At 40.9% G+C, this 72,089-nt stretch overlaps 2 protein-coding genes across 3 annotated transcripts; both read right to left on the minus strand.

The window, feature by feature from the left end:
• Positions 1-16,539: 16,539 nt before the first annotated feature.
• trim71 (tripartite motif containing 71, E3 ubiquitin protein ligase) lies at positions 16,540-52,986 on the minus strand. 2 transcript variants are annotated; one of them, XM_055055879.1, is made up of 8 exons: positions 52,577-52,986; positions 50,892-52,273; positions 34,074-34,241; positions 27,830-27,964; positions 21,700-21,942; positions 21,101-21,598; positions 20,162-20,302; positions 16,540-19,926 (listed from the first exon to the last, which is right to left on the minus strand). In XM_055055879.1, the coding sequence occupies exons 2-8, from the start codon at positions 51,627-51,629 to the stop codon at positions 19,354-19,356; spliced, it is 2,496 nt and encodes an 831-aa protein (XP_054911854.1). In that variant the 5' UTR covers positions 51,630-52,273; positions 52,577-52,986; the 3' UTR covers positions 16,540-19,353. The 2 variants fall into 2 exon arrangements, with proteins under 2 accessions (XP_054911854.1, XP_054911853.1); XM_055055878.1 differs by having other exon boundaries at positions 50,892-52,986.
• Positions 52,987-56,825: 3,839 nt separating this feature from the next.
• On the minus strand, positions 56,826-68,859 carry topaz1 (testis and ovary specific TOPAZ 1). Its single transcript, XM_055055813.1, has 20 exons — positions 68,598-68,859; positions 64,866-67,320; positions 64,733-64,782; positions 64,556-64,641; positions 63,435-63,481; positions 63,308-63,351; positions 63,077-63,135; positions 62,669-62,755; positions 62,303-62,360; positions 61,257-61,408; positions 61,066-61,158; positions 60,837-60,952; positions 60,678-60,741; positions 60,424-60,595; positions 59,721-59,821; positions 59,482-59,647; positions 58,209-58,361; positions 57,915-58,118; positions 57,646-57,832; positions 56,826-57,469 (listed from the first exon to the last, which is right to left on the minus strand). Exons 1-20 carry the CDS (start codon positions 68,836-68,838, stop codon positions 57,247-57,249), a joined length of 4,758 nt encoding a protein of 1,585 aa, XP_054911788.1. The 5' UTR covers positions 68,839-68,859; the 3' UTR covers positions 56,826-57,246.
• Between the last annotated feature and the right edge of the window lie 3,230 nt (positions 68,860-72,089).

The following is a 72,089-nucleotide window of genomic DNA, read 5'->3' on the forward strand; positions in this document are numbered from 1 at the left end:
ATGATCCAATCACAAACTGTTTCTGTTATAAATGTGTACAAAACTTTAAGTCAATGTTTCGCTAATGTCGAAAAAAAACACAATTTTACAATTGCAGTACATCATATAAGAACAAAAGTGTATGTTTGTTTGCGCGGTAAATCATTGAAAAACAAGCTCATCCTCCATCTACTTCCTGTCTTCTTCTTCATGGTTTCCGTCAGTGGCAACATCTCGTTGTTGATCATGTGACTCGTATGATGGGGAAAAAATGTTTCTATTGCAGTTTTGCAAAATAAGCCAATTTCAATACAGCTAAAAGAAAACCTCATCCTTGCGATGAAACTTTTTATAGAAAAACGAGATTTTTCAAAGTTGCAGTGTTTACATTAAGCCACTTTATTTTTGAAATGTCAAATTGCACAATTATACGGCCAATGGAAACGCAGCTATCAGCTGCAGACATGCAAGTTTGCTTCGCTGTGAACCTGATTTTTATCTGAAAATATTTTTCATTTAGATTTATATGAGTTTCTTGAGCTTTCTACATTCATGCTTAGATGTTTTGATGCTTTCTGAAACCCTAAACACATTTCTACACTCTTACAGTGTTTCTTCCTGCCTGTTTCAGGAGATAAAACTGTTCTTGGTTTCTGATGAGGTGAAAGTCTGTGCTAAATTACAGAGACATTCGTGTCTGGTGAACGAGGCTCAAGTTGCACCTGCTGTTCATCACCACCTCCTCCATAAACTGAGCCGGCGGTTCAGAAACAACTCGACAGACCAAATTCTCGACTCCAGTCATACCTGTTCACAAATCCTCATTGTCATCCAAATGGCGTAAACGTAACGCCCCCTACAGGTTGAGAAGGACATTTTCTTTGTTCTGTTGGATCTGACCGCTGTGTTTGTCTGGGAATCGATGGATATTTTCTCCACCAGGAGTTTCAGTATGAAGTTGTTTTTAACATTTCCATTGAGAAGGACGCCACGAAGACATTCAATCTCGTTTTATTTATATGCAAGATTTGAGACACGTATAATAAAATACAGTGTGTGTATTTTATTGTGTGGAGAATATTCTGGAAACGCCCTCAGTAGTTTTATTGATGAAGCTTCGAGGCCCCACTGAAGGATTTGCAGAGCAACTTTTAACTCCGAGGTGTTTTGGTAGGAAGACGTGTCTTGATCCGTCATTTTAGTGATTCCTGATTATCAGTCTGTGCAAAACAAGCTAAAGGAAACTGAACTCAATCTGCTGTTGTCTGTCTGAAGGCCTGTTAATTAGAAACAGGGACGATAACGTCTCAGAAACGGCCGTCTTCGCTCAATCCTGACCCGGTGTAATTACCGAGTCGAGTTAGTTAGTTTACACCGAAACAGAAAATGACTTTCTGTCATTGTGCAAAGAATAAAACGGTCAACAATTAAGAGACTGGTATTTATTCTTTAATCTAAAGATTTTCTTCAATCTAAAAAAACAAAACAAAAACAATAACAGACAACTACATATCACTTACCTTCACATAAAACCCTCAAAAAAGCATTTAAATTTGTGATTAGCAATGATAGTGATAATTTACTTCTCGGTTTTAATTTTTTACACATATTCTGTCACTTTTAGTGGATTAAAACCTCTACTGTCGACTGAAATAAAATGTTTTTGTTTTCTCAATACCATCTTTAGACATCATGACAATGTGCAGAAGGTTCAGGAAAACTTAAAACAAAGTGCTTCGAAACTGTTACAACTTCTGAAGGTTATATTAAGCCTATTGAAGCTTTAGTAGATATAATAGTCTGAATCTGGATACTTCTGCTTGTTATTTCACATGTAATAGGATGGAATGGAAGGGCTTGTCATGTTGATTAATCATCACACTAACGATGCTCATTCTGAGCTGGATTTTCTTTCACGTCACTTTGTCTTTATTTTATTCATGCCCACAGACCTTTATGGTGACACAGAAGTAAGGAAATCTCCCAGGTCTTCATTAGAGTTTTTACTCACAACCTTTATTGCACAGAGCGTGAGGACAAAAGAAGAAAAGAGAAAGAGGTACTTTTTAGCGAAAAAAGAAAAGAAAAGACGGCCAAGATGAGAGAAATTAGAAGCGAGAGCACATTTGCACTTCAAATGAGTTTCTTCCACCCCTTTTAAACTCATATATAGAGCAAGAAAGTACGGATGTTAAACTGTGTTAAAGGGCAGGCACAATTAGAGGTAGAGGGAGCCTGGAACTTATGGGCAAACGTAATGAGATGAAATGTCGAAATGTACAGATGTATAATTACTAGAGCAGCTTGACCTGAGAAGCAAAGAGAGACGATCACGACAGCAGCCGCTTTGAGAAAGCAGCTGGAAATGCGAGAAAAAAGGAACAATTTCAAACACTGTTGTCACAGCAACTGACTGACAACAGCTCAACGAGTGTATCAGGATTAAACATCAAAAACATCCCAACATTTCCCACACAAATAACATTCAGTATTACGTTTTCAGGCTTAATGTTTATTTTGCGTTTATTAATAATAAATCATCTGAAGGCAGCAGTGGTTAATCGGCTGATTTAAACACCTGCTGCTGATAATCTGTCAGACTTGGTGAACAAGTTGCTTTTTTATGGACAGAACCAAATTCTGCAGCACATCTACATGTTAAGCTTGTCAAAGTCGAACTAGCGTAGATATTTTTTGTATTAAAACTTTTTCCTTGGCTTATCTAGTTGTTAAAGTGTTGACAATTAGTAGCTCAGCACTGCGTCCTTTATTTTCTATATCACACGTACGTTTGAGATTCAGCGCATTATGCTGACAACTAAAGCCGATTGTCATCAGCTACGTGTCTTTACTCTACAGCACGGTTCCCTGCTTCCTTTTCCACTGCTAAGAGTTTTTCTGGATTAATAGAATGACTAAAACCTGCTGTTGGAGATCGGTCGGTCTCCAGCTTGTTGTCTGAGCAGCTCCTTGTCCGAGCCTTTTCAAGATGATTACCAAGAGCGGGATCAGAGAAATAACACAATGTTGTTAACCTTGTGCATTTTTAATGCCCATCTCTTCAATATTTGATGAGCAAAAGAGGCTTCACAGACATTACAGCGTCGACTGTCGAATGTGAACTTTAAAAATCTCCAGGCTTTGATGTTTCAATCCAAGATTCAAAAAATTATGTTTTTTTTTTCTTCTCTGAAAGAATAGAGAATACGGGCGGTAACACTGACGCAGCTGTGAGCTTAAATGACAAAACAGAGTTAGTAATCAAACGCTTGCTGAGGGGGAATCATAAAGCTTTAATCCCAGTGGCATTAAACCTTAACAGGGTCTTATTTACACACTCAGCAGCCAGATAGCACTTAACATTCAGCACCATAGATAAGAATTGTTATTTCCAACAATGACGTTCTGGTTTCTTCCCAAAGTGAGGCGCTGTGGGGTTCCTGCTGAAACATTTACAACGTTCCAATAACCGGTTGAAGCTGCCAATAAAAACAGAAGTGCTTTCATATGACTAATTATTGATGTGGCTGTAGCGTTTCTATTGATTGATTCAAACAAAACCAGTGATTGCCAATGAGTAACTGGTGGTGGCCGCTCAATCAATCAGAGATCTGTTGTGCCAACAGAACCGTGTTTGCTGTAGACTATTGATATCGACAGAATCATTATCTGCGATGAGACGGTGAAGCCGTCCAAACCCTTTATCCAGCAATCACACGACATTTAGATGTTTGAGCATACATGACGTAGCTTTGTATGCTGTTTGTCTGCTTGGTCAATGAAACGTTATCCACATGTTCCCAGTAGATCATTAACGCTGCCCCTCAATGCAAATACTCGTAGACGTCAAATGAACTGGCTGATACTGACTCAAAAGTCTCTGAACAGCAGATATAAAGTGCAAATCTTGTGATTTAATGTTACTGTGTTGCTAAAGACATGAAAGCAAGAAGTAGCACAAAGTAAAAGGTGACAGTTTAAGCAAATGCATGACCTCCACTTATCCATCAAACCTTGAGGTTTTCATACAGTGACAGAATTTAACATCATCTGCTATAAATTAAATATTCTTTGTCATTGTGTTCCTGAATTGCAAGTCAGAGTTAGGATTTAAAAATGATGCCTTTACCCACTTCCATGAAACGTCCCCCAGTGGCAGCCTGTGATTGGTGGACAAAGCTCTAAGGTTTTGCACCCAGCAAGACATTTCAACCTGTTTACATTTGTTATTGTCTCTGATTAAACTATCCACCGGTGAGGTCCAGTAATCTCTTTGGTCTCATTGCAGTTCAGCACAATCGGTTCTGATGAGCGTTCCCTCACATTGGCTATGAAGTGCTTTAACGACACAGCGGTTCCTCTCTTGACAAACTGGGTGTGGATCTGCGCAGGCGATGGTCGTAACACCACCAATGCCTGATTTTGAAGAACAGGAAGTTCTTCAAAAAATGAAAATGACAAATTTCCTGACAGATTGAGATTTAAAACTAAATCCATCCAATCAAGAAGTTTGTTTCAGGTTTGGAAATTAAATGAGGATTTATAAATTCTGTTGTTTTCTGGAACATTCAAACACACCAAACCAGGAAATGCAGGGGCATGGTAAGCCAATCACAGGTCTGATTTAGGAACCCTCCGTTTTCAGACGGTTTTTAATGTAAGCCAGAAAAACTGCGTCATTCCCTACAGTAACTCCCTCCACATTGAAAAAAACAGACGTTCTTGATATTTACTGGCATTTACGATGCTGCGAGAAACGTACAAAAAATATAATAAATTTTGATACAGAAAGAGATTCTCCGAGAGAAGAGACCAGTAATATTGAACAGCAAAAATATTCACAGTTCAGTGGTTTGACTTACAAAAACATTTCAACATATTCTATGTCACACATGACTAACAGAAACGTGACGAATCCTTCACAAATAATCTATTTCGGTACAAACACGTAAAATACAAATTGCATATTTTACTGGCCGCTTTTGCCTGCAGTTAACTAAAGTACCTTTCTGCACAATTCTCCAACTCTTTCTCATTAACTGGGAAAATAACTTTGTCCTCTACCGAATGTGGTGTGTAAATAAAAATATTGATCTAAACCAAACAACAAGTCGAACATTGGTTCCACTCTGGAAACAATTGCGCAACCTTTAACTGTGCATTTTAAAGCAACAACGTGTCTATTACAATCAAGTTTTAATAAACATACATTATTTTATGTTACTTTAACTTACTTATTTTAATTTAAAACCATCAAATTAGCTTAAACATGCATAACTGCCACTGATGGCAGCCACACCCACAGTTACGCATATTTGCAAATGTTTCTCTGAAGCATGTTTCTCTCTAAAACCTCAAATCTCCAATTTGAGATCGGATTGAATTTGGTCAGTGTTTTTTTTTTCTGTAATGATTTGTAATGATTGGCCGTATTTGATCGTAAATGAAAAAGTCCTGTTATTTGAAAAGTATCTTCAGATTCATTTTTTAATATAGGACATTTTAAAAGTCACCTGACTTTCCACATTTTGTCTTATAACAACCACAAACTTTATCGCACTTCATTAAAATCTTGTGACTGTTCAACACAAAATCACTTCCTAAAAACAAGTTTTATTTTCTACTAGCTTTACACTTTAGACACTGAAGGTTTTGTGAATTTTTCACCGAAAAACACCTCAAGCCCAGTCAGATTGGATAAAGAACATTCAATTAAAATTTTTGGCACAGACGCCTAATAAATGTATTTTGACTGGGCCGTTTTAACACATCAACCTGTTTCTAAAATATTTTATTTAGCCTCATTGTCCTGCTTCCTTTGTTACATTCCCTGCATTTAGTTCCCTCCACTTCCATGTCTGACCAGCTTTCAGGTCCCTGTTTAATGAAAAGCTTGCCCACAGCATGATGCTCTCACCGCTGTGTTTTACCACGGGGTTGGTGAAATCTGGGGGGGCAATACTTTTTCTAAACTCTCCAGTTTGGGTAACAGAAAGAGCTTCACTTCACCTCAGTATGAATGCCCCAACTTAAACCAACAGTAATAAAACCAAAAGAATTTTTTTCGTCATGTGTATCTATATTTTAATATATAGAAGTCATTTTATTATAAATTAACCCCAACAGTTAATAAACGCCAGATGAATTCCCCTGAATCCAACTTCAGAGTGAAAAGTCAGGCGTTTGTATCTGAACATGAAACGATCTTTGATGGACCTCCACTGGGTTTTTGCTCTTGGCAAAGATGAGAAAAGAAATCTTCTCTTTCAAGCAGAAAGCCAGAAGAAAACGTGGAAAAACTCATAAAAGTGTTGGAAACTGTGCTGTGAGGGGCTTGATTGTCTTTCTGCTGGTTTGTTTTATTTCTAGGGTGATTTTTAGGCCTTGCAGTAGGTTCCTATATTGGACGTCATTGATTTGTTCTTCCTTTGTTTTTTCTGCCTCCTTCTTCTTCTGTAATTTAGGTCTTTATTGGCCAAGTCTGTGCACACAAACAAGGAATTTGGTTTGGTTTTACATTGCTCTCAATGTAGAGATATTTTAAATATAGATATATACATTTGGTGGGGAGAAGGGAATTTCTTAAAATGTAAATTTGCTACTTACAGCGTTATTAAAGAAGATTAAATTGGTGCAAAATGTGTTGTTGATACCCAGCAGAATAATTGATGATTAATAGTAATTTTGACTGGTGAGTGTTCATCAGAGAGACAGTCTGGTAGAAGAAACTCTCTCTGTGGTGGATCATTTTGCTAATAGCACTTTGCAGGGCTGACCCAAAGATAAAAGTCTAAGTAAAGAAATGAAATTATGCTTTTCAGGACTCTCAAAGAAGCTTTACGATGAAATCGGGCATTGTCATTCGCTCAGACACTCTCACCTGATGATGGCAAGCTACTGGACTGTAGCCACTGCTGTCCTGGGCCATAAGTCCATAAAATGAAGCCAGAGTTGAAAATTGATATTCATAAAGGGTCTCCATCCAACGTAGTTGAACCTTGGCTATTTTATAAAGACAGATGGGGAGAAAAATACATTTTTAAAGTGCAAAGATGGTAAGCAAACCTGAAAGCTTTCACTGGACTATGAAACCAGGGTGTAAATGTTTTTTTCTGCATGGAGTGTAAAATTTCATGTAGAACAAAAAAATCTACAATTTATTGTTCTATTCTATTTCATTCAGATGTTTTTCCCCAAATTTACCCAGTTGGATCGTTCCTTCCCCCCAGTAAACGAAGAAAGAAAAACTATTTCTAGACATCGGCAGAATGCCTTTGTGCAGAGATTTCCAGGATCCGCAGTCAGTCCTGTTTTGCTGGGAGGAAACACGGGATGGATGGATGGATGGGTAATTTGTGCTGGTGAGCACAGCGCCCCGAACAGAGCAGAGGTCAACGAGCTCCTCCATGGTTCCATCTTACATCTGTCACTTTGCATGCTTATCAGTCCACTGTCTGCTGTAACAGTTGGCTCAGATTTGTATGTGTGTGTGTGTGTGTGTGTGTGTTTCCAAAACTTCTCTGATGCATGATGATTAGGCAGAGTTAGCTGACAGCCAAGACAAAACTTGAGGTTAGAAGGCCATATTGTTTCTATCATTGGTTGATTTTTTTTTTTTTTTTTGTATCTTTTCCCTTCCTCACATGATTCACATTCAGTCACAATATTTCCCACGATGCTGTGCTGCAGCGAGGTTGCCATGACTCCCCGTCAGAACGGGACGGAGACAGAGATGTCATGATTCAATTTCTCTGTGGATGAAATTAATCTAAGGACATCCTATGATACGGTGGCCACATGTCCCACAGCTGCTACACCGACAGAGTGTCATCCACGCTCATCTCGCCCAACTTTATCAGAAGGTTTCACCCTGAAAAAAAAAATCTTTAAAACTCTTCGGTGTCGCCTTAGCGAACATGAGCCAAACAATGACTGAACATGTCGGCTCAATCTCCCTCGCCTGAAAAGCAGACATCGTTCTCTAAATTTAGCCTCCATTAGAAATTATTTTTGCTACTTCAGTAGTGCATGGTAACTTAAAGGGATAGATCAATATTTTTAAATTATATTTTTAAAAGGAAGTTTTGTTATAAGGCAATAAGCAACCTCCGTTGGATAGCTCTCAGCATTTTCATGTAGCACCCGTCAAGGTTAGCTTGTCCTGGATGCTAAAGCTACAACCAGCTTAGGACCAAAAAATAAAAATAAAATTACAATATCTCAAGGGGCAATTTCTCATGTCTATTTTAAGATGCTTTAAACAATAATCACAGTTGAATTGGGTTGTTGTTAGCTCAGAAAGTGATTAGCGTTAACACAGGAAACAGATAGAAGGCTGTGTCACATCAACAATCTTCCTGTGTGAAACCATTCCTGAAAACAAAACATGATCAACTGTTTGCAACCAGAAAGAGGGTCAGGGTTATAAAAAAAAAAATTATCTTTTGTATTTTGGACTCCTTACCTTTTTCATCATGTTGTACAGCAAGTGACCATTGATCTCAATGGATTGACTAGTGTGACATGAAAGGACGAGGGCGCGATGTGGGAACAAATTCAGTTTACCTGTTTCTAATGACAATTTTTTTTAAGCGAAAAAATCGTATGTTGAAATGAACATACGATTTTGGACAGGTTTTCTGTGGCTTTCGTGCATGTGTGCTGCCAGTGGGGAGTTCCGCGTGTTAAACCTACTGGTAAACTTTTGAGATAGACGTGCTTGGTACTAAACTTCTCCACAGATTCCTATGGAAATGTATGCTGGTGTTCGGAGGTGGTTTTGCATAAGGGTGCCTACGAAGGCCCGTCCTACTGCTTCCAAAAACCAATTCGAATGCAGGAAATTATCAGAGATTCTGGCGCAGGACAGCCATTTGGATCAGATTTTCTCAAACTGTGGTGCCCTCTTGTGAGGCACTGCATGTAAACAACAGTTTATTTGCCATGACAAGTGATACGCGACAGCTTATCAAAAGATTGTGTTTAAAAATAATAATGGATAAGTGGCTTAACACTGCGTCACTAAAAGGAAAGCTTGAGGATAGTGAGTTGCAGAGCTTTCCCCCCCGACGCTTTTATGACCTAGATCTGCACGCCACAGGAATGTAGATCTAGATCTGTGGCTGTACTGAATCCAATATGAAGGTGAAGAAGCGCTGAATAGCGCTGCACCCCACGCTGGCTAACTGCATCTTAACACCTAAAGTATAATCATTTATGTTGAGCTATACTGGCTGAAATTTTTTTTTTAACATTTTGCCAATGCAACTGAATTCTATTTTGTTTTATTATTATTAAATTACAAATAACCCAGGACTTGAAGTAGAGAACATTTTTGATTTCCATATGTTTTCAATCATTGGAAATCTTTCAGTTCGGTTCAGGATCTGAACGTGGGTAGATCTGAACAAAAAATGAACAAAGGGCATTCACAGTGTTTCTCTTTCAGCAGCGTAGCTGGAAGTGAAATCAGAATAAGAATTACTATCTAGACATTAAATGTTTTTGATTATATCAAGTTAAAAGGTTGTGAGGATCTCGATATGTTCCATCTTTTGACAGCTTTGTTATCCAATAAGCAAACTGGTTGAGGAAAAAGCATTCAAAAGAAAAGTCCAGGCTTTGTGTTGGAGACAGTTCACTTGCAAAGTCTTTGAAAAGACTGAAAAACAAGACGAAATCAATATGCGTCTCCGTTTCTGAAGCAACCCCTCTCTTAACTCCTCCAACTCTCTCCTCACATGTTGCCAAAACCTCTGAACATCTGCCCCAGTCGCTCTTTTCTCTCCTCCCTCCCTTTCGGCACCACCTTCTTGAGAAATGACCCATCCGGGCTAAATTGGACATGAAGGCATCTCCAGAACGGCGGCTGTTATTGGAGCTCATTTTCATCCGCTGACGTCATGACCGCCATCACTGACCCAGGCTGACGTCAGCTGCCAGCTCTGATCCGTGCCACCGGGGTTGCTGAAATCTACCCACGCATCAAAATCTGAGGTTAAAAGTTAGAGAAACAGTTTTAGATGTTTTTCATCCGTGTGCAGATGGGGAAAAATTGAGTTTCCAAACGTAAACAGCAGTACACGCCATAAATAAAGATGAACCAGATCATGATCCCCAACTCTCTGATACTTCTTTTTTGTTTTTGTTTTTTTTAATTTAGGAAGTTGAAAGTGAGAAACCACATAAACTTAAATTGTAAAAAAAAAAAAAAACAGAAAATTTGAATCAGGACACTAGAAAGGGAGGAATTATTTTTTTCAATATATAAATAGACAATGATGAATATGTAGTAACCAGCGTTGTTATTTCTCAAGCTTCTTATCAAGTTTTTCTTAATAAAAGAAAAACTTGACATTAGACTTGAGTGAAATTAGCCACAATTTACATATCCACATCTGCAGTTTTAAATTATACATTTGAGGCTTTCTTAAAGGGTTAAATGATTATACGGGGACAGAGTTATTATGTTTGAAAGTCAAGGCATAGATGTAAAAATTTCTCTTTAAGTTGCAGAGAAACCACAGAGTTTAGTGGTTTATTTCCATGTTGATATTTGACCAATCTGCTTCTTCGGAGTAGTCCAACTCAAACGAATCGGTTTGTTTTCTGTAATGTATTGAAAATCAGTGAATTTTCAACATGATTGAGGTCAGGACTGCAGGAGAGGTTTTTCTGGGAAGCTCTGTCGGGAAACTTTCAAACTGTCACCATCAAAACAAAGAAAACAGGTTAAAATGACTATTTCGACAGTGCATTCATTTTGAAGTATTCAAGTCATACCATGAGAATGAATTAACCTTCACCTGAAGATTTTTGTTATGTCTAAGCTCGTGCTGTCATTGGAAGCTACTCACAAGGTCGGCGGCATCTCAAAATGGCTGGTTTTAAGATGCTTGTTTGGATTTACCCACGGGAATCTTTCGACGCCATGTTAAATAACCTTTAGAAACACGGTTCATGTTCGACCGTTATCGACCGTTTTAAAAAGTTCCAGAAAGCTACAAACGCAAGTTAGCCGCCTACCTCAAAGACGGCTCGATGCCATAATTTATAATTACAAAAAAAGTTTTATCATTGTAAAACGAGTTTGAAATTACATGACTTTGACATTTGTATGTTTTAACTAATGGAGTTGTGCTTGTCGCAGGTAATCGAAGGCTAGCTTAAAGTCACAGCGGTTTTAGCTGGTGAAACATCGCGACACTTCATGTTCTCGGTATTTGAACGCGACTATTTGTGTGGCGCCTTATAGAGACAGTGGTCTCTGGAGCTTTACAGTAGAAATAAGTGGAGTAAATGGTTTAATAAAAGTAGACGGTGATTCAGGGTGAGCGGACTGGCGCTGTCAGATGAATTTGGCAGAGCAAAGTGAAACCGTCCGCGGCTCCTCCTGAGCTACAGCTAATTAGCTCCTCTGAGATCCACCTACAGTCACACACACAGACACACACACACACCCACACACACACACACACACACACACACACACACACACACACACACACACACACACACACACACACACACACACACACACACACACACACACACACACACACACACACACACACGGGATGAGGATATCTCTGTATAAAACCTACACACAAAGGACGTCCCACCCATCTGTTCCTGCTCCCGCTCTCTAAACTCTGGAGGTTAAAGTTGGACCGACGCGCTGATCGTTGTTACTGCATGAAGACTGAGGCGCAGCGGGTGATCTCCCGTCACATTTCACAGCACGCCGATTAAAATCACTGCGCCACATACATACATACATACATGCACATATACATGCATACATACATGCATACATGCATACATGCATACATACATACATACATACATATCAAGTTACATGCATCCATTAGGGAAGAATGAAGAAGGCAGCACAGACAGGAAGCTGCAGACGGGAGTTCACAGTGTAGCACTGCTGACATCAAGTTGTGAAGTGGCAAAATTACAACCAACTTCAGTTGGGAGGCCCGGCGACTTTTATTTGAAGTGATTTCAAAAGAGGTGTGTTGGAAAATGTGCCATGTGCATTGTCGGTTGGTTATAAGTTTGAACCAGAGTGCATTTTTGATGGGATTTGCGCGCCAGCAAAAGCAGATGTCGCTGAATTCACAGGCAGTTGCCAGAGTCAGCCGGCCCACCGCACAACTGCTGCTGAAAATGTGTCCATGTCAAAGGTCATGGAGAGGCGGGAAGAGCCTCCATTTGCACGCACAGCGCTCCCCCGTGAACTGGATGCAGCAGGTGTGCATGGTCAGTGAGAGCAGGCTGCCATCATCCTGCCACACGATTTGTGTAAAATGGCACTTTGCAGCAAAATGTTGAAAGTATGCAAGAGAAAGAAAGGCAAATGGGCATTTCGGTAACAGCAGTTAATATTTCAGGGACGACTTGGAGCACAGCGTGGAGTTGAAGCATTTATAAATGCATTTAAAAGTATTTAAAGGACAGATGAGGGAATTTAATGTATGTATTTTTTATTAAATAAGGGTGTTGAAGACAGGGTGAGTCAAACTTGTGGTTACACCTCAGTTCATACGCAAAGATTATAAACCAACAATACATTCTATTGAAGAAGAAGCATTTTGACTGAATTTGATGGTTAAATAACTTTAAAATCAATCTTTGTTGTTGCATTCGTGTCTATTTTTCCAATAATTCAACAGGTTTCTGAAATAAAAACATGGCTTAGTTTGTGAATATACTCAAAATATGATTAATTAACTTAAGAATTTGAATCAAGCTGGCACTAACTTTGCGATATCAAGTGTTTGTCTACAGCAGAATGTCTTTAAATAACGATTTCTTTAATAAGGGTGAAATGTAGCAATATGACTGTCTGTTTCTCGTCTTTTTCATGTGGTTGATGAGTATCGGAACAAAACAAGTGCTGTTTTGTATTTGCATGCTCTTTAATAAGTAGCACACTTGTAGGGTGAAATGATGGTATGGAGTAATTGAGAAAGCCTGGGCCATTTGTTTTTAATTTCTTTAAAATCCTAACACCTGATTCAGTTTGGAAACAGACATTAGCTTTCATTGGTGGCAGAAAGACGGAATCACCAAATGCTTTATTTTGCGTCCTGCACTAGGGGGAGACAGCAGCACGACACAAGACTCACTCGTGGATTTTTACATGTGAAGTGTGACGCAAAGTGCAAGGAAACATTGTTTTCTCAAACACGTCAGTATTTATATGGACATCGTGGTGATTGTCCTGCTGCTTTAGATGTTTCCTAAAAGTAAAAAGTTTAAGGGTTCTTGAAAAGTGATGCCTTGTTTTGTTTTGCACAACACAGTGATTTAGAAACGGCATTGACGCACCTTCAGCTTTTCCACGTGTCGTCACGTTACAGCCACAGACCTCGGTCTGACATTTTACCTGTGTCCAGGGTGAAGGCGAAAGCGAAATCTTTGTTTCCACAGATTTTCCACTTGAGCCGTGGATCTCTGCAGCTCCTCCAGATTTGACTTCGGCCTCTCGCCCACAAGCTACATGCATGCTCAGTGTGAAATGAAAGACGCAACTCAAGCAGTTGATGCAGGCTGAATGCTGGAAGTCAATGTCAACAACATCTAATGGGTTTTATTTGACGGGTTGTGAATAACACTGTCAAGACACCGTCATAAACACGACAACACGTCATGAACGCGAGTGAGTCTTTATGAATATTTATGACTGTTGTCATAAAGTGTCATTCGGTAAATCATGACACTTGATACAAATTTGACTTTATTCAAAATGTCTTATGACAACTTGAAATTAATCAAGAAACCATGATCAGACATAAATTTGTCTTAAAAGTATTAAACTTTAGCTTTAATAACATAAAGCTACATAGTTTTTAAAGTTTTTAAAGCACTAAAGTCTCCCTCACCTCCCACCCCCTCACTGAAACCAGGGACTGTCCAAACCAGTTTGAGCAAACACAGGGAGTGTTTTTCCTGCCTCAAGCAGTCATTGTGTTTTTGCTTTGTCCACTCAAGACACAGGAGGAAAGGAGGAACTGATCACCTTAGGCGGACATAACTCGAGCCGCTTAGGAGAAAAGACAGAAACCAGATTTAAAGTCAAAGAAATGCTACTTTATTTAGGCGTAAACCAACAAACAAAAGAGAAAATAACCAAAAGAACTGCATAGGAAATGTTTAAAGTCCACAGAGTACAGAGAGCGAGCGGTAAGGCGGCCATTATAATATAGTCTCCTGTGCGTTACCTAGACTCAAGGCCTGGCTTTTGCGCTTCTGTCCCAATCTGTGTGCATGTGTGTGTGTGGTGAGAGGTTAAACTGGAGCACACACACACACAGAGCGGGCTTTGGATCAGCAAGAATCAGCCTCGGTCGTCTAAATTCAGCTGGCCACGCCAACTCGCCCTGCCTCTTGGACTGAGAGAGGATACATTCAGTGGATTTCTGCTTAGATATTGCAGATGCAGCGCACAAACACGGAGCTCACGCCGCACCCAGGCAGGCTCTGGGAGAGCAGGACACGGAGGGGGAAAGAAATCATTAGAAAAAGAAAAACAAACCATCTGGGCAGCGTATTTTGGCTGATGTCTGAGCTCGTTTAGAAACAAACACGACTATTTGTTTCGCGACACCAGACGGCCCCTTCCGCTCCGTCCCGTAGCTCTCCCAGGGGCCCGGCGCAGGCACAGCGTCAACAAGAACCCATTTGTCCCTTTTCTTCACAAGATACATTCTAAAAGGGCCTATGAGTCGAGTGGTGTGAAGCATTTGTACTTTTTGTCAGAGAAAAGAAAGGTGACAAAGAAAAAAAAACTAAATATCAATAATCAGAGGAAACTAATCAAACTAATAATTTTTTTTGAGCAGATTGAGAATTTCTTTCATAATGTTTAAATGGACACGCAAACGAAAAAAAAATCAAGACTAGTTCATAAGAGGGAAGAAGTCACTACATTATCACTACGGGACTTTTTTTTTTTTTTCAAATGAGACACCTGCAGCACGAGGCTGCTGGGAACAACCTGAGTTTTGTTTTCATTTTATTTTTTTTCCCCTGTCTAAATTTTTCCTAAGCCATATTTCCCCCAATTCTTTTTTTTTATTTTTACTTTTTTAAGATTATACAATCATTTAAAACAAAAAGGGAGGTCTATGACCTTGCATGTTTCGTCTGGTGCAGCTTCGCGATTCTTCTTTCCCTGGAGAAGTTTTAAGAGGCCAGAGAGGAATAAAAAAAAAAAAAAGAAAGAAAATCATAAATTTGCAACCCTTACATTCAAAATTGAGCACAGTTCATTACAGCTCCAGCAGGGGGTGCAATCAACTGACCACGTTTGCTTACCAAGGGGAGATGAATGCTGGTTTTTGTTGGGGACGCAGCTGGAATTAAAAAAGGGCAGATGCATTTAGTAAATTTTTACTGCCTTTTGAAATTAATCATAGGCTGTTTGACCACAAATTAATGTAAGGGTCGAAACTCTCAGGCCTCTCGGGGACAGAAGCGTCGCTAGCTGAACAGGTTGCGCACTGCAGAGCCTCAAACCAACAGGAAATACAATCGCAAAGGTCAAAAGTTAATTCCAACCAACAAACTTTTTAAACACACATATACACATCTTTGGGTATACATTTTGTTTGGAAAAACAAAAACAAAACAAAAAAAAAACATCCCAACAATCAGCTACCCACCCTATCTGAGCCTTTCAACACCTATCTGGGAGACATCAGTATAATACAAGAACTTTTAAAGCATGCAATGAAACGAAATACAAATAAAGGTTTAAAATACATTTTTCCTCTTTAAGAGTGAAGACCTAAGGATCTTAAAGATAGAATTCTGCAATCTTAATTTTAAAAAAAAAGTGTAAAAGGAAAAAAAAACCTGATGCAACATTGAGTGAACATGTCAGAGTAATACTGAAAAGCAAAAAAAAGAAACAAAAAAAATCTCATTGGTTGATGATAGGCGTTTTGTTCAAAGCAGCAATATTTTTTGCACTCAAGCTGGCTCATCCTCCTGTCTGGCTTAAAGGGATATTTCGCTTCAGTGTCAACATGTTTGTGAAAACGTAGCTTGTTGAGATTAATACATAGAGGTTCGTCGTTTCTGTTATACCATGATCAGCACTTCTGCCAAGCAGCAGACTGTGGGCTAGCTAACGGAGCAGATAGCCTGGCCAGTTAAACTGCTCCCTGACATTTGTTGTGTTACCAAGTTAATGTAACACAAAAGTGATTCTAAAATGTATAAATGTGTTTTGCTGCTTAAACAAAAACAACAAAAAATTTAACGCTTCGCACATGTTCTTTCTCATTTTGGGTAATTATCTTAATACCATGGTATTTGTACTCAAGACAATCATAGTATGCCTAGTGATGACTAGTAAATAGTCATCCCTACTCCCTCAAAGCTCAGTTAGCTTCAAGATTAGTAATCTTTGGAATAAAACCAGAAATATCCCTTTAAATAATGAGCCAGCCTGCTGTCACACATTAGGCGTAATTGGAGATTACAGACTCTTTTCAAGCAACATCAAGCATCCTAGAAATGTACACTGATAAGATTGGTATGTACACTGATAAGATTGGTATATTGTGCTGAAATCTGAGGTAAATTCATGTGCGTTTAATGGCCGACACTTTTGAGCTGTTAATTCTTTAAGACCAGTTTTTTCCTCTAACCCTGCGTCCCTCGGCAACACAGAGACATCTTCCACATGGAAACCTGTATGTTCAACGTCAGTGTGAGGTTAAGGTAAATGGGGCCCAGGGATTGGGTTAGGGTTAGAGTTAACCCAGTGCATCAAAACCAGAGGAGGAAGATTTATCCTCAGTTGTTCTGATTTGAAACCTTTTGATATAATGGTCCAGTGACACTTCCTCTACAACATCGCAGTCCAAATGCCAATCCTGTTTTGGCACAGAACTCTCACAGGTCGTTTTTGGCACAATGCTCGCATCGGAACGATTCGTTTTGTTGCTGATAAAAAAAAAAAAAAAACAAAAGAAAAAAAAAAGGCAATAATTTAACCAGGCAGGTTACAGTAGATCAGGCAGACACGAAAGCTGTTTTTATACAAATTCTGTTTCAACGCTAAACAGTACAACGATCTTTGGTCCTTGTGCTGAACGGTCAAACAAGGAAGTATTGGTGAGGTAAAACAAAATCCTTCAAGAAAGAGTAAAAACTGAAGTATTCAGAAGGAATAATAAATTGAGGTATTCAGAAGTTTTAAATGCACCGTTACCATGAGGGACAAAACTTGAGGTATTTGGAAAGTTGAGGTATACGAGAAACGAAGTGAGAACATTGAGGTAAAAGTTATCTGACACTAAATCTCCCAAGCTGTGTCGACAAATCGTCAATTCAGAAGCGAGAGTCAGTCTGAGGAGGTATATTTTTTGTTTCAATGAGAAACTAGCTTACAGAACCTGATATTGTCGAGTGCTTCCAGGGAAACAAAAATCAAGAGGCGAAGGGATTGGTTGCACTGTAAAGAAACTGTATTAATCAGTAGGGGATGGGGTTAGTTAACAGAAAGAAGACTAATCTGAGATGGTACTCCTAGTCTAATCGTGATAAAACTATGGCATTGCTGAATGATCTTAGGCAATAAACGTAAGGGTTTTTCTTTGGTGCGGGGTATTCTCCGTTTTGAGCACCTCTGCGAGACAGAAACTTTCTACATTTGCTCCCATAGCCAGAGCCTTCGGGAGAGGAAGTACTTGGTAATCTAGGACCTAAGCACTCCGTTTCTCCAAAGCCTGATGTAAGACAGTGCGATGAACTAAACTCCACGAGTTGTAAGAACGTTAGACTTTTCAAACGAGTTATTTAAAGAAAAGTTTCAAGGGGGATTTTAAGATCCATTAAACGCCACATTTATAGCTGGCCTTTGTGCAGAGATTCTAACTTTGGTTGATTCTAGTAGTTGGTCTGTAGACCTCCATCTTTAGAGGAACCCGTCTACTAACGCTCAATCTGAAGGCGTTCTTTTTGTCGGACTTAGATCTAAGGATAAATAAATAGGGTAGGGCTATGTGATGATGCCCTCTCGTTGGACTGCTCTAGATCTTTGGCCCTCAGAGCCAAAGGCCGTGGCTTTAAACCACAATCTAAATCCAAGAGATTGATATATTATATTAGGCCTGTAATCTGTTGTCATTAATGTCCTCAGGACGGCCATAACAGGCGTCTACTTCTGAAGGCTTTTTGTCAAACAGCATGCCTCATTTAAAAAGTAGCTTTCACTTCTATAATTACATTTCTACGATAATGCGAAGGAACACGTTGAGATCTCTACGGATTCAACTCTTAAATCTTTCTGTGGGTCTTCCCGTTCGGAGAAAACCATGCTTTCTTTGCATATTCGTTTTTCTTTCTTCGGCGGAAACGCGACATCGTCCCAGTCTTGCGATAAAAGTTTAGGGATCATGATCGAAAGATATCTCATTTCAGGGATCATTTTAGAGCTGATTTTCAGACATTTTTTTCCTACTTCTACTCATTAATAAATTTATTAAATCAGCATTAGTCAGTAAAGCTAGGAGAGCCTGAAAAAAGAACCGATCGTTTGGACCAGTTTTTACGATGACCTGAGCTAATTTTGATTCCATTGAGTCTGGCATTGCTTCTCACAGTCTTGCTCGGCATTTGTGAAATTACAAACTCCACTGAGCTAAATAGAGAAAAGGGTCAATCTACTTGTCTAAGAGGGGAGGGGGGAAAACAAAAAACACCTAAATAGTCTAAAAACAGGGAAGGACACTACTTGACCCTCGTCTTCTTCTCTGAGCCGAGCCTACTGATGAGAATCAACCATGCACCTTCTACAGCGGTCTGAGTATTGTCTCAGCAACAACATTCAGGAGGTTCACGCTTACTCATACTGAAAATGCACAGAGAGTATTCAATGAATCCTGTGCAAATATCAACCCAAGAATCTACTTTTATGTCTCTTAAATAAAGTATAGAGGTAGACGTTTCTTCTTTGTAAAACTTCACGGACTAAAACCTCTGCTCAGTGAGTATGAGTACATTCATAAAGAGCTAAATGAGGTAGGTATGGAGCAGAAGGTACGAGATTTCAAGAAGTGAAAGAATTCCCTGAGATGGATCTTAAAGAAGGGCGCACAGAGAGGACTGAGAGCAGCTACGAGTCCATTTGGATAGGTCCCCATTGTATAAAGTAGACATATGTTTGGGTGAGTAGTAGTGAATGTGAAAAACGTCTTTTTAGCCTAATCTCAGTCCTCTCTGAACGGCCCCGCCTTTCTGTTGATTGATTCTCTCCTCTCCATTTCCTTCATTGTGGAAAGTTACTGCAAAAAGAGCAAACAGAGGGAGAGAATGCAAAAAAAAAAAAAAAAATAGAGAGAGATTTTTTTTTTAGAACTTGAGAATGCGGTTGTTTCCAAAGTCAACGACAACGATGACTCCGTCGGGCATCACGGCTACCCCGGAGGGGCGGTCCATCTGTCCGTAGCCACTCCCCTGAGTGCCAAATTTGCATAAAAAGTTTCCGTTGGGCTCAAACACTTGGATCCTGTGGTTGCGGGAGTCGGCCACGATGATGCGGTTCTCTTGGTCCACGGCGACGCCCTGGGGGCGCAGAAACTGCCCGTTCCCCGTGCCCTCCGAGCCCAAGAAGCGAGCCGACTGGCAGTCTGGCCGGATGACCAGGAGCCGGTGGTTGTTGAAGTCGGTCACGACGAGGTGGTCTTCGTGGTTGAAGGCGACCCCTCTGGGGGAGTCAAAGTGTTTCCACAGAGCCCCTTCGAAGCCGTACTTGTTGAGGAAGGAACCGTCGGGGGCAAAGAGCTGCACGCGGTGGTTTCTGGTGTCCGAGACCAAGATTTTACCCTCAGAGTTGACGGCCACGTCCCAGGGATAGTTGAACTGCCCGTTCTTGGTGCCTTTTTCCCCAAACTTCAGCAGGAACTGGCCCTCAAACGTAAACACCTGTCAGGCAGAGATCATGAATTAAATCTGTGTGTGTTTACATGAAGAGAGGAGGAAGGACTACAGTTCCCTGTACACCCATAAACTTGATGGGATGTGAAAGACCAACACAAAGTGAAAAGATGAGAAGGTTCAGGGGATACAAAATGGCTGTCCAGACATTTCTGGTCCTGCATGGCAGTGGAAAATGTTAGAGGTTTTTTCACGGTAATTTTGCCGAACCCGGCCAACATACCTGAACACGGTGATTGTCCTTATCAGCAACAATGATCCGTCTCTGACTGTCACAGGCGACCCCGGCTGGACGATCAAACTGACCAGGCCGAGAACCCAAGGAGCCGAATTTATGGTGGAAGGCACCACAAGGCTTGAAGATCTGTTGACAGAAACTCTTTTTTACCGATTGGATTTGAACAGTCTGGCTTTAGGATTTTAAAAAGATAACCAGTTGAAACCAGTTGACCTGAAAGTTACTAAACTGCTAAGTTCAAGAGTTACATCCTGGCTGAACCCTGGAGAGCCAAAGTAAAGAGAAGCTTTCTCAACAAAATGCATCTCATGTCGCTGAACTAGAGTTTAGTTCGGACCTAAAAAATCCAACCCCAGAGCGTAGGTATTGTGTCTGAGCCTGACCCAACTCAGCTAATGAACTTTAATTATAGGCCAGAGCACAAAGAAAACCAGACATAATGAGACTTTACTGCTTTCGATTTTTTGAAGTAAGCAGTGAAACGTCTTCCGTTTTTAGCTTTTGTTTAACATCTTTCAGCTTCATCTTGTTGTAACCGCAGGGCGAATGAAGGGCAAATCTTCTGGGAAGTGATTGATGGGACCCAATCTCAGCTGCTGTTTGACTGGAGATGACTGAGCCGCTGCGCTTGTTGCAGTCTGAAGAACTTCTAATCCTTACTGTCTGTATTTCCTCAATAGATCTCTATTTAGACTAAATAGACCAAAACAACTTTACATCTTGGATTCTCGTTTTGGCAGGTTTATACTTACAGCATAAACGTGCTGTAAGTATTGCAGGTTCATGAAATGCATGACAGAAACCCAAGCCGGCTCAGGTCATAAATCTAAACTCTACACCAAAGCTGCTAAGCGTAAAAACCTCCATGTAGCCCTGACATGTTTAGTGTGACTGTAAAGAGAACGATCCAGCAGACAGCTCTACCTGTATGCGGTTGTTGCTGCGATCCGCCACCACAACATATCCTTCCTTGTCCACGCTGATGCCCCAGGGGCGACACAGTTGTCCGTCCCCCTCCCCCTCACATCCGAAAGACGACACCTGGGATCCGAGGGACACGTAGCTCCGTCCGGACTTGACTGTCACCTGGAAGGGGCTGCCCTGGATGTGCTGGTTGCACACCAACACAGACACCAGGTGCTCTCCCTCCGTTTTTGGCAGGTAACTGACGGTGTAGGATCCATTCTGGTGATCCGTCACCTCCACCGGGGACTGAGAGCCGTCTGCGACAGACATCACCATCGCCGACACCGGGTCGCCGCCGGACAAGCGCGGCTCGCCGTCGTGATCGTATCCAATGACTGTGAAGGATGAGGGTTTCCCGCGCAGTACGTTTTTCAGACCTTCGCCGTGGGCTTTGGTGACGGGGGCAAAGGCGCTGCTGCTGATCAGGCCCATGGATTGGATGGCTATGTACAGAGCCTGTTTGAGCAAATTCACATATGAAAACAGTGCCGTGTATACAACCAGACCAATAAAGCTTGTGATTACTGCAGAGTGAGAGATCTGGCGTCAGTCCCTACCTGGTCTGGAGGTGTGAACATGAAGCGGTCGTCCTCTTGCGGCAGCAGCAGCCCCCTGACACTCTTGATTTCCTGGAGCTGGGTCAGCATTCTCTCCCTGGCCAGCAGCACGTCCAGGTGGTGGCCCTCATCCAGCATCTGGCTCACGGCAGCAATGGTACTATCCAGCTTGGTGAGACTCTGGTGGAGTTTCTCCACCTGCAGGTACAGAGACTTGGCCTTCACCTGACGAATCTTCTCCACCTGGGAACAGAGGGTAGGATTAGAGATGAGAGAACAGCAGGAACATCTCAGCGTCTGGCGTCACTGAGTGAATTTAGCTGTCAGAGTCAATGCAGCGTAAAGGTAATTTGAGACTCAATAAAGACATTCTTAGACCAGATTCCAACAAATCTTCCTTTTCAAAATGGAGCAAAGTTTTATTTTGCGCCACAGTGCCCTCCAAGCAGCCGGTTTGAATTACAGCTTTGAAACAAGAAACTAAAGATACTTTTAGATGCTTTGCCTTTTTAATTGTTTCAGCAAGTTTAAGACTTTTAAACTGAAAATTAAATCAGCTTAATTTACATGGCTTATTTTAGCAACAAGCCAGTTCAAGGTACTTTCTATGAAAGACATAAACAATTATAAAACAAAAATAAATACTCGATTTTGTCAAATTCCACCAAAATCATTACGCAAATTCTAAACAGCTGGGTTTTTAGCACCGATTTAAGGTGTCTCTGCTTCGGCTGTTTTGCAGTCTTCTGAAATTTTGTTTCAGATAAAAGGAGCAGAAAAGAAAAACTTCGTATACAAACTTATATACTGAAAATAATACAGAGCCCAAATACAACATTGAAGTTTACTTATCACTCTTATTTTTATTCAACCAACTCCCTGGACAAAATAAAAATCCCCCAATGAAAATCCAAATGTGCAGTTGTAACATTCAAACCCAGAAAGAAGATAAACAATATCAAAGGAAATGTAGATTCACAGATTCTTTCAAACAGAAACTATATTTAAAAGTTTTTCTGTGCTGCATCACAGGAAATCAGCAATAACTTGTTAAAGATACATTTTACTATAAATTTTTTAAGAGTTAAATTAACTGCAGAGTAATACAAACATGGTTTTGTCACTACAAGCGGCTTCCAGCAGCGTTGGCCTCTAGGGGGCAGCAATGAGCAAATCTAACTTCATTTGTAAAGAAGGAAACCCAAAGCTTTAGCAAAAGCAAATATTGGTCCCCACAGTTATTGTGCAACTGTGTGCCAATATCAGACATTTTAGATTTGTTTTTCTTACAGTTGAACTTTAAGTGAAAAAATGTTTTCTTTTTAAATATTGTCAACAAACTAGAATCCTTTTGGTTTGTAATTCTTACAGATCAATTTTACAGGTTCTTTGAAATAAAAATCTTTTTTTTTTATTAAGAAGCTCATACAGATTTTGCTATGCATTATTTGTGTGAAAAAATAACACAGGAAGCAAACTTTTAAATGTTACATAGCACCTCATTAAAAGGAAGGAAAAAGCTGCATTTCTGATTCTTTAGGGGTCCAGAGCATAAAGGCCTAAAAAGGGTGGAGGCTGGTAGAACCTGAGCCTCACGGACCGGCCTCTCACATCAACTGACAAAAAAAAAAAAAAAAAAAAAAAGTTCAACACAATAGACTGACTGGCTCTTTGTTTCTCTCTGTCCCCTCCCTTTCCAAAGAGGCCAAAAGATCTGAAACGTCAATTTGCATCTGTGAGACTAGAGTTACATTTTATAGATAGTGAGGACAAAGCCTGGAGTTGGGCTTTGTGACAGATACGTAGCTAGTTTTAGTTCCTGGGCTGAAGAGCAGACGGAGGAGAAGAGTGAGCCAGTGTTGGTTTCAGAGAAACAAAGCACAGACGGGAAAGCCAGACGCGGCTCTTGATATTCTGCCATGTTTTAAAGCACCACTTAAATGTTACAACTTCCCAGGTCAGCAAACGTCTCTTCTACACACTTCCAGATGAAGACAGTCACATAAAGTATGTCGAGTTCTGTCTGTAGGAAAGTTGCTGCTGCAGTCTCACAGTCATGAATTTATGTGGAGTTAAGCATTGATGCTGAGTTACAGAGATGAATATCAGTCAACCAAGCATGACAATCACAGAAACTGCTATAATTAGCAACTGTATTTGCGAGGTTTTGTGCGACTTTGGTGGTTCAGTTGCTGAAGCGATTGCAGAAAAGGATCCACACAGGACCTGCAAATGGAGTCCAATGTGGCCGTAAATGACGGAGAAAGAACTGGATAAAGTCACGCCTGTGGAAAGAACCAAAGGTCAACTTTGGAGGAAGAGCACACGGTCTCTTTACTGAGATGTTACCCAAAGCACCAGAGTTTTCTCAAGATGCATGCTACTCTGAGTGAATTGCCCCTCCCCAACCTGTTGCTACATACTTCTTATCATCTGGCTGAAACATTCTGCCTATTCTTACTAGAAAACAGAAGTGGGCCGCTTGGAAATATTTGACATGGAAAACACCCATCGCCAACCCGTCACTGATCTAGATTAAATATGCTTTTGTTTAAACCATAACACTGCAAACCTGTTTTTACTTACGGTCTTCATTCTGTAAGAATCTCATAGTGAATAAATAATGGTTACAAGTCCGTTCGGTTGGAGATGAATTCTGCCACAAAGGCTGTTTAAACACCAGATCAATCCACTTTTGGTTCCATTAAACGCCTGACAGAAATCTATGGGCTTATATTGGTAGGAGAATGGATTGTAAGGACTTTACCTGGTCGTGGATGAGTGGGTTGATCTTATAGTGCGGTAAGTGGGATTAAGGAGGAAACACGGTGGAGACAGCCGAAGCTCTCTCTGATGGAGGGGCGTGAAGGTAAGACGTGCAACGTCACAGCTAAGAACTAAATGTCTCTGGTTTCTTTAATATTAACAAAAATCATTTTAAAAATCAACATGCTGCATAATCAGCCATGTTGGCAAAGCGTTTTTAAGAACCGATATCCCATGAGGTTGTAAAAGTAAATATAATTCTGTTCTATCATAACTTACAGTGATCGTCAAATAAGGTGAATTAACATCTTACTAGAGTTGTGTTTGAAAGAGCAGAAAACAATCCTTCTGAACAATGAACAGTCGGACATGATCAACACTTCTGGGTTGGGCAGGCAAATATTCTGCCTGCTCCCTTTAGGCCTTTTGTTTAACTTGGAACTGTTGCATCTTTGTTTCAGCGGGTTGTTGTGAGGGGCAGAGCCTGAATGAGGATGTGATCACGTTTTTCATCTGATCCAGCAGGAGCAGCAGCGGTCAGAGCTGGACAAACGGCCGTGTGAAACCCAGAGGAAACATGGCCGCCGTCGCTGCAGCGCTGGACACTACGGCTTCTGTGTCACCAGAGCGTTAAAAGGAGAGGCTGACAACACGAGGGGGGCATCATGACACAATCTGCCTGGTTAAGTCAAATTACATCCTAAACAATAAGAATATGTTTAAAAGCTTCAGATGAATTTCTTTAGAAATGGGAAATGTGCCGATACTGGTTTGTAATGTACATACAATGTGATAATTCCATTTTTTATGTGGTTTGTTGAATGACTTTTTACATCCAAAAAAAAGGGATACAATCACAATATAGTAAATACATTTTTGTTGCATTATCTGATGTTATTTTACTGCGGTTGTCAAAAATTACCAATAAAATCCTGCGTGTTAAAAGCAAAATGCATATTAAAAAATACTAAGTGCATTTTCTTATACCGTTTTCTTACAAAACGGTAAAAGAAAAAAATCTGACTTTTTTATTTTTGTAGAAAAGTTCTATAACTAAAGTTTCTCTTCTTAACTAAATCAAAATACATTGTTGGATCATCGTTTTGTCAGAAAACAAGAGGCGACATCTCACTGCGTGGGTTAGAGAAGTCATGTCTCATCTCAAAACAAACACTAATAACAGAATTACTTGTATGCAGGCTTAGCATCTTATATTAGCAGTTAGCATGCTATCCTTAGCATACTGCATTTTCCATAGGGTTCCTAAAACCAGCCAACATTTCTTGGGGTTTTTTTTCCCCCCTAATTCAGCTGACATGTTTCATAAATCTGGAGCTAAAGATGATAAAAAAAGAAACTTCTCTATATGTTCTGTTGAATGTATTTTTAGTTCCAACCTGTGGAAACAACACTGATCTTATTGCATGTAGCATTTGAATGACAGCAACTTGGCTTATAAAAAACAAAAAATGCACAAATAATAATTGAAAAATATATAAAATAATTAAGCAAATGTCACTGTGGACAAATCGAACCTGAACAATGGCACCATTCAACCCACAAAAAACATCGGTAATTTTCAGCAGATCTGCTGACCGGCTGTTCGCTGCTCAGCTGAACGCCTCACGCATTGTTTATTTTAAACAACCATTAACGTGCAAAATTGCAAAACTGAGCTGGAGTCTCCCTCCTGGTTTTTTTAACTCTTCGCTAAAAACTCAGAGCAATTTCATGTCTTTGCAACTTGGAGCTGGACTAAAAGCCCACAAGCATTGAACTTAGAGCGTGAAGAAGAACGTTCACCTCCTTGTGCAAACTAAACAGATTGGGGGGAATCTAAGGAGCCAGAAAGCCACTTCAAAAGAGGAAGAACAGAGAACATATGGCTTATTCCTGACATGAGGCAGAAGGCTATGAACTGTTTCAATAAGATCCCCTCCTGCAGTGTGGAAGAAGCCTCCCGAGTCGGACCAGACCTCCCCCTCCCCGTCTCCATCACCGTCACATTCGATTAGCTGCAGCACCTCCTGAAGCTACCCATATGGTCATCCTTAACAATGAAATTTCACACACAAAGCTGACTCATTTAGCCAACTGCCCCGCACCCCCCCAAACCCACAGGAAGAAATTTATACATTTAACGAGATCATTTCCTGTTTCACCACCACACATGTTCTCCGTCGACCCATTTGGAGAAAAGACCGAGAAATCCTGACGATTTAAGGTGAGGAGGAGTCGATGCAACTTTCACTCGGGAGGTGATACAAAGGAGGTCCTCTTAAAAACATGGAGCCAATAAATAAACGTTGAATGTGTAATATTAAAGATTTACATCAGTTAATCTTTTTCCAGAGAGCAGCTTGTTGCGCACAGCTTTTTCATGCAGGAGGTTTCCACACTTTGAGATTTAATGTTTCTGGAGTTTCCAGTCATTTTTTTTTTGTTTTAAAGGTAAAAAATGTTTCACCTTTTATGAAAAGTAAATATTTTCTATAGTTATTTTTAAATCAGACAGATAGCTGGTTTTGAGTTAATAAAAAAACTGACAAAATCTGAAAAAAACCAAAACGTTTTGCTGAAATAAATAAAAACGTAAAATCTAAAACTACTTGCAACTAAATTGTGTGTTTATAAAAACAAACACTGTACTGCATTGTAAATATAATATCTTCTGTTTTTGTGTTTATGAATCTACTTATTGGCCTTTTGAACTTTTGTGAAATTTATTTTATTCTCACAATTTATTGTAAGAAATAAATTGATTTTATTCCCACAGAAAAGCAGTTCATGCCTGTTGTAGCAAAAATATGGAACATCCTCCTGGTGAGGATGATGAGGAAAAACTTCAATTATTGTTTCATAATAATTCAATAACATGGACAAAAAATGCCATCTTCTGTTGAGTGTTAATCACCTGATCTGTGGACATAATCACAATACAATATTTTGACCTTTTTGAATTCTGAACCTAAAAAAAAAAAAATCAACCAAAGTATGAAAAAACTAAAACTATTCAAAACTGAAAACAATATTCAACTAATAAAAACCCGGAATCAGAATTTAAATTGTACTTAAAGCTAATTGAATTTAAAAAAAAACATCACAACAAAATAAAACTAACCTCTAAGCTATTCTAACCCTGAATAGGATGAATCATTAGCATGGTTAGCATTGTGTCACTACTGGTATCCGCCCTCTGTCATCATTTAGATGTATAAAAAGTAACGAGTGATGCATCTTTTTCTATCTGAAGCTGCTTAGAATGAAACAATGACTAAATCTCTGGTTTTAACAAGTCAAAACTGGAATGGGATGGAGGCGAGCGAAGCTTTATTCCCAGATCCAGAGTCAAACTGCGGCTCACCTTCCACAGGAGCTCACACTCCCTCTCCTCCAGAGCTTTCTTGTGTCTCAGAACCAGAGCCTTCACTTCGGTCTGCACCACCTTGGCCTTGATCTCCACCTGCTCCGCCATGGCTTGCACTTTTTCCATGCTTTGCTGAAAAATAGCAATTAAAAAAATTTAAATAAAACAATTGAACAAGGTACGTGAAAATAAAAGGACGATCAATAAATTGAAACCGAGACACAGGATATGCTTATTGGTTTGTTATTTTACACAAAGTATACATGACCTCCAAAAACAGGAAACAGAGCATCAGAAAACATTAATAGGAAAAAAAAAGAAAACATTTTCCAGGCAAGTGATGGATGAACACCTGCTCATTGTTTAAACGTCATACTTTTATAACAATCGCTGGTTGGAGGCAAAGAAAAAGGAAACATGGGTTAGGAATGGGAAGTTCCTTCACTGCGCATAAAACGATTAACATCCTGCTGTTTGGGGAAATTTTCACTCTTTTAATTAAGTTTTATTTTAGAAAACGTAATTAATAGAGGCAGTGTTGTTTAACGTGAACCTTAACAAACAAATCCAAACGAGAAATGCGACTGTTCCAAAGCACAAGATTAAACAGTAAAAAAATAAATATGGATTGATAATGAAAATAATGAAAGACATTTACTGCTTGAAAAACAAGAGTCGTCTTTAAGCTAGCTGTTAGCTGTTAGCTTTAGCCTATGGGACAAACTAATCTGGATTTAGACTAAATGAGAACCAGAGAATTTATCCTCCATGCAAGAAATGAACTGTTCAAAACAAAAATCCTGAACATGAGAGCAAATGTCAAAAATGATAAAGATAAAACTTTGTCAAAGTGTTAAGAAGGAATATAAAACATTTCTTTGCTTCTCTTAAAAGAACTGAAGCTGTTTCCCCCCCACCCAAAATAAATAATTCATATTCCTATAAATGGACATTTTTTTCTGTGCTTTTCATTTGCAAGTCTTTTTCAATGACATGTTGGCAAAGAGTCGAGATGAAGAAGCAACTGAAATAAGATGAGAGGTCCACAAAGTTGCCTAAAAATGCCAGACGGCAACATCCTTCCTGACTGCGGAATATTTTTCACCAGGTTCTGGAACGTTTGGAGAGGATGAGACGTTAGAAAGCCTGAGAAGAGCAAATAAAGAGGTCGCTGAAAGTGTGATTTTCTCTACTGTAATTAAATACTATTTCACGAGATTTTTAAAGATTTGAAATTAGGAATAAAAATTAGGAAATAAATTAGGAATAAAAACCTTTTATTGTTTGTCTTTTTTTTTTGTTCCAATTGCAAAAGTGAACACAATTTTAAACTTTACAGAATATTTTAATGAGGCAGGAATTTAAAAAGGAAATGATTTTGTTGTACCAGCCTGGATACTGTTTGGTCTTATTTTACAGGCCAACATTAAATAATCAAACTTTAAAAGAAAGGCGCCCCTTTTATTACTACCTGATGCAATAAAAAAAAAAAAAAAAGAAAAAAAAAACGGGCCGTAGCATTTACAACGCACAATTTGGCCTAAATGAGGAGTATTCTCTTTGTCTCCTTCTGCCCACTGGGTTTTATCAGGGCCTTTTTCCTCTGGCATCTCCTGGGAGGTCACGAGGTCAGCTGGACCTCACAGGCTCCAAGGGGAGGTGGGATAAGGCTTCCTTTGTCATATCTGCCACTGAGATCAAAGGTCACCTAAACCTCTACAGGTCGTGATCCGCAATCCCTGTCTTAAGACGCATACGGCCCACCCCCATCGCACCCCGGCAGAAACAAAGGCGACCCAGCGGGCTCTTTCTTTTCTCTGGCCGTGTAGCGCGATGTGGCCGGCAAAAGGAACAACTAAATCAGGCAGGAAGGGAAGGAATTAACGGGGAGCTAATATTGCTGGAGACAGGAGTCTTTAGGGACATTTTTTTAACTCTCTGCAACTCGCTGCTCGTTTCTCCAGACCTTTCCACCAACGGTCATTCTACAACGTTTACTAAAGTATTATTTTTCGCATTTCATAACGCTACAAACATGCACCTTAGCGCATTTTATTAGGATTTAATGTACGTAAAACAGAGAGCAGATGTTCAAAGAAAGCTTTCAACATTGTTTACGAATGAAATTTGAAAAGTGTGACACAGCAGCTTTTCTCTCTTCCATTTATCCGATACTCCTTCCAGGCTTTGTGTCGCCATCAACGCTCCCAAAGGAGCACAGCTTGGCGTACAAAGACAGCCGAACCAACCAATAAAAAAAAAAAATCAGAGCAGAAGCAGAGAGTTTTGACCAACTAGGAGGTCACAAGTCCCAGGTCAGAGGTCAGGGGAGATAATGGGTGTAGAGTGGACGGAAATTTCCTACCTCAGGGGACAGAAGCGTATGCCTGTGTTTACATATTATCTGGCGTCAGCGTTTAGTCCCGCAGTGACCTGGATAGAAGTGGACAAACAAGCCGAACGGCTCAAGGTGCTGCTGGACGCTGCGACTCCTGGCACACATCCTGCAGCTTTATTTGGTGAAACTTAACCTCACTGAAGCGATCAGCATTTATTTTCCTTTACAAATGGAGCCTAAATGTTGAGCGAGTTTCCGACACGTGGCCTGTGATATCTGGGAATTTCAGAAGAATCCAACAAACACCCGCAGTGACATAAGCACTCCGGCAGAAAGATACGAAGCTTGATCCGACCAGACGAGGGGTCAGGCTGAGAAAATGGATAGGTGGGGCACATGCTCCGTGTGCTGGAGATAATGCATGTCCGAATGTCATATGACCTCAGTGGAAAAGCTCGTGTTTCATGTTTTGGGGCGAGTATTTACCAAGGTCACAACTCTGCCCCACCTTCCAGGCAAATTAGATAACAGCCGCGTTTCTGCCCCTGATAACTCTGCAGGTTTCAAAGCTGCTTTTTGGAGTCGCTCCTTTGCCTCTGTTGTCAGAAATTGTTGATTTGAACTTTACATTATGGACAAAGATTATGCAATAAATAACGCTGTCTGCAAAGAGTAGACTATTTATTAAAATTATAAAAATTATTTGAGTTGAAGTTGTGTCTGAATGTTAGGTTATGCTGAAAATTTCTATCAAGAATTTTTTTTAAACTGGAGAAACTGGTGACAGGAACCAGACAATTTTCAGCTTGTGCCCATTGGAAACTTTACAAATCCTTTCTGTCCATGTCAGGCAGCTTATTCAGTTAATTACTCAGCTGGTTAATGGACTGGATGGTTAATGTTTGAGGAAACAAAACAAACATTTTAGTCTTTTAACAAACCTATGTGTATGGGGGAATGGAAACTCTTCTGATTTTTCAACCAACAATTCTAATTTGGTTGTGTTGGTCAATTTGGTTCCTCATTCAAGCAGAGGCTAACGCCAAATCTCCATTGTCAAGTCTCACTCTAGCCGGTTCATGTTTGGTTCAGATCTGGCCAAGTTGGGCGGGCCTCTACTGGCAGTGCGTTCCTAACCATGTGGGCAGGAACATGAGGGTCCAGCAGCTGTAATCGATGCACCAAAGTCAATTAGCTCAAGCAGACTTTGGCGTCAAATCTCCCGGTGTATCTGTTCGTTGGCGGTTGCCCCGTCCGGTCGATGCTCTTACTTGAACAAGTACTGCCTTCGCTTATCTTGTTCATGGACCAATCAACAAATCCGGTCTGCTGACAATTAAATTGCTGGGTCCGGTTTGTGCCGTCCCAGAGGAGGCTCCAAAGAACAGAGAAGAACCGGACAGAGACCACAAATGCAGACAAATTAGTCATAGTTAAGGTTTGATGTATGGAGACCGTTCCTCTCCACTCGCAAATTCTGGAGGTAATCTATGATAAAACTCTCTCTGTCGGGGAAAACGTGGGAAAGCGGTCGGTCACGGTGGTCAAAGTCTTATCTCAACATATGTCTGCATTAAGATGGCCTCCAGAAAGCCTCGTTTTTCCAGTGAAGGAGATGCTGCACCTCACCATCACACCAAGTCCCTCAACAGCCATGCAGGAAATCGAAGTGTTGACCAGGCATGCTCCAAAGCATTGTTAGAAAACATCGATTATTCTTCAGCGAAAACAGAATCTGACTACCTTACCATTCTAATTTCATTTTAAATTCTCAGTTTTTTCCGATTCGCCTGTGTTAGGATTACTTAAAAATTACATTTTATTTCTCTAGGTAAAGACATTATCATGTACTGTAAATATGAACATTTCTAAATTTGCAATATTAAAAAAAGTTGTTTTTTTAACACTATGCAGCAAATTTGCACAAAGCTTAAAAATCGATAAGAATCAGTGTTAGCGGCAGATCTGAGCACTGCCAGCCCTGGATAATCCTCCTCCCTAAAAACATTGTTTTCACATATCGGTACACAAACAGGCATTTCATCATTATTTTTAAAAAAAATATTTGTATGAAGAAATCTCAAAAAAAAAAAAAAAAAAAAAATGCAACAGAATATTTTCTGCTCACTTTAAATAATTGATCGTAGTTTCAATGCTTTTCCTTTCCTACGTATTTTCTGACTCTTGCTTCCTAATCACCTTTAAAAAATGCCAGACGTCAACAGTTTTTTGATTTTCTAGTTAAAGTCATGACGTAAATGTCAGATGCAGATAAAAAAAAAATGCATGTTATGGCGTTAAAAGTCAAACTCTTAGAGATAAACGTCTGGTGCCTTTAAACTACAGCAGCCGTCAGCAGCTTGAAGAAAATAGAGAATCCTTCTGTTTTAGTTTAACACCTAAAACTGGAAACTTTTCCAAAAACATTCAGGCAACAAAAACAAGAAAATAATACTCTGCTTCTAAATGGACATACATTTCATACTTCTGTTTCAACGAATGATGAAATGCTAAACGTTTAGCCTGCTGGTACCAGACTCGACCCGTTTGCAGCTTTTCAGTGAAAAGGAAAAACACGACCGGCCTCCACCCCCCTCTCATACGTTCAGATAAAACCGGGATGTAAAGAAAGTTCAAGAAGGTGCAACCTAAACTATAATCATGTAAATGAAGAGGCGTAATTAGCATGCGCGTATGTGTGAGAGAGTTGGGTGGAGTGAGATGTGGGTGGGTGAAGGAGTGAAAAGGGGAAGGGCAAGTATTCCACTTCTTTAAAAGAAGTGGGTATTTTTCCTTTCTCTGAAATCCTTTAAATACCTCACCTACCCTCCCCCAGTGCACTCTGTGAGACTCCTCCCTGTCTTCCCCGTCCTCCCCCTCTGACCCCGAGCCCTGCCCCCGCCGGAATTCAACTCATGCGACCCCACCCCCTTTCTAAGGGCCAGCTGGACACCTCTAACCCCGGGGCTCCCCGGCCGCCCGGTACTGGTCACTCTCTCAGATATCCAAGCGGAGAGGCTCTGATGTCCGGGCGCGCTAGCTGCTAGCTGCTGCTGTGATTTTTAAAGGCACAGCTGCTCCCCTCAGGTCCTACTTAGTGCTTGGAGGAGATGGATGAGGGCAGCTCTGGGAGCTTTAATCTTGTATGGGAGACTTCTCCTTTGTTAGCAATCTGTTTGGCCTATTTTATTACAGTGGAGTGATTTTATTTACTACTGCTATTAATTTGACTATGTTCTGAATAAATGTCATTCCTGCTTGGTGTCGCACCCCGTTGTTGGTTTTTGGGTTTAAACTAGCCATGGAAATCTAAATTTTCACAAAAAAAAATGTTTCACATTTTCTGGCAAGTCTGGGCAATATGGACTGAAAGTTTCATTACAATATTTTGTTGTAAAATAAAGTATTTTACAGTGAAAACCAGAATTAATTTTCTTTCTTAGGTAACATAACTTAATGGCACAGCAGTCATAACACAAATATTGCTCTTGAAAAAACGTGCACTAAGTATCTTTTGGACAAAAATTCACACTTCATAAAAACGCGACATAAATAATTGGAATTTATTTACTTTATCACTAACCTGGACACAATAACTGCATTTAATCACAGTTTAAAAGGTATTGCTTTTTTTTATTCTTTCAGTGGGAAAAAAAAGGGGAGAAAATAGAAAACGTAACAGTTTGGTTTCTTTTCTAAACATCATGACAATGAATCAAAATTCTCATTATGATGAGGAATAATAACTGAGACGCCGTCTTGGAGTTTCCTCTGAGGCGACTAAACAGCGGTGAGGAAATGTCGTTTGTTTCCAGTTAAACAGAAACTATTCTAGCAATGAAGGTTGAACACCGACAGTCAGGGAACCGAAACATGTTGAGAGGAGACCCAACACGCCCTCACCTGGACGGCCTGTCGTCCCTGCTGAGCGTCTGTCAGCAGCTGGATGGTGATGGCCCTGCACTCCTGCATGGCGTCCTGCAGGTAGACGAAGGTGTGGCCCATGTGACGGCCCACGCTGCACTCCCTGCAGATTGGCATCGAGCAGGTCTCGCAGAAGAACAGGAATACCTGCACAAAAACCAATGCAGGGGGGGATTAGTTTCCACGTTTGGGAACGCGCCACCATTTTATTTTAAAGATTACATGCGACTGTCGCACAGGTTTTATCTACAGCTGGTTACATTACAATCAAGTTGCTTTTATGATTAACAGAAAAAACAAACAAAAGATACTGAGACTACACTTGAAGTGATTAAGACTGGCTAAGAATGAGTTTTGATACAAAAATTAAGTAGTAACACAGGGGGGAAAAAGAGTCATCAGAAAAATAAAAGGTTGTAATCCCAGAAAGTAATGTGAGAATAAAGTCCATACAAGAAGTCGTAATATTTGAGGGATCACAATACTCAACAAAATGTCGCAATACATCAGAAAACGTTGTCATACGGGACAAAAAGTCAGAACAGAATAAAGTAAAAACACAAGAATAATGGATGATAAAGTCAAAATAATAGGATGAAGTCATAATGAAGTAATTTAACAGCATGTTGCAAAAACACAAGAAAAAAGTCCTAATAATATGAGAATAAAGTTGTATGACAAAAACCAACACTAGAAAAGTTATGATGCAGGAATGAGATGTTTATTAACAGAATAAAGATGTAAAAATATTATTAGGGTATTTACTTAATAAAAGTAGCTGGCCTACTTTATGACATCAATCACTTTTTGTAATAATATGAGAAGTTGTAAAACAATAAAGTCGAGATAAAACCATAATAAGGTTGTAATACTAGAATGCAGAAGTAATTTTGAGAACTCCTCAGTGAAAATGTTTAAAATGATGCAGGTTTTATTTTTGGTTTCTTTTCCCCACACAGATCCTCTTCCGTTTCAAACTGAGGTGTTTAACAATACAAAACGAACCCGGCACCATGGCGAACTAAACACCTTGGTGACAAACACTTCCCCCACTAACACAAAGCTAATTAAAAAGAGAAGGGCCATGAATGCTAACGCAAGCCATCCATATGCATGCGTTGCCAGGGAGCCTCACATCCTCAGCCGCCCCGGAGATCGTTTCTCATTCAAAACACAGCCGGAGGAGGAAAACGGGAACCAAAGGCAGGCAAAGCCAGATCAATAGCCAACATATGAGGGCGCAAAAGACTCCACTTGAGTTTTACAGGCAATTCCAAATCATAAAAATATATATAGACGTTTGATATTTAAACCATTTGCATGTGCAATTACAAATGTTTAATGTATTCCAATTAACTTTAATGGTGACTGAGGTTTTTCATTCATTATGTCTTAAACCAACAACAAAATGTCTTACAACCGATTCCCTCCAGCAGTGCCTGTGTGTGTGTGTGTGTGTGTGTGTGTGTGTGTGTGTGTGTGTGTGTGTGTGTGTGTGTGTGTGTGTGTGTGTGTGTGTGAGAGAGAAATACACACATCAACCATGTCTGCCTCTAATCACTTGTTGACATTGTCAGAGCTGCTGTTTCAAAGCAAACATGGCGGAGGAACTCTGAAATTAGACACATTGTCTGCTTTATTTTCAGCTAAATATGTATTTGTGGAAACATTTGGACGGATGAGTGATTGATTATCTCTGTGGCTGTGTGTGTTAATGGGCAGAGTTTATGCAGCCGACTGGATCAATTCTACGTCAGCTGGTTGTAATCATCTAAACGCAGCAGATTTCAATCAGACAAACATTTCTGGCTTTCCTCTCTCCAGTAAAGTGTTTTGCAGGAGCAGATCGTTTACACTGGGGGAAACACTCAGGGTTGAATTTTTGTTCATTTCTCACTAGGTTTTTTAATTAATAAATTCATGCGCAACATGTTTGTTTTGTTTATTCTCGGCTGCAGTGGGCGCTTTTTACGTACATTTCACTTGAAAGCAGAAATGCGATTTTATATTGTCGTAACGTGCAAAACATGAACATTTCTTTAAAAAAAGCTTTTCAGAGAAAATATTTAACTAGATTATTCAATTTATCAAAAAATTTGTAGATTAATAAAAAAAAAAAATCACTGCCCTACTTCACATTTATTTGATCAAGCTTATTTATTGCAACAATTTCATTGAGTCGTTACCTTTTGGTAAAAAGAAAAAAACAGATTTTTATGTCGATTTACATTATTTAATCACTACAAAAATTGTATTTTGTCGTAATAAGTTTCACTTTTTGGAATTTAGATGAAAATCAAACCAAAATGAATGACTAACATTTGCATTTAGAAATGATTCCAGTAAATTCTGGAAAAACTAATTTTATTTTTTATACTTGTTTTAATTTTCTACAAGAAAAAAAGCCGATTCGATTCATTTTAAGAACCTTGTTGCAAAGAGATTTTATTTCAGAGCCGGAAAAGGCTTTATAATGAATTGGCCCCAGCTTAAAAACAAGACAAAAAGACAGAATCCTTGCAGGGTTTTTACAGAGGAAGCAAAATAATAATAAAAAAAAAGCACTTTCAAAAGCCTGACCAAATTTCCCCGAGGAAACAAACGTGTGATTTAACCTTTGCTGTTAAAAACTAAGCCTTGCTGTAAACCCCCCACTGCCTGAACGCCGATTGGTTGTAATAGGAAGTTAATTAAATATGCACCGTGCGTCACGTCCCAAAGAGACTCGAGATCAATGGCCTCCAATAGCAGCAGAGCGGAGAGGATGGAGAGGGGCCTGCAATCAATCCATCAATATTGGCGGTTCCCTTGGGGAGCGGTCTAATCTAATGAGTCACACACACAGAGATACACCTCCCCCTTTACTCCCCTTACTCCTCCTCCTCCTCTCTGCCTTCAGCTTAACCTCCTCTTTGGATCCTTTTCTTGACGCCTCCCGGGCCTCCGCCACAGTTTCGGCTCGGCCTTCCTGCTTTCCCGACCGGGACCGGCCCGGTTCGGCCCGTCCCTCCCCCGCTGACATCCCCTGAATTCCAGAGGGAGCCGGCGCGCGCGCGCGCGCGCACACACACACACACACACACACACACAAAAGGCTGGAATGCTGCTGGGTTGGGGTGGAGGAAGAGGGTGATGGATGGAGGCTCAGGGGGACAAATGCTGATCGAATCGGTTATTAAACGATCAACCAGGACGATGATAATAAATCGTCTCAGAAATGATTACGATAAACAATAATGTTGTTTTGAGACAATATTCAACCAATAATGATGGCTTATTAACGCCCAATCAAAGATTAACAAAAACCATTTTGTAAAGAAAGTTTAACACTGAAACTGGAAACATTTCATACGTCCAAAATAAAGCAATATTAACATGGTTATAAAATCTTGCATTGGTGTGGACAGGGAGAACAGTCAAATGATGTTTCTCAAAACATCAAATTAAAAAAGGTTAATATTAAAATGGGATCATCTCCTTAGCAGCTGTTGCCCAAATGAAAATTACTGTGTTCATTTTAATTTATAAACCTTATTAATTGTTTATTGTGACAGTTTTTAATCATTTACTCTGTTCATTATCTGATTAGTATTTAATTTTTTTCAGTTTTACATCTAGAAAACTAGACAAATCTGAATATTTCAACCCAGTTTCAACTTTTTATTTATTCTGCTCATTTCCTGATTATGTGATAATAACTCAGCATTTTTCTACCTTTACATCTAGAAAACAGACAATTCTGAAAATTTTCCACCCTATTTCATAGCTCCAAATATTGTTGCCATGTTTAATGACTGTAATTTTCCAACAAAGACCAGAAGGACCGTGGAGAGAAGAGCAGTTCTGCTTTTGCAAACAGCTGCAGGCCCTCGTCAACGCAGCGTCCAGCCTGGGTGTCGTCAGCAGCCTCCTCCAGGTGAAACGCGCTCCCCTCTGGGCGCCGGAGATTACATAATACACAGGCATCTTGGAAAACAGCTCAATATTATTGATCCACACAGAATACAGGCTCTTCTCACAGGGCTTCATGGAAAGGTTCTGTTGTCTCCAAGTGTTTTTTTTTTCCCCTCCTTTTCCTTTTCACTTGGCATCTAAAACAGTAAAAGATTTTTGTTTTTGCTTTCGAATGATGAGACGGAGTGTCACGGAAAGTCAGTGCAGAGGTGACTCAGAAATGGAAAAACACCCCCCACACACACAAAAACAGAGTGGAGGTGGGCGTGGTGCCGAAGCTGTAAATTCCTCAGGAACCACCCTGCGAACGAGGCTTTGAGGCAGAAATGGCTCCTCCAGTCATTTAGCAATTGCAGCAGGAAAGCAATCAACAATTTGGAGTGTGACATGGAGCTGAAGTCACAAATCCCGCGCCGACGTTTTTAGTGCTGGGAGATGAGAAGCGGGTCGTAGCGTTTGGTTAAGCGTGCCGGAGGCTTCTTTCTTCCTTCTCTCGATTCATTTGGACGCCATCTTTTAAAGTCCATTTTATTCGGTTTTCGCAATGTGAAATGTTTTATTTGTAAGGGCGGGGAAAAGTGGAATGGCTTTCTCTAAGTGGCAGTGTGCAGCAACAACTGGGGAGGGGCAGAACAGCAGCGGGTTAAATGCTGGTGTTTTCTCACCGACTCATTCCTGGAAACAAATAGTGCGTTTAAAAATGTCATCATCGAGTCATGATGCAAGACCTGTTGAGTCATGATGCAAGACCTGTTTCTGTAAAACATACCTCACAACAGGTATTTTAATCATTTTTCTTAAACTTTATGCACAGTTTCCATGTAAGCAGAATGAATTATTCAATCTAAGACTTCTTCTATGTCTGTTCTTCTTCTACTGTCCAAAATGATATTTTATGAGGTGAAGGCAATATGGACTGTTTCATCACAATATCTTTTGCCACTATTTTTATCGTAACGACAAAAGTTACAATAGGAACCATGTATTTATTCTTTTTTTTATGTAATTATATGACTGGCTGTTATAACCCTACAAACTAATGCTCCTCTTAAAAGACATTCCCATCTATCATGCACTTATTTGGGACACAGTCGCAAAAAGAAGTTTGATTTATATCACGAAATAGAACTTCATTTTTATATTTATTGGTATTCATTGATGCTTTCATTGAACTAACAGTGCTGGGGGAGGAAATCCAACAATACAGACAGTTTTGGGAAGGTTTAAACATAATTAATTGGTATTTATTGTGGGAACAATAATCAGGATTCTTGTGAGAAACTTATTGCAAAAAATAATGCAATAAATGTCCACCCTCATTTTAGAATTTTTTTTGTGTAAAAACCATTGCAGTGCAAATATTCAGAAAGAAGAAAAAAAATCACAAACAATCTTGTTTTATTTTATGTGTATATGAATTAGATTTTAAACATGTTTTTGTGTTTTTAAAGCTAAATGTTTACATTTTTAAAAACTTTGGTGAGATTCTGCATGGTTTTCAGAGAAACAATGGACAGAACTGTTTTACCTCTTCTTTTTTTGTTTGTTTTAAGTTATGCCCCAAATTAAATTATTTAAATTGCTCATTTTACTACAGCTATACTTGTGATTTTTTTATTGAACTAAAAGGGGTTCCTGCACCACCTGCTGCAGCACTGAAACGTGGAATTTGGAGAGTAAAACCTTGACGGTTGCAAGCGGCCGGGCTTTGTGTTCGCACAGCAGTTGCATCAGCTCCGTTTCCAATTCCCATCCTCCCCTTCAGCTGCACTGAGAACTGGGGGAGAGGGCACCGACTCCACTAGCCATTAGCACGGCAGCGCGCTGCATGCGCTGCCTGCGTGAACAGCCGACACAGGCGGCGGCGGGGGAAGGGCTCCGAGGCAAGGGGGGATGTGTAATGTCACACTGCAGCGCCAGAAAAACCAGAATGGCTCTGCAAAAAGTGTGAATTTGCCCTTCAATAAAGAGAAAAAACAAGTCTGACCAGGTCTGAACATTTACTGCACCTCCTGCCTTATTTTAAGTTGTCTGCACTGAGTTTTAATGTGCATTTGCATTGGTTGAAAAAATTATTTTTTTGTATAAATACAAAAAAATGTAATGAAAATGACAATAAATTGCAAAAAAAAAAAATTTAATCAAAGCTATAAAACTGCCAAATCTACTCCCCAGCAGCATGTGTCCTCATCTCCAGCTGGACCCCACGGTCTCGGCTCTCTGCAAGTGACGGGGATGTGACCGAGAAACACGTCAGCCTTTCCTGTGGCTAGCAACCTCTGCATCCACTTATCAGCGGACGCAGCGTGGAGAGACCGAAGCCATTATTCCTACCAGACTGTAAACATGTTTATGGCCGCTGTAAAACCGGTCCCTTTAACATCGGGGGTGTGCAGGGTTTAACCTGCTGTTCACGAGCGACTTCAAATGCTGCAGCAACTGCAGCAAGTTTCAAACATTGTTTTGTCCGCGATGATGCTCTGGCGTACTCGTCTTGTAAAATTCTTCAAGAATTGCAATATGCTCAATTTTTTTTTTCCTTGAAGAAATTGTACTTTTAATTGTGATAATTTTTTAAGAGAAATTTTGACTTCTTGTCGTCACAATAAATTCCATTTAGTGATGTTTAAAAACTATTTATTGTCGCCAGCGTTTGTTCAATAAATGATAAATTTGAAAATGCAGTTATTGTTTACACACGTCTTTAAATGACTGGTGTGCTAAAGAAATGTATTAAAAATGAGAATGCTATTCAAAAGCAGTTATTCATTCTTACCTAAAAAAAAGATGTAGTAAACAGTCACTTTTAACATTATCACAATAGTAGCACAAAATATCGTCCATGTCACCCACCCCAATGCAGTTTTAATTGATAGTAGTAAAACCTAAAAAACAAGAACACTTGTAAAGCACAAGACCAATTTCAGTAAAAGTAAAGCCAAAATCTTGAAATGCAGCCCCTTTGAAATCAGCTTCTTTTGCCTCAGAAACATCTGAAACAAGAAACATCTGAGAAGTTAAATAAACCTAAAGAGGACATTCCTAGGGGCCGGTGTCAGCTGTGAGCATGTCAGGCAGCTGCACTCAGACATGTTGACGAAAACAGAAACTTTGCTTAAAGTGAGCAGAAGTTGAATTCCAACACGCGTGAGATGCAGGAAAGACCTCAACAACAAAAGTCAGTCGTCACCTGGAACCTTTTTCCAGATATTATGCAGGATCAAATGAGATGTCATTCCTGTATTTCTTTTTCTATCGGCTTACTTTCAGACACATTTAGACATGAATTGGTTGTGGATTTTTAGGACAGACTTTTAACTAAAAATCCAACAAAGCGGTCCTACTAAAGAATGGGGGTCAAGTATTTAAAAGCAGAGCTGAAACCAGGACGAAGCCTCTTAAATATCTTCTTCAGACACGATGGAACTCCCCTTCTCTCTGGGTCAGTTTCTCCGTCTCGGCCTTGTGGCTCCGCCCCTGCTGAGGCAAACCCCGCTGGCCCACTGCCACGAATACAACTCTCGGGCCTCCGCCTGTCGATGTTTTGAAACTCGGCCAGCCACGGCGCGGGTGGAGGGAGAGCGGGGCCGGGATGGATGGGGTGGGAAGGGCGGTGGTTGTAAGCCGACGCTCTGATTGGGCCGGGCGGCAACGGGGAAAGAAAACAAACCAGAGTCAGCTGGCCTCCTCATGCAGAGAGCATGCTACTGGCCGGCTGGAGGCGGAGGGGCGGGGGCAGATGAAGGAAAAGGAAGGGGCCTCAGCAACAAGGAGGACAAGGAGGTGGAGGGGAGAGGAGCCTGGGAAGGTAATAACAGCCTGATTCATGAAAGAATCGATAAATTGGAGGAGCTGTGTGAATGAAATGTGGAGGCGCTGAGAGGTAACAAATGCCCACGTGTGCAAACACAATGAAGCTATTCTTAGTGGCAGAGCATTTCCCTGATACCGTAAACAACCCGACCCGCTCCAGAAGGCCCGGCCAGTGTTGATAGGATTACCACACATCGTCATCACTAGAATAATACCACTAAACTAAACCATGGCCTTATTAAAGATAAATAAATCTGTTAACTTTTCACCCTGAATTTTTATTTATTTTTAAGCCTTCAAATGCAAACTACACTATATTTAATAATTCTGAATAAATTAAATGCTAATCAGGGCAATTAAAACTACAACATTTGACAGTTGATAAGTTTATCTGCATTTTATTGTTTTTAGTTGTATTTATTTGTTGCTGTTGATTTACTTTGCTTTTTTTTTTTCAAATTGAAGATGAAGATTGATCATTTATTCTTTTAAGCTTTACTTATTTGGACAAACCACAACAAGTTTTCAGAGGGTTTCCAGTTAAAGTGTGGATTAAATTTATAGAACGTTGTTGTTATTAAGATTTAAAGATTTGCTCTTCTTTTTTCTTTTAAACAAAGACTAACGTTCCAGCTGCTCCCTGCTCTGGTCCTTGTCGTTGTTGGGGTTACAACCCAGCATATATTAAAACATTTCTGGGAGAGGGGGAGGTGAAATGTGGCAAAAATAATTTTTCAACCAACTGTGTTGTTGATTGTGTCATTTTATAATTGTTGGAGTGAAAATCAAAAGACATCTGATTTGAAAGCAAAACCAGCAAGGAAAGGAAACACTTGGCAAACTGAAACAGGAAAGTCACACCTGGAATGATGAAAACGATCTTCTCAGCAAAAACCCATTTTAGCTTTCCATCATTGACACAAATGGATGAAATTGGTCCAAATGCCCCCACTTACTTAACACAAATCAATTGGGCTTTAAAAGCCGGGCTGATTTGCGTTAGGTAAACTGTACCTAGAAGCTGTGTGGTGACCACAATGCAGGGTCAAAAGTTTTAAAGTGTTAACAGCACAATTCTGTTGAGTGAGGTCAAATAATGGCCAATTAAAATCCCATTTGGGCCCAACCACTGAGTAGGAAGTGGCGCAGGTTCCGGCTTCTGAACAACTTCTAAATCTCGTTGTCAAAGAGAATGTGATAAATGCCTTCCTTTGTATCCATAAAATTTATATGGGCAAAAAAAAAAAAGGCCTCGAATAGACATCAAAGACTTCGACGCTCTTGTGCACGCTTCCATTTGGCCCAAACGAAACACACAGGAAACAAGGAACGCTCTCTAATTACTGGGCACATGGTGCACATTAAAACCCTGGAAGTCCAACTTCATATAATCGAAATCTGCTGCCACACACGCAAAAAAAAAAAAAATTCTCTTCAGAGGATAACTACCTACAGATGGGAGATGCAACTGCCGCCACACACTCCCTGAGATACTTCCAGCAGTGACAAAGTGTAACAGCGAGCCCCTGTAACTGCAACAGCTGCTAAATCATCTTGAGGAGGTTTTCTGTATCTATAATGTCCTTTGTCTTTGACAGAAAACAGACAGACCGGGCTGATGAGAAAGGCAGGAGTGGACAGAGGAAATACCCAGCATGTGTGTGAGAGAAAGAAAAAGGGAGAAGGGAAAAGAGAACCCAGGAGGTATAAACTCAGGTTACAGGAATTCCTCCAGACTTGTATCAGCGTCGGTGTTGGGTTAGGTTTCCTTACAAACATTCTCCACCGGTGACCTCCACAGAAGGGGAGTGAGGCCGAGCAAGCAAATGTTTCAAGCGATACCCTTTGACAAAAGAACTAGATAACTGGAGCAGTAAAAACACGCAAATAAAAAGTGGAATTGCAGAACTGTGGAGCAACGTACGTCAACATTCTTGGTCCTCCCCCAGAGAGTCTGACATCTTAAGTTGAAGCTACATAAACTGGGCCCTTCAGGAGACACAAAGGCATTAGAAGGCCATCAAACTGATTAGTTCAACTTCACCTAATCCTTAAAAGCGCTACACATTTTCTGCAGCCATTGCCCAGCAACAGGCTCCCCATCCCATAAAAAGGGGTGGAGAAGCCGAGCATGCAAGTACGACGAGAACAATTTAATCTAAAGCGCGGAGTGACATTTTGTGGATTAACATATCATTAGGCGTCTCTCAGATGGAGCTGGTGTGTGCTTTGTATGCTGGAGCGTGACATCACAGCAAGCAGAGGGCGCTCTTTGATGTAATCCAATTTTCCATTTCAACTTCCCATCCAGCGTGGGATGCTCTGCCTGTTTGCAGTCCATATGAGGAGAGGGTTGGGGGGTGGGGCATTTATGTTGCTTTGCTGGACCGCTATATTAGCTTGTGTGTCCACATACCTTGCTTTTTATTAAGCTGGAAAAGGGCCCAATAAATTCCAACTTCAACATGAAACAATCTCCTCTAATGGAGATTTCTTGCCTTTGACTGGACAATAATACATCTCACACTCCAAACAGTGCATTGTACAAGAGCTTAATTCCATCCTTTACAAACAAGAATCTCTAAAGTGAGGCACATAAAGGGGCTTGACTAGAATTGGATTGACCAGACTTGGCCGGTAGGAGCTGCTTGACAGAAAACAATGGAGGCATATCTATTGACACATCTGTTAATCAGCTTCTCCATGATTAATAGTCTACTTGCCTGGACTGTCAAATTAGGAGGATGGCCAAGTCATGCTGGCGATTACGCAACACTCCAATGTTGGATGGTAGATTAGGACATTGTTCTAGAACCTTGCCCTGTGTAAAACCGTTTAGTCCAGACATGTCTGCTCTCTTCTTTGGTCTTTATGATGTTACTTGTTGTCTAAAGCGCCTTCTCCATCATCAAGTCTCTCTTACCGGTTAATGTCTGGTACTAGCCAAGTTGGGTGCATCTCCATTAGCACTGTGTTTTTTATTATGTGGACACGACTATGGATAGAAATGTAGCAACATGAGCTGTGGTCAACACTCAAATGATTTTGCTTGCATATAACTTAAAAGAGACACATGAGACTCTAAGAGCCTTCCTCTGAACAAATTCAGTAAACTTAAACCGAAGAGACTATAGATGGCTAAAAAGCAACTAAAACAGAATTAGATTTTCCTCCAAAGACAATGACTGGAACTGAAGCTGTTCCAAAAGCAGGAGGGAAATAAGCTGAAAAGTACACTACTTGGCCTCGATTCAGTTTACGTCATCAAAAATGGAAACAAAAACTTGTGAAACTTCCACTCTTTTCTTCTGGTAATTCACACGCCCCAAATAAAAGCAGCTGAGCATGTGCACCCCCTTCTTCACACAAAGACTCCGGATTAAGGTGCGAAATCATCAAGATGGAGTGGAAGGTTTGTAGCCGAGAAGATGTGTAGGTGTGAAGTGGTTCGGGCCACGGCTAAATGAAGCAGGTGTCTCACCATTTATGTCATGATGGAGTCAAAATGGCCTCCAGCCCAGGCAACCTTGTGATACAGTGCACGAAGAAAACATTACGTCATGTTTCTGTTGCTTGTAAGCATCTTTTTTCACACTTTCCTTCAAATTACACCTTTTAATGAAGTTGTGCAATGCTGTAATAAACATAGCATGGTAGTAACATTGGGCGCCTGTGTGCTGGATATTATGTTGTCATAGTAGGTATTTATTACTAGGCTAATTTTATTATATTTTGTGATAACAATAAAGGTGATTACAAACATTTTAATTACGAATTCCCATTTTGAAATAGATTTTCTTTAGGAACCTGCCATCTTGAAAGAGCCTTTTTTTAATTGCACGTCGCAACAACTGCGCACTGGAAATGCACTTTATTATATTTAACAATTTATTGACCTTTATTAGTTTTCCGAGAAAAATTTGTCAAATTAACAATTCTGACAGAACTTTCCACTATGTGAGTTTTCAGTTTACGTTCATGGAAATTTATTATTGTCATGAAAAATCAAAATTTTTCAAGATAATCACAAAATAGATTCTCATTCTCATTTGTAAGAGCATATGTTGCCAAGTAACATTTGGTAAGTATAAACGAAAGAACGCTTTTTGTTCTTTTAGTACTTTCTTGCAACGTTCAAGTGTTTTAATAACCAGAACAACAGAGCTGCACATTACCTTCATTCTCTTAAACAAGTTATTTGAATAATGTTCCATTTGACATGTCACAGTGATTCTTGGAGTGAAAACGTCAAAGTAGTTTTCAACAGAGTAGCACCTATCAATGTATGGATCCGCCAAGACTGAGCACATTAAGAAAAATCAAAAAGATGAGCAAACTGTCAGCTCGATTTGATCATTTCAGGAGCAACATGAGACAGATTAGAGAGCCATTTGTGTTTTGTCCTTGTCCTTAAACAAGGGGTTAAAATGCCTTTTCAAGTCAACACTTCAATAAAATGAGAAACCGCACAAAGAGAATAGTAACCCATCTACACACTGATTAGGAAGAGAGCCAAGAACTGAACTGAGCAAATATAAAACTGATCTAAATGGGAGAATGTGATGATGATGGACATGGAGATGGTTGACGGACAATGGCCTTGTTTTCTCCGTGCGCACAGGTAGAGAAAGACAAGCCCTCTCCTGTGTCACTGCCTCCCCCAGGGCTGAAGAACAGTGAGTGAGTGAGTGAGTGGGAAATGAGGCCCTTACTGGAAAACTGAACCTACCTTTTTACTGGCAATGGACTGGTGGTGTAAATGGGAGGGGAAGAACAGAAAAAGAGGCCAGTAAGGAAAAAAAACATTAGTAAACTGGTAATCCAAACTGTCCTTTGTTGCTGCAAGTTGACTCATTGTCGTACAAAAAGAAGTTCAAGTTTATCCACTTACTCTTTCACCAAATTTTTAACTTCAATGAACCGGTTCTTAGAAAAAGTCAATAAAATGTAGAAAAAAAATAATAATTCTGTGTTTGCAGAATGTTTTTTTCAAGCTGTGTTTTCAATAGAGTTTGGAGACGAGTCATTTCAAATATTACACCGTATTATTAGAGTCCACCCAGAAGAGAAATTAAATGTAGAGGCTGTGTAAACTTGGTGCGTATTGGCGAGTTAACTGGGATTATTTCTTACAATGTGTAAAATAAAATTAAAAAAATACCTACCAGTAGGGGGCGACAGCCAAAACATCAAACTGAAAATCCAAAATAACTTTCAGACAAGGTCACTTTACCTCTTTACCATTTCTAAACGTCAGTCGATTGCAATGGGACGTTCTGGACCCAGCACGTTTAAATTCATAACCACTGTGGGAATTTATCCATTGCCATTTTGAAAGCAAATTATTATTACTTATGATGTAAAGATAAGAGGCTATCAATCAACAGAAAGAATAATTTGATCAGAGAACACAGAGCTAGAGAAAAACTAATATGCAATAGAAAATAGATCATTAGTTGATTCAGAGGTATGAGAATTATGAAGGGGCAAAAAGTGGCAAAGTGTGAATGGATATGGAACCAAACATATCTAAGAGGTATTCAAAACAAATTTTCAAACATTTACATTTTCCTGGGAATGAAAATTTGGACAAATTTAATGGCGACAGGACACAGCTGGGACTACGCATGCGTGAAGCTCTAGTCAACAGCGGAATCGAGCAGCTTTTCACAGAATCATCAAACCTTGTACTCGCAAAATAAACACAGAATTTGTTCAAACCTGTTCCTGGCCTGATTCAGGACTGAATGCAGAGGGACAACGCCAACCCATTGTCATTACACACTTTAAGCCACAAGGGAATGTATTCAGAGTCAAAACAGCAAGTAGATTAGGTGGGCAGTGTAATTGTAGTTAATTGCACTGACCACAGGGTGCAATGGGTCACCCGACTGTAGCTCGACACTGGATTCATGCGACATGGTAAGCTTAAGTGGTTGATTAATGAATAAGACATTGGCATGGCTTCCATATTTGCATGTAATAAACCCATTTTAGGGTGAGTTGCACCAAAGTTTCAAAATTCATTATTAAAGGTGAAAGCTGTCTATTTAAAAAAAAAAAAAAAAGCAAAACAAAATTAAAATGTAACTGGTAGTTGCAGTCATTTCTGCTGCTACAATTTAAAAAGGAGGTTTCGTCATTGTGCATACAACAATGAACCCCAGGCCACACACAGGCAATACTTAAATTCCTGCACTTCAAAAGCTGTGAGATCCAACAATGTTAAGATTACTGTGGATCTGACATTGTTCTCATTTCTTCCCCAGGAGGTGACCCAAACCTTCTGCGGCATGTTGATGAAATCAAACATTTTCTTGGCCCAGTTTCAATTATTTCTCCTTTTTGCCACAAGTTGAGTTTTTCCTTTTAATTGGACTTCAGACGGTCACAAAAACAACAATCATTTTCGCCATACAGTTTCAAATTGACAAAAATCACAAAGTCTAGTAGAAGACAGCCCAGAGATAAAAGAGAAAGTTCGACAGAAAACGTTGGAAACACTTCATCAATCAGAACTGCTATAGCCCTCCCCTGACCCAACGGTTCAATGTAATCTCTAAAGTGCTGCCTCCCTATTAGGGCTCTTATGAGGCTTCTGAGGACAGGGGGGAAGAGATGGGGGCAATAGGGCAAGTTTTCATGATGCCAAACCTTCCTGAACCTACTTAAGTCATACAGCACATGTAACTTCATGGTGGGCTGCACCAGTAGATTTTGTGAGTTCCTGTTAACAATGAATGGCATCCTGCTGGGTCGGCAGTGTTTAATTGCAGACCCAGGCAGTGAGAGACACATGCCTCCGTAACTTAAAAGATTGTAACCACAGTCTGTTATTGGCAATGTAAAAAATGTTAACACAGCATTGACTTTTTCCATCAGATTAACGGACTTAATTGGGCGCACATACATCATAAATCTATGCCATCAAATCAGGGGTCCTACACATTTTTCACGTCAAAATCATCCACTTTTCCCAACCAGACGTCTTTTAACCAGTTGGAATTAAAAAAACATTAAAAATTAAAAAAACTAAATTACAAGTTTAAAAAAAGATTTTTCTGCAAATAAATGCAAAATCTGCAAAATGCAAAGCCCTTGGTGAGCGATGGCTTTCTATGCGATAGTATCAGCAACGACAGAAATGTCAACAATGGAGGGAGGAAGAAGATGCGCATTTTGTCAATGGAACAACAGAAACTTTTTTTGAGTTTCTGTCGCCAAGCCCAATTGTTATAAGGCTCTGGGCTTGATTTTTTTCTAAAGTTGCTGGCAGATTTAATGAGTCGCGGGTTGCGCTTTTGGGCTTGGTTTTGAACGTGAAGTTGCTTATTTGGGCTTGGAAATAAGCCAACATAAAGGGAGAGGTGGAGCGCTAAAATCCTTCTTAGAGTTTAGTGGAAAATAGTGGAACACAAAAACACACACAAATTACTAAAGTCTTTTTGTACTGTTGTAACCATTACACAATCTCCCCTTCAGTACAACCTTATAAGTGGAAATACATAGTTGTTATAAAATAACTTGCAATTAAGTTTTGGCAAAGATCAATGTAATTTTCACAAGTGGCAGAGCGATGTTAGCAACTGCAGAAAGTAACTAAAAAAGTTACTTTCCAAATCAAGTAATTAGTCATCTAAGTTACTTTTTCAAGGAGTAATCAGAAATCCGATTACAGTTATTTTTTCAAAGTAACTATGCCACCACTGATCGGGAGAGATGCCACTAACGGCAGTTCACAGATTTTTGAGAACCCTGCCCTGCTGGTTCCAATTTTGACCGATATTGAATTTTTTTTGTCTAAAAAGTTGCTAAACGTAGCAACAAAGTTTATTAACCATGCACATCCATATCCCCTCTCACAGATGGATAAAAGAACAAATAAATTGAAGATTTACCAGTGGATATCAATGGACATAACATTTAGACATTGAAAATAAGGATAAAAGTATGAAAATACTTTTTTGTGCTCCGTTCTCTATAACTAAGCTGCATATAATGTACCATGAGAGTCAGATAACGACGTAGAACAACAGTTGGAATTTTCAGATTGTTGTGACGCTAATACGCGTGTTAGCATGGTATACGGATCCCCATTGTATGCCATCAAACATCAAAGTCTCACGCTAGAAGTCCAAGTTGTACAACAGTATTTCTGCCAGCAACGTAATCAGATGCAAACTTTCAACGCTGCTGATAATTCATAGCTGCAACTGGCCTATTATTGGCGGCCATGTTGGATATTGAACTTCAGGTTGTTTGAAGAGCTCAAAGTTGGAATTCGGAAACCATAACACAATGTTGCAGTTATTTCAATCAGGATGTCAGAAACTCAGATTTTTAAGTAGAAAGAGACCTTAAAAAATAGGAATCAAATTACCTACTTTCTTATTGTGCAAAGGAACCACTTAACATAAGAGGATCATCACATTGCCATTAATCCCTACCCTTTCTTATAAATGTTTTGCTGTTCTTCATAAGCATATGACAGAAATAAAAACAAGCTGGTTTTCTCCTCCTGTAACACATGATAGTTTGCTTCACCCCAGAACACATGGTGCAAAAAAAAACCTATATAAAAATATATATCCTTACCCAAGAGAGGACCTTTAAACATATCAGAAATATGTGTTGTGCAGCTACTGCTGAAGCCTCTCTCCGTCTCTCTGCCCAGAATGGTTGGTGTGGTACAGATTAACCAGAATCTATGCTTAGAAGTGTTTGTATGGACGCAGTGTGTGTGTGTGTGTGTGTGTGTGTGTGGTGTGTGTGTGTGTGTGTGTGTGTGTGTGTGTGTGTGTGTGTGTGTGTCGATATCTAGCTCAACAAACATGCATGCTCCTCTCAGGGAACTAGGTGAAGAGCCTCTCAGCTCCCTTTGAACCTAAGGCCATATAGCCCATAGTACGGGTTCTTTGCTGCTCACACTCAGAACCATAGAAGGGACTAACGTAACAAAGTTTACAACTTGCCCATTTATGTCAATAATACACATCTTGTTACACATTTGAAGAAACTGGTACCACTCACCTCGCTGTCATGGTGCTGGCAGAAGCTCATCCGGTCCTGGAACAGGGACAGCAGCGCAAAGTTGTTCTGCAAGGACTGGGCGAGGGACACGGACATCCCCGGCTGGCCCGTGCCGCTGCTGTTGGAGTTGACCCGGCTCAGGTGGAGGCTCTCCCCCAGGCGCTCGATGAAGTGGTCTTTGGTCAGCCGCACCCGCTGGTGAGCTCGCACGCAGTTGTCACAGAGGTACTCCTGGCAGTCGAGGCAGTGGGACGTTGCCGGGTTCTCCTCGTCGCAGGAGCTACACTGAGGCTCCCCCAGGTGCTGCGCGTGCAGCAGGCCCCCGTGGGACGGGTGGAACCCGGACGAGCCCCCGATCAGGCCCCCGAGGTGATGGTGACCGTTCTTATTCTGGATCTGATCTTCCGCGCTCACCACCACGTCCAACAGGTTGCTGAAGAGGAAGTTGGAGGAGGGCAGGGAGTCCACTCCGGCCTCAGAGATGGAGACCTTGTGGTCGCAGGTGGGGCAACGCAGCTTCAGCGGGTCACTGGGGCTGCGCTGTCCCTCCAAACACTGCCTGCAGAAGGTGTGCAGGCAAGGCAGGACGTGGAGCCTCTTGGTGGCATGGTTGGAGGAGCCAGAGGTGTGCGAAGAGGAGGACGAGGTAGAGGAGCTGGAGGAGATGGGAGCGGAGGAGCCGCACAGCTCCTTGCAGAGCGGACAGGTCTGCAGGTCAGAATCGGGGAAAGAAGCCATCTGGAGCAGAAACACAGCTCAGCTCACAACACATGCAGGGAAAAGTGAGTTTGAGGTATTCATCAGAGGTCACGTCAGCCAGTTAAATTGAAGAAACTGTGGCATTTGAGGTAGATTCTTGAGGTATTAACAGTCAGTTCCACTGTGCTGATTAACAAGTTTTGAATTTGTTTTAAATAGTTCAATTAGATGCAAAAAAAGGGGGAGGTGGGGGCAATCGACTTTCACAATTAGACAGTTCTTTAGATAATATATTTATAAAAAACGTCAGCTCATCTCTCAAAAAAAAAGGAATGAGCAAAATTTCTAAGAGTCCAGTTTTCCAATGAGAATAAGATGACACGACGCCAAGGACAATTGTTGGTGCATGAAAAGTGTCCCCGTCGCTGATTTAATCCTAAAACTGGATGGGTGTTGAAGTCCAGGAAGCTAAATCTCTCCTCCCCCACCGACCAGGCAACATGACTTCAGGGCCACTCGGCAGCTCCTAGACTACAGCCACGGAGCCCACGCCGCTCCCGTGTTTCATGCTGCCCTCTGTGCGGAAAACCAGTCGAACCAGCTTGGCCTGGCCGCCACCATTAGAGGTCCGTCCAGAAGGCGTCACGCGCGGCCGACGGTCGCTCGGTATTCTCAGCGCGAGCCTCGGAGAGAGACAGAGCACGTGAATTATTCATCAAAGCAGGGAGGTCGCAGCGTGCACCCGGCCACCGTCACACCAAAGAGCAGCCACGGCGGCTTTCCCGAGCAGCCGAAAACAGGAGGCAGGACCCGCCGTCCGGAGCCACCGCTGAGTGAACGCGGTTCTCCGTCCCCGTCCAGTCCGTCGGAGAGTCTCCCCCCCCACCCCGTCCGGCGCTCTGCGTGGAGGAATGCGCAGGGTTTCGGCCCCCTCAACAAGACAGAAAAAAACCCGGAGTGGCTAGCTCCGACGGCCCTCTAGTTACCTCGTTTTCTCGCTTGTTGTTGTTGTTGTTTGCAACGAGGCGAAAACACACAGGTGAAACATAGCGTGAGCCCTCTCACGGGCGCGTGTTGCACGGGCTGCAGCTCCTCCAGCCGCTTTTATCTCACTGAGGGGAAAAATGGACTCACTTCCGTCCTGAGAGGGGACACAGCAGAGAGAGAGGGGTGTGTGCCACAAGCTCGCTCCCGACGGTCAGAGGGGGGTGTGCCGCATGCTCGCTCCCGACGGCCAGGAAGATGTGTGTGTGTTTGTGTGTGTGTGTGTGTGTGTGTGTGTGTGTGTGTGTGTGTATGTGTGTGTGTGTGTGAACAGGCGCGAGCGAGCTGAGAGAGCGAACGTGGTCACGTGGGAAGACGTGCGTACGTGCACGGCTTTGTTGATAAAGTTGGAGGAAATGATGAAGGACAATGGTCCTTTCAGTGTGGTCCCGCTCTGCCCGTCTTATTTTTTTGCCATGCAGAAATCGAGAGAATTGATACAATTTGTTGTTATTTTATTATTGGGAGCTAGGCAAAGCAAACGCAAATCTCTAATTTTATTGCATTCCACGTCGTTCATTAAAATCCTAGTATGGAGCATTGAGTCCAGCGTGTTAAAATTAATTAACAATTTAACTCGTTTCGCCCATTAAATACGTAGCATTGAAAACATGTTCCCATTGCTAAGCAAACTGTTTGGAATGTCTTATCAGACAAGAACTGTCATACAGATTTACACCACAAAACTGTTAAAAATTGGCAATAAAAAGACTTTCAAGTGCAGACTTGCAGGAATGTAAGTGGCCCAAAACTCCCGTTTATTAAGTTAGAATATGTTTTTATGAGTGAGGTCATATGAGACATTCAGCAAGCCAAACACTAAGTCGGGTGAAAAGAGGATGAATGAGCTAAAAATACCAGGCCGCTCATGCCTTTCTACACGAAACACACCCACACACACACTTGCGCCGTGAATCAGTGCTGTGGCTTATGTGACCTCCAAGAAACCAAGCATTATCCACTTACATGACACAAACAAAAACATCAGTTCTGCGATGACACGTCCAGGAACGTCGCTGCGAGAGAGGCAAAGAGAGAGGAGGGGAGGATATGATTAAAATGGCACCGATTGGAGGCAGAAATTGGAAAATGCACAAACGGCTCAGTGTTCTTGTGATTATTTCTGCCCCCGGATGACACTCGTGGAGGCGCCGGTGCCGCCGGCCCGTAATCCGTCTGAATGGCTCCTTAAGAATGTTGGGATTCAGCAAGACTTAGAGCAGCATGTGAAGGTCTGCAGGGCTCATTTATATTTATTTATTGTAGGTGATCAGTCATCTTTGAGCTCATGACTGCCTCACTCGGGAGGATATTTGTAGGAAGTGTGAAATCACTCCCAATAAAACCAGATCGCCTGTGGTGAGGGGATTTACCCGTTTCTACAGCGATGCTGTGGCAACTGTAGGCTCACTGGAGATGAAACCAATCAGGTGCTGAGAAATCACAGAGAAACTGCATTTTTACTCTGCGGGCAGCTCTGTACTGCCCCCTGGCGGTTATGAATTCCTATATAACTAAGAGCTGTCAATGCACTCTTAATTAAGCAAATTTCACATTTTCAACCTTAATTATTGAAATAATGTATTTAGTAGAACCAAATATCAATAATCTAGCTGGTTCCTTGTAGTTTATGATTAATATTATTAATTAGAATATGAGTTATGTTACAAAAATATATATATTTATTTAGATCTGAACCGTCGTATTGTAGCTCTTTTGCATTTTTCGCACGTTTTATTCTGAAGTTTATTATTGAATTCAATTAGTCGACTCAAATGCTGTCTCAGCCTATGTACAAAAACTAGGCCAAAACATTCAGTTTTGGTCCAACCGGACCAAAGTACCTTCTTTCAACAGACTGAGCGTCTGCTGGTCCTTTAGAGCGTTTTGCCGACCGTTGCACTTCCTGTCCGGCCTGTCAGTTCAGTCGGTCGTGTCTCGGCAGGTTTACAGTTGTGATTTTTTTTTTTGTTTTGTTTTAGTCCTTTGGATCCACTGAAAACTGTGAAATACAAAAGTTAATGAGTTCGATGGCAGATGTGTTGATAACTTGACAGCAGGTATGTTACCTTATCATATAAAACCCGCAAAAAGAAAAAAAATGAACAGAGGGAAAGAGGTGAAGAAGGACAAGAAAGAAAGCAGGAAGGAGGGAGAAAGAAGCAAGGGCATAATTAAGACAAAGACAGAAGAAGCTAAATCAAGAAAAAAAATGAAAGGAGGAAATAAAGAGGACTATCCTCCAAATCATGGGATAGGGAACAAAGTTTGGAGATCAGAATATTTTTCATACTTTTCCTGCACTGGAAATCATGGAAGTCAAATTCCACACTCTGCAGAATACTGATTCACTCACATTAAATTACAAACAGGCGCAGTATGTGTACTATTATACTATTTAACTTCTGAAGTCAATCGGGTGAATTGGGTTTCACATGGGAATATCGTAACTTAAAGGTGCTGAATACACTGTCAATAAAATTTTTTTGTTCTGTAAGAAACCACTTAAGTTCATTGAAGATTTGTGCTTTTAAAGTGACAAACGTTATCAATACTTGGGCAAGGCACCACAGTTCAACTCGAACTTTTACACCTGAAAGGACCAATTCTGTTTCAGATTAATAAAAAGATGAGGGGTTTCAGTTTGATCAAAAAACAAAATACATCTTGTGTTGTCAAAAGCTAAACGCACCACAGGATTTATTCACTTGTGACACTTAAAAACACAGACAGTCTCTGGTCTGAACTCACCTGTGAGATCACGGGGAAGGAATTCTGACCCACTCGTCTCTATTAGCTTGACGTTGATGGCATTCTTTCAAAACAACTTCAGTTTTTCCCCCCCAAGCATTTCAGTCAGGCTGAGGTCAAAACTTTAGATGTGTTATCGCAACTCGGTCCATGTTTAGACATTCAGACGCAATGTGACGCACAGAGGAGTCCTGGTCCACAGAGGTAGCAATGATAAACCCAACGAGCCCAAATCATCACCCCTCCACTACCATGTTGTTGAGAGACGCTTGTGCTGACATGTTTTAAAAGTAACAATCTTCTTTATATGAAAAAAGAAGTTACATTTTATCTTTAGGACAGTTTTAGAGCTCATGTCTTGTCCAGAACCCAACTTTCTCTGGACATATTTACCCACCTCTTCGGTGATGACCTTTAACGTGCCGAGGCGTGTAAAGTCTGACGTGGATCTTTTCAGTCTGTCACTGGGTTCAAACCCACTTTCAGGAGAACTGCTGAGCATATTTTCCTCAGCATGTTTTTCTCAGACATGCCTCACATCCTGCGTCATGAACAGAGGTCAAGACCCGACAGTTCAACTTTTACAAGTGGAGCTATATTCAGGTCAGCAAGGTTAGAATTAACCTATCCATTTTAATTATTTGATTTCATGTGAAGAATGCTTTCTAGAAACTAGGGCTGTCGACATCAACGCGGGCCATTAACCTATGAAATGCTACGTTGATACAAAGCACGTCAATTACCTACTTTGACCTAAGACTCTCTTCCGCGGAGGGTTACTTTTTCAGTTCACAGCAGCGCGTTACGCGGTTGTTGTCCGTTCAATATTGCAGAACCGCAAGAACGAGTCAAAAGATGAACCAGGAGAGTAAAACCAATACATGAAAAAGCCAAAAAAGTATCTTTTACAATAAATAGTAATAAATAAAAAAAATAAAAAAAAATAAAAATAAAAAAAACCCCACCGCGGTTAGCGTTAGCGGTCCGTACGCTAACCTCGACTTGGCCGTCCCGAGTTCAACTCCAGTCCTAGTTTCCTCTGCCGCATCGCTTCCCCCCCTTCAGTATAATGTCACAGTACACTATTTATACAAATTATTTAAAAACTAAAAGAAATGGCGATTCGCATTTGGTTTGGATAAAACCAAGCTAGAAATGCCTTCTTATTGCAACGGTGAAGTGTCCTTCCGCCGAAGCGCCACCAGTTTATAGTTATCTCTAAATGACGTTTGAAACAAATTTGAAATATTCCTGAATATGAAAACCTGAAATGTTTCCGAGAATAAAACACTTTTTAACCATTTCAGAGTCTAACCTTGCCCATTTGAGCATGATAAATCACAGGGTGGCTACATGATCTATAAACACACACCCACACAAAGAAGTAAACTTTTAATAAAAAAACTTAATTCAAAGAAATCGGAAATTACAGGTCCTGAACAAGCAACAGTTTTGATTGTAACAAACAATACAGCAACATAATGTGGTCATATAAATACATATTTAATTATTTTATATACAGATAACACTGTAACATCCACTCCACCCCACCCCCCCAAATTACATGCGATTGTTCCCTGCAAGAAATAAATTCTAAGTTACTCCCTTAAAACTCTGAGTGAAAGCCAACAAAACTACCTCAGGAAAATAAAGAGCTTAAAATAAACATGAACATAAAAATTTTGATCGTCTGGCACTAGTGTTTGGTTGTGATTTCCTGCGACTGGGTCGCCATGCATGGAAAGAAGAAAAGAAATGTAGAACTAGAACAGAAACACGCTGTTCTACCTGATTTCATTGATGCTTCTCGGAGAGTTCGTGGACGCTGGAACGGAAGTAGACGTCAAAATAGTTACCGAGGTCAGTTGGGGTTGACGCTTTTGGGTCGTTGCGTCCACATCTCGCTGGCCCACAAATGATTGTGGCGGAGCCAGCGGCGCGCGGAGGGAACGTCCAGCCTGAACAGCTGCTCCTGGGAGTAGTTGACCGCTGTGTAGCGGACAGTGAGTTTGGGCTGGGGAAGGCAAGCTGCGGAGAGGAGCCGGTTACCTGCCGAGATGTACTCGCCCTCGCAGGTTTGAGTCCTGCAAGAGAGGCCATGCAGAGCACAGTGAGCGGCCTTTAAAAGTTAAACACATTTTGTCAACTCCAAATGAAAAACTTCTATGTATTTTATTGGTGATTTTTTAGCGGTGCGCCAATTGCATTTTTTTTCGCCAATGAAGCACTTTCGTAAAACCCTGGCAAAACATCAATGTACCTTTTTAGAGTGATGTCGAGGGAAAAAGTGGCGGTGTCTGAAAGAGGAAGAATGGCTGACGCATTGAAGGCAACAAACATCTCCAAGGCGAGAGCGAGCTCCACCTCGCCAAGCTGACAGGGTACGACCAGCGCCATCAAACCAGGGGCAGCCGATACGTCAGGGTAGTAACCCGCACTCAGAGAATCTGGGGGATTAACACGGACACTTTGAGGTTTTAAATAGCTAATAATTAGATTTTTACGGGACAGTAATCCAGTGATATTTACGTTTGAAGACTTCCCGCGCCCGCAGCCACAGGTTTTGCCTGCCCAGTTTCTCAAGCAGCGTCTGCAGCAGTGAGTGATCGACAGCCAGCTGTTTACTCAGCATGAAGTCCAGCAGGTCTGACGCTACAGGTAGAATCTGTCTCTCCACACACACTTGAAGGTGAGACGTAAACAGAGGACTGTACCTGGAGATGTCTATAAGGTCTGGAGGTAGGGGGGGAGGAAATGTCTGAAAACATCAGTAAGATTAAATCCAAAGACTAGGAAATGTTAAAAAAACGCTCTCACACACACCGATGGGTTCCTTAACTCCTGGCAGATTACAGAGGACTTCCAAAGTGTCCCGGTGAGAGGTTTTCCCAGCCAGACGCCTCAGCACATTAGTCCTGCCCTCCAGATCAGTGGGCTCGCATGGCCACGAACCCGAACTCAGGAACCAGTTGTGTTCTGCAGGGACGAATTCCCAAACTTATCTACAACATCTCAAATTAGAATGTCATGAAAAGGTTTCATTTATGTTAGTAATTTAATTCAAAATGGGAACTCTTGTTACAATGACATAGTCCTTTTTCTCCAGGTACGAGCCAGTCAAGTCTCTGGTTCTGGAATCGCCCAAACTCTTGAATGGACTTTGCTTTACACTCTGTTTTTCTAAACTTTCCATTGATATACTAGATCCTTTTTGGTTGGCCTAATATGGGGGTTGGCAACCTGCAGCTCTTTAGCACTTTTGAAAAAGCTCTCTGGAGCTTTTTCAAAAGTGTCTGAAAATGGAAAAAGATGGGGGTAGGAAACATATTTTTTGTTTTAATATGACTTCTGTAGGAGGACAAATGTGACGCAAACATTCTTAACGTTTTCCAAAGCTATAAAAAATGTGCAGAATAAATGTAAAATTTCAACATTTCTGTCAATGATCTTAAATAAATAAGATCTACTTTAAGCACCTTTTGCTACCTAATTAATTGGTTAATCAAAAAACAGATTAGCCCCACATGATATTAGCGTTAAGTATGTTAGAAGCATTTCTTAAGCTTTTCCACAAATGATTGAGTGCAAAGTAAAACATGCTGTTTTTGTACTTTAGGCAATACAATGTTTAGTTTTGTATATTTTTTTCCACCTTTTAATGTATTTCTAGTATTGTGTAAAAACGTTTATGCTCATTTTTGTATCCAATTCATCATCAACAGAATTGATTACTGAAGTTGCAATCCCCCCTACTTTTCTTTTATATTTTTTATATTTATATTTATAATTTTTTAAAAATTAAAATTAAACAGAGCCACCCAACTCAAGTAAAAAACAAAAATCCCCCACGAGGCAAAAGGAATTAGACTTTGCTCTGTTTTGAACCACTGCTGCAAGCTTTAACTCATACAGACTATCATTGTTAGAACGGTTACTTTCCTTCAATCATCCCATGTTTTTAAAGTGATTCTGCTGAAGTCTGGACATGGCTGTAATGTCCAGACTATGGCAAATCAACTGTAAGCTGATTTGCCACAGAGGAGCACCTTGAGTTATAATTGTCTGGGATCTGACGAGTCCGGACAGGCAGCGTTACCTCGGAGTGTGTTTAGCGCTCCCTCCACGCTCCCACTGAGGAGGAAGAGCTCCGTTGCCACAGTGATCAGGCAGCAGCGCGACGCTCCGTCCTCGTTCCCAAATAAGCTCTTCAGTGTTGTGTAGTCGACTTTTAAGGTGGACATCACCTCCACCACTCTGCGGCCCTGCATGTGGACATCATTAACCGAACAAAAGGACGCTGGAGAAACGCAGGAGAGAAATGGAGCGGGTCGTTACCTTAATCCAGTGGTGATTTTTGTGGTATCTCAACATCAAAGACACTCCAATTCTGCCCACAAAAGTCGTCACCAGGTTCTCCTCACTTTCGTTTTGGCGTACTAATACAAAAAATTAAAACTTGGAATCATTATGGTGCCTAGAAAAAGTATCCATTTTCTGCCAAAAACGTTGGGCTTATATGAGTTATCCAACTGGAGCTGCGTTTCCATATAACTACGCAATTTGGCATTTTGAAAAGAAATAAAAAAATTTAAATAAATAAAAAACAGTTCTTTTTTAAAAAAAACAAAGTTTTGCTGATAGGATGAAGTGGTGTCCGGTTGCATTGCAATTGGTTGATTTTTCAAAATTGTAATGGAAACACATGATCAACGACCGCATGTTGCCACTGGCGCAAACCATGAAGAAGACCACGACAGGAAGTGGTTGCAATAATAAGTTGGGTTTTTTTATGACTTATGCCATGAACAAACTTACTCACGTGATTTTAATTGAGATTCTTACCCAATGGAAACAACAATTTGCAAAATTTTGTTTTTGCGATATTAGTGAAATAGCGACAAAGTCCTGAGCAAATTTGTAACGGAATTGAAGGTAGTGAAGCAGAAGGAAAAAAAACTTTCTAAAACAAAAAAAAAAAGAAGGTAAAAAATAAAAAGGAAGCATACCAAGCACCTAACACATTATTGAGAACGTTCACCTGTCTCAGCGAAAGCAGCGTAAGGCAGTGAGACCTTGTCTTTGCTCTCTGACAGAAGCGCTATAGCGATGCGACCGCTGATGCGCTCCACTTGGTTTGGATGTTGGCTGAACTGGCAGACGGACCTGTACACCTCTCCCATCCGTTTCCAGTCTTCCTGCTTGGCACAAAGCTGACAAAATGGATGACATGAATAAATATAGTAAGAAGCAGTATAATCCTTAGGGATAACCCAAAAATCAAACAGAACTAACCTCTATTTCAACAATCCCATGCACTACATTCAGATAATCAGGACTCTGCGGGCAGGCAGATGAGCTAAACGAGTTAAATCACAAGTTTTTACATTATTATACAAACGATTAGGAACTACGGCGGCTAAAATCATGAGTAAAACCTGAAGTGTTACTAACTTGTGGTTTCCACCCAAAGCGACGTGTGAGTTGTGATGAGCCGCCTGCTGAAACATGGGGCTGTGTTTTACGTTGTCTATGCAGTCCAAGCTCAGCTCCAAACCGACGCCGGCCATCTGTCGCCAAACAAAAACAACAGAAATTCCCCCATTCACGTAAAAAAAACACAAAAACAAACAACAAAAGAAAAGACTCGACAGCAAACCCGAGGATGAACGAACTGAGACACCTTGAATGTGAGCTGCATCAGTTCGGGCACGAAGCTCATGAGATCCTTGTCCCTCACGTAGTTAAAGAGAGCCAGCAGGAACTCGTGGCCCGGCTGGAGAAGGACAGGAGAGGGTTAAATCGAGCGATGTTCCCCCTCCGTCTCCTAGGCAACACGCTGGATTATGTTACATACGTGACTGCTGCACTGACCACTATGTTGTGGGCCAAGCTGACGCGGAGGACTGAGAAGACGTTGGACACCATGCCGGCTTTCAGCAGAGCCCAGAAAAGGGTGAGGAGGACCGGCATGGAGAAATACGCCCCCGGTGGGCTGTTCTGGTAGTACCCGGTAAACACAGCGGCTGCAGGGAGCAAGTGGAAAAAACAATACACGCATCTGAACTCCACTGAACCTTGCAGTACTTATTAGAATTTTTTTGTCTCATTATAAACATGAACTTTGTTATATTCTAATTGAGATTTTCTGTGACAGATCTTTAGAAAGCAGTCGAAAACCAAAACACTGCTTTCAGAATGCTTCACAAATAAAGTCTAAAAAGTGTGGGTAGGTGTGAACGCACAATCAAATTCCAAAAAATAAAAAAAAACAAAACTAAAAGGGCAATCCTGTCCCGCCTACACAACTAAGTCTTGACTGAAGTGAATTCTGGCACAGTTCGAATACAAATGTGAACACCAAGGGGACCAGAGACCGCTTCAAAAGCAGGAAGTGGACTGCAATGCAGGGCATTCTGGGTAAGTATAACCAAAACAAATGTGAGAGTCTAGTGTTAGCGACAGAAATGACTTGTGATCTTTTACCAGACAGAAGAAAAATCTTTTAACTGCCAAAATGTGTTGCTACAACATCTTTGTTTACATTTGGTGAAGAAAGAAGGCGCACTTGTTTCTTCTTCAGAGATTTTTGTGCTGTTTTTTCTTCACTGGTTCTTGGTGCAGCGCCACCACAGGTGAGGAGGTGAATAGGTTTTTCAAAGCGTTTCATTAATTTGTCATAGTGTGGCGTGATAGTGAACCACACCAACTGAAGACATACGAAATGTCGCAATTTTGTTTCCCGATCAAACCGAGACTACTGGTCTAGCAAGTGTGAAAACATCATGAAAGACTTCTTTCATTAGGGCTCTTTTTATTTAATGCCAACCAGTCAAATCAAATTTCCAGGAAAAAAGAAAATCCTTTTGCAGAGCAGCTGTTTGAGGAAAAGCGAAAACTTGCATTGAAAGGATACTGACCAGCTTTCAGGAGGCACGCTGGATTTTTGGCGAACTTCGTCACCATGTCAACACAGAACTTGGAGAGAGACAGAGAGAAAAAAAAGGAATAATTTTGTCTCTGAAAATGTGCAACGACACCAACAGCACAGCAGAGGGTGATATACATCCTGTGATCAACAAACATCTAAACAGGGATGCAAACCTAGCAGCCTTTAAACATGGAAAGATTTTTTTATGGCAAAATTATATGATGGATTGCTTCTCAGATGAAGTAAACGGTCTCTACAGACCTTTCTATTTCTATTTTATACACTGAGGTCCAGTGGATTCCTACTTCGGCACAAAGCGTCTGAGCTGAGAACGAAGGCGTTTCGCTGGGCGTACCTTCTCGTCCCCCTCCGCCGGCAGATGCTTGAAGCGACACATTTTGAAGCCACAGGACAGCGATTCACTGAAGTACTGTCTGCAGTACTGAGGATTAGAAGATTTGCTCCATTACACAGAGGAGTCCATTACAAGAAACAGCAAAACAGTCATTTAATTAGCTGAATGAATTGCACTATTGTTTGCTGTTTTTGCTTGTTTTTTTTTTCAAGTGCATATTTTCCAAAAGCAGCCATTAGGTTTGAAGCAGAAAAACAAAAAATGTGCCAATTCATTTCAGATCAAATTATGTTGTTAGATGGATCATTTTAAACCAAATAAATAGACACATTGTTGTAGAATTCACTTATTTAAGTGTCAAAAATAAAGTGAAAGCAGCCATTTTTCCCCCAATACAGAAATACTTACTTCATTTGATTTCTGACGCCTAAAATCTGTCGGGTTCGTCTGGTTTTTTATACACTGTCCTGTGGAGGGAGCAGAAGAGCCAGGTCTGAGGAGTTATTCACTTTAGGCAAACCTGGACCTGACCTTTCTATTAGCAACTCAAATTAACACACACACAAAAATACTTTAAATAAATAAAAAGTCATCAGTGAAAAAGGAAAGATCACATTTGATCTTCTTATTCCCACTTACCTATTCTTGAGGTCACATGTGGATGGATGAGACGACCAAAATTACTGAACAGACACACGCAGATGAGATTAACACTAATTCATCTGTATTGAAAGAGTTCAGCATGTGAAATTGTGTGAAGGAGTACCTTTCCAGGGATCCGTCCATTTTAATGTTGTTTCTATCAGATCGTCCCTGGTTGAGAACATGCATCATAGATAACCTTCTACAGCGTAAAAGTACTCATATCTATTTAAATGTGTCACATTTTGTCACATTAAAACATCAAAAACCTGAATACATTTTTTTTTCCTAAGAATTGTATGCAATAGCTGTACCAATCCAAACCTAAGCCAACAATTGTTTGCACATCACAAATCTGACTTTTCTGGAAGAGTGGCAAGAAGGAATCCATATGAAATCCGACGTGAAGTTAAGTCAGAAAAAACATGGCAGACGTGGAAGGAGATGGTGCGTTTGGATGAGACCAAAAAGTTAATTTTCTATCCTAGCATAAAAAATATATATAGCGTATGCATGCCAAAATAAAAATTTAAATGGTGGTAAATAAATAGTGCGCTTTTCTGAAAACAGGGATGCAGGTTAAAATTGATGGGAAGATGGATGGAAGACAAACATAAAAAAAAATAAATAAAGAAAGAAAGAAAGAAAAAAAAGTACTCTTCATTCAGTCTGACAGTAATTTAGTTATTTTGTAAGGAAATGTGGAAAAAATGTCCGTCACTGGGTTTTCAAAGCTGGTCGTAACAAATTATTAACCCGTATGAATAAATATAAAAGGACATCAAGCTAACATCACAGTTATGCTTTGTTTTGATCTGCCACATTCAATCAACACTAAAATGCATCAATGCTTTTGGTTACAATGTGACAAAATGTTGGGAAATAAAATTACAGGAATGCAAATACTTTCTAAAATCCACAAAACCGGTAATATTACGTTGATTTCATACCGAGACATTTTGACCAAAAAAACTGAACAGCAGTGATCCACTTCAATTCAGTTTAAATGGATTAAACGAATCTTTTTAGTGAAATCTGCATGATGAATCAATGATAAAAAGTTACTTTATATTGATGTGAAACACTATGCTCTTTATCCAACAGTGAGAACATTTATCCATTAGGATGCTTCCTCAAACATTTCTGAAGTTTTTCAATAAAATGCTCAAAATTAAAAACTCCAGGGAAATGACGCTCTGTATGAGACACAATAAAGAGCAAGAGGACACCCCCCAGTTACGTTACCAGATGTTCACTTTGAGGATATGGATTTTGATTTTTGGTAGTTATGTTGCTACACCGAGGTCTCCATGGTCTGCTTTCCATCTCCTCTGTAACATATTAGTTTGTCCATGAAATAAAGTAGAAAAACATCCAAAAATGCCCACAAAAAACAACATAAAATGTATCCAGAATTCCTACCTGCAATTTCAGTACAGTCGTCACGAAGATCGACTTTAACTGGTGTCACTCTGAAACACAAATACCTCTCATTTAGTACAGGGAGAAACCACTTGTAGCCTATATGATGTAGAAACAAAAAAAGAGTCCTTACTTTTGATCAAACACTGATGATGACCTAGCCGTCATGGATGAAAGCTTTATTGCAGGGATTGGTTTCTTTTTAGGAGCCGCGGTGTCCCTGACGGGCCCCAGGTTCAGCAGGCTCTTCTCTGGCAGATTTTCAAACAGTTCCGGATCCTCCTGCACAACGTCGACGAGCAAGATATCCTGTTCATAAGCTGTAAACTCATCCAAAACGTCAGACTCCCGTTCTTTGGTCCCCTCCGCTTCTCTTTGGTCGTCTTCCGTGTTGTAAGCGCTCGACTCCTCTTCTGTACAAGAACACTGCTCTTCTTCGTCTTCTTCTTCTTCTGTGTGTTCCTCACTATGGCTGCTGGGAGACAGATTGCCTTCGGTCGGGACATTCGACCCAACGGTCGCCTGTACTGTAGGACCAAAGGGAACTTGCTTGAAACTTCTTTTACCGTCTTCAATGTTTTTATCTGAGCCATCTAAATTTTCCTTTATACCCTCATCTCCATCCATTTCAGTGTTGCTGGGGGAAGACAACGATTTGAAAGCTGTAATGTCAGTCGGAGTACTGGGACTTGTAGCGCCTTCCATTTCTTTGCTGGAGCGTTTAGAAGAAGTACGGGAAGTCTCAGTGTTGCCATTAGCCACTTGCACCAGGTAAAAATCTGTTTGTGTTTCATCTTTGTTCATAACCTCCTCCGTATTTTCCAATCTTTCCAGGCTTTTGAATGAGGTACACCCTAAAATGCTCCTATACGGAGAGGTGATGGGGGAAAGTTGTGGTGGAAGCAGAAACTCATCAGAATCAAAGTCCATATAGTTTTGTATAGGTACGTTACATAAATGTTTTGACTTGAACGGACTTCTGTCATATGGTTCCAGTCTGGGTGGGCTATTCATTGGGAGACATTCATCGTTGTTGTTCTGGTCATAACTGAAGTCAGTGGAGGATACAAAACTCTGGTAGGAGTTGTTTGGAAGTGCAAAGGATGCAGGACCGCATACGGAGAATTGGGGTTCCTCAACCGTTTTCCCTGCAGTCTTTTGGATTTTCCTTGGTAGGAATGTTGAAGGGAGCGGAGAAAACATTGTGGCAGAAAGGCCACTTGATGATGGATCTGATGAATAAGACAAAGCAGAGGATGCTTCCCAGTCACTCAGACTGAGCACCGAGTGGGTGGTAGTCGTCGAAGTGGAGCCATTCGTTTCAAGGCGGCTCAACAGAAAAGTTGATCCAGCTCCAATGTCTGGCTCCATACCAAGCTGACCTGGACCTGAAGATGGAACGAAACGACAATGAAGACGGGGTACAGATTTTCCCGACTGCACAGATTGTTGCACCATCGTCAGGTTTGTCGTGTTGTGGTTTTCTCCTGTGGATGAACAAGGCAGGTTTGAATTCTTTGTCACAGAGTCAATGGGGTTCCTTTGTGATGAACCCGTCTCTGAACAGGCTGTGGCAGATGCACCGACTTTACGCCTCGGCTGACTATTTGGAAAAGGCCAAGACTTGTAAGTTCGCGCACACGAACTACGTAGTTCCCTAAAATACGGCCTTACTCTCTGGCAAGTGAAAAATTCCGGTTCGTCGACGTTCACCTCATCATTCTCACTGAAATGCGCTGGTGATATTTGAAATACATCATATTTAGTGGGACTGAAAATACTCTGATCAAGTCCACTGATTACTACGTTTTCTTTCGAGGCCATGCTGCACTCAACTCCTTCCCCAAGCTTCATTCTTTTGTCTCTGTGAATCTCCAAAGCAATCGGGTCAGATCCAAGTCCAGCATCGTCCAACCGATATTGGTCCAACACACAAGTCCTGATCTCGTCTTCTTCTGTGTGTTTGCTTTTTAAGAGAGAAGCCGGAGTAGTGGTGTCTACATCCGTCCAGCCATTGTAGAAATGCTTTGAAGGCGTCTTTGAGACCTCCGACGCTGTGCCTTCTTCCGGGTGTTTGTGTTGTTCTGTCAGGCTTTCAGCCTGACAGATGCTGTTTCCACTCTGCACACTGGGACTACTGGTGCTATTTTTAGCCTCACCACCTTGCTCACTGTTATGCCCTATACAACTGGGCCAAATTCGAAATCCAGCCCTCATGTCCCGCTTGAAGCAACGCATCTTCTTGTTCTTGAGATCGCTTGGTAAAATGTAACCACAATTGTGACTGCATATGTCGTATGTTGCTGCAATGTCACAAAGTGTTACTTTGGGGTACTCATTAATCCACACTACGATCTTTTCCACTGTCTCAACGGCTCTTTTCCCGCCGTAGACCTTAGCCATAGTGAGAGACGGCCCAGAGTCCGGGGTAGAGTTTTTTGGCTTTTGCTTACCCAAGGTCCTCTGCCTGGGGGGAATGTATTTACATTCCCCGCACACAATACAGAGGGAGGCTCCAACAGATCTTCTGAAGCACCCTTCTGAACCAGCAAGTTCAGATAGGTTCAGATGTGTATCCTGAACAAATTCTGAAAGTGAAAAATAGCAAATAAAGACAATGAGAAAAGGCTGTAATTTTATGAATACCAAAACACTGTTAACAACTAAGAACTAATCAGTTTAGATCTTTTTTTTATTTTTTTGCCATTTTATCCACAATTTCCACAATTCTCTACACTCTTTTTGTCCCATTTGGCAAAAATACTAACATTAAATATATAGACAATGGGATCATGAATAAAGTCTGGAAATAAAAATATTTCTACACAATTCAATCACACAGAAAAGCCTCAGATCTTCTGGACAAAGAGGGTGAGGTTTTCAAACCGAAGGTACATGTTACTAAAAGTCAGGCATTGTGGCATTATGTAGGCCTATCGCTCCACCTGTAGCAACAAGGAACTGGATAAAGTAGGTTGAATAATCAATGTCTTTCAACATCCCCTCAAATCAGAATCTAAACTTGCCATATTTAGGGATTTCAGCTGGACAATGTCACCAAATGATAATCAAACAAGGTTTTGGAAATCTAAAGTCCTGAACTCAACCTTCTTAAAAATGGATGGACTGAATGGATGTCTGGACTGTGCCAAAGGGACAACCAATTGAGTCCTGTTACTGCTTCTCAGAAGAAAAGTGGTCAAATATCCAGCTGGCCTAATGTCAGAACCTTACGACTCTTGCGATTGTCAAGAGACACAAAGTACAAACGCCGAAAATGAATTCATTTCACACTCATGCTAACAATGGGTGGATGTAAACGTCTGACCAGAACTGCATTTATACCTCAGGGTAACCTTCCCACTGCAGCTAAGAAACAAAAGCCCGACGTGGCCCATCCTCTGATGCTTCTCAGTGGGAGCATTGAGGAATACTAACAATTAATTTCACTCTCAAAACTCCGAGAGAACAAATATTTAGCAAACTAACTGTCACGCTGAGGTTTTCAAATCGAAATCTCTCCCAACAGGAAGCGGATGTTAAAGAAGAACATGGCAGCTTCCCGGTCATAAAACGTCTTTACTGCCACTATCATCGTTTTATTTAGACACCTATCTTATCACCATCCTTGGCTTTTAGTACAACCGCCTCCTGCGTGGCCGCTTCTAATATTTGATACTGTGCGGCTGAAGATGTTGAAAGTTTTGCCCCCTATGTTAGCATTAGCATCTCACACGTTACATTAAAGCGTGCATAAAAACAGCTGGCTAAATCTACTACCTGCCTGATGAAATGTTGGATGCGTTGTGCATTTCAATAAAAACACCTCAACTGAGCTAGCTAGCTAGCGCTAGGTTCTGCTTACTTGCTGGGCTGCTCGGTTCTGAGGTCCCTGCAGACATTTGTCCCCCGACAGCGGCAGCGGAGCCCGGATTGCCTCCCGCGGCCTCGGCCTTCCCCGAGCCCTGGCCATCCCTGCCTTCGACGCTGCCCAACATGTCTCTATCCCCCCTTGCGGTGAAACCGTGCCCTTCATGAAGAAGAAAATCACCCAAATCCTGTCCTCCCGTTGCCTTACAAGCAGCCAGTTTCAGCGGAGAGGGCATTTTGGTTGTTTTCCGATTTTGGTCGACTTCAGCACGGCAACACTCGGCTGTCCGAGTCGGCGCAAACGCACCACCTCAACCTGACCCTGCAGAGCCTCGTTTCTACTGTTGGCTTTTCTCTCCTCATACTTGCCTTTAGTTTTCGGCCCGCTCCGTTTACACGCCATGTTGTCATTTTTCCACTTGGCTTTCTGTGTAACAGCGTAGCTCCCCTTCAGGTTCCCTCCAAGGGTATCGTTTCGTTTCTCCGAGCTCTTTGGTTCTGGGACGGTTCGGCTGGATCCGTTTCGGTCCCCCGGGACAGAAGCGGTCTCTTCCACCGGCAAAGGCCTGGAAAGTGCATTTTGACGTTGTTTGGAGGAGTCGGGTGAAACGTCAATGGCCGCCTTCGGGGTTTTTCGCCGCCGTGGAGCGAGTTTGAGGCCAACCACGTCTTTTAGGGCGAGTCGGTTCAGTTTCACCCTGTTAGAGGACGGAAACATGCTAACCCATAAAACCGTGGCTAAACGCACGTTTTTAAGACGTGTTTCATAAAAAGTAGTTCGTAATAAATGCTCGTTTTGGTCCAATATATGTCGTTTGTCCTTGGAAGTCCGTACTTTACAGTCTAATATTCAAGGTGAGCGCAGGTGTATCGCCCAACCACACTGCGCATGCGTAACAAGTCATTAAAGTATGACGAAACAAAGCTTCGCCGTTTTCTCACCTACCTGCCTGTCCAGACTGAAATTAGTCCTGTACCAGTCTCCTACAATCTTAAGCCTCCTCATCGCATTAATTTTCTTTAGAATATAATTATTGGGGCATTTAAATTTTTTTGAAATTATTAATTTGTATCAAACAAAGGCCTCCAGTCAATACATAATTTGTTAAATACTTAATCGCGTATTAAGGTCGCGTTGGGGGGAACCCTACACAGAATAAATACCCTTAGACATTACATTAATTTCATACATGTTTAAACGTGAAAATAATTAGAATATTTACACATATGTTAAAGCTATATGTGAATATTCATGTATCTATTAAATAAGTGCTTTCGACACACAGATTGGGTTTATATAACAGACCAAAACAGACAGTTATAAATGAAATGGCACAAAAATCCAATTTCAAATTCAAGCAGCAACATTATTTGTTGGCTGCCAACAAATAATGGTGGCAAAAGACACGGAAACAACAACATGGAGGTTTGGCATTTCATCCAGCCACAACTTTAGTTTGACTTCCTCTGGAACAAAAAGCAATCACAGGCATTTAATGCCAACCACGGGTCAATTTGTGTCCACCTTTGACAACTGATGATTTAAACTAATTTGATGTCATCTACTAATAGTCTACTGGAAGGAAATGTGATTATATGAGAAAGGAAAACCCTGAGTTATTGTGGCGTCATGTCATTAGAGGTACTTGTCATTTTTCAAAAATAGTCAATTGGCCCAAATGGGATCAGACCTAAGAAAAATAGGATGTTTTACAAAGTTTGCAGCAAATAACATTCACTTATAGCAGGTAAGACATGAGATCGGGGCATTTTATGATTATTTATTGCCACAATTCCTCAAAATACATCACTACAAATACAAGTAAGCCGAGAAATGGTTTGTATAAAAAGCACTAAGTAAACTTGTGAAGGACTGAAATGACCCAGAGCCAAAAACATTCAGTAATTTAAATTTGGTATGATTAAAAAAAAAATAATTTTATCAGTTATAAATACTCAGACACACAAATTTTGAAATACATATTTATTAATTTACTTTGGACATATTTACTTTGCGACCCAGATTGAGGGTCTAAAATTTTAAGATGAGTATAAATAGAAGTTAAAATAGAAAGAAATCAACTTGATTTACAAATGTGGAAAAGAAAGCAGCAGTGAGAAAATGAGAGACTAACGGGGCGCGATGGGCGAGGGTTAGACCCTGGTGTTGGGAAGTAGCCGGTCCCTGGACTACGGCGGCCTGATTCACAACACCAGCTGTCCCGCCCCACCGAGTCTGCAGATGGCGCTCTAATGGTGGAAGTGTCTCTCCACTGGGAGGCAGGCAAGTGGTTCCACCTCGCTGCATCCCACCCCCCTGGGGGTATAGAGTCAGCTCTGCCTCTTCATCTCGCTGCCGTCTTCGCTTCATCTGTGGCAGCTGTGAGAAAAAAAAAAAAAAAAAAAAAAAAGAACATGCAAATGAGAATCCGAGGAAAGCATTCAAGGTGAGCAGAAACAGGCAGACGTGAAGGAACTTTCTGCTTCCTCCTGTGATGTACGCATCAACAATCCAGACGTTCTGGGAGTTCGTGCCCTTCCTCTCCACACCTGCCAGGCATTGGACCACCCACAGCCCCCCGCTTCAGTGAGAACATAATAAAAAATAAAGAAACCTCTATGTAAATTTCATAATCACACCAGGGCAATGAGGAATGTGTGTGTATGTACAGTGAAGAGGGATATAAGCTTTTACTTAGCATATGAAATGAGTTGGGATTAGAACGAGATAAAGAGCGCGGTGAAGAGCAGAGGGAGCGCTACGAGGGGAGAGCGGTCACTCATAATTTTGCTTCTCTGAAGCTCTTTAAATCTTCCTGACTGCTCTCTCAGAGCCGCACACGAGGCTCAACTGAGCGATAAAAGAGCAGCAGCAGATTCGCCAATTATTCCGTACTTCACATTGAAATGTAGACTTTATCAGCATGATAAAAACGGGATTTACGAGCAAGGGAGGCAGGAGGGGTGGTAAAAAATATCCAGATAAATGTGATGAACCAATCCCAGAAATCATTAAACGCTCTCATTTTAGCTGCTTAACCGGGCCTAATTTCCAAAATAAGCAAATATTTATTCTTGTTCTGGGGCAGACCGACACAGACACATCGATCAATGGCTATTAAACATAAACAGGAACCACTGGGTCCGCCGGTTCGGAGTTCTGCTGACTTTTACGCCCTTAACAGTGTGCTTACGTGGCTGGATTCCTGGCTTTTTTAAGACTGTGTCAAGGCTGAAAAGCCACAGAATGAACGGGCTGCAATACGTTGGCGGCATAAAGATAAAAAAACAAATTAGATAGTTCAGGGGGTTTGAACTGAGGTCATTATTTTACCTACTGGAGGCAACTCCCTCGGCATCTTCATTTAATATAAATCCTGATTAGCTGGTCGTGGTCCTTGAAGCTAACAGCTTGCCCAACGGGGACCAAGACCCAAGCGGATTTGCACAGTCTGAAAACTCCAATCTGAGAAACTTTATAGCAGAT

The sequence above is a fragment of the Poeciliopsis prolifica genome, unplaced genomic scaffold (genome assembly GCF_027474105.1).
Source record: "Poeciliopsis prolifica strain line A6 unplaced genomic scaffold, Auburn_PproV2 SCAFFOLD043, whole genome shotgun sequence".
NCBI lineage: Eukaryota > Metazoa > Chordata > Actinopteri > Cyprinodontiformes > Poeciliidae > Poeciliopsis > Poeciliopsis prolifica.

Coding starts and splice junctions, on each gene's coding strand:
- trim71 (XM_055055879.1), bottom strand. CDS start 51,629: ATGGCTTCTTTCCCCGATTCTGACCTGCAGACCTGTCCGCTCTGCAAG. Junction 27,965..34,073: donor AGGGACGACAGGCCGTCCAG/GTGAGGGCGTGT, acceptor GCTATTTTTCAG/CAAAGCATGGAAAAAGTGCA. Junction 19,927..20,161: donor AGGACAATCACCGTGTTCAG/GTATGTTGGCCG, acceptor TCTGCCTGACAG/GTGTTTACGTTTGAGGGCCA.
- topaz1 (XM_055055813.1), bottom strand. CDS start 68,838: ATGCCCTCTCCGCTGAAACTGGCTGCTTGTAAGGCAACGGGAGGACAG. Junction 64,783..64,865: donor TCATCAGTGTTTGATCAAAA/GTAAGGACTCTT, acceptor TTTGTGTTTCAG/AGTGACACCAGTTAAAGTCG. Junction 61,159..61,256: donor GCTTGGCCCACAACATAGTG/GTCAGTGCAGCA, acceptor GTCCTTCTCCAG/CCGGGCCACGAGTTCCTGCT.